This window comes from Chiloscyllium plagiosum, unplaced genomic scaffold, assembly GCF_037043375.1.
Source record: "Chiloscyllium plagiosum isolate Xiang-an unplaced genomic scaffold, Cpla_swu_hap1 HiC_scaffold_3, whole genome shotgun sequence".
NCBI lineage: Eukaryota > Metazoa > Chordata > Chondrichthyes > Orectolobiformes > Hemiscylliidae > Chiloscyllium > Chiloscyllium plagiosum.
This window is the reverse complement of record NW_028270141.1, coordinates 150040610-150112698: the sequence shown is the minus strand read 5'-3', so window position 1 is coordinate 150112698 and position 72089 is coordinate 150040610.

Sequence of the window (72089 nt, the reverse complement as noted above, 5' to 3'; positions counted from 1 at the left end):
CATCACTGACCCACTCACCGTCACTGACCCACTCACCGTCACTGACCCACTTGCCATCACTGACCCACTCACCGTCACTGACCCACTCACCATCACTGACCCACTCGCCATCACTGACTCACTCGCCATCACTGACCCACTCGCCATCACTGACCCACTCATCACCACTGACCCATTCACCGTCACTGATCAACTCACCATTACTGACCGACACACCGTCACTGATCCACTCACCGTCACTGACCCACTCACCGTCACTGACCCAATCACCACCACTGACCCACTCACCATCACTGATCAACTCACCATTACTGACCCACACACCGTCACTGATCCACTCACCGTCACTGACCCATTCACCGTCACTGACCCACTCACCATCACTGACCCACTCACCATCACTGACCCACTCACCATCACTGATCAACTCACCATTACTGATCCACTCACCGTCACTGACCCACACACTGTTACTGACCCACTCACCACCTCAGACCCACTCATCACCACTGACCCACTCACCATCACTGATGCCCTCACCAACACTGATCCACTCACCATCACTTACCCAGTCACCGTCACAGACCCACTCACCGTCACTGACCCCTCACCATCATTGACCCATTAACTATCTCTGACCCACTCACCGTCACTGACCCACTCGCCGTCACTGACCCCCTCACCGTCACTGACCCACTCACCGTAACTGACCCACTCACCGTCACTGACCCACTCACCGTCACAGACCCACTCACCATCACTGACCCACACACCGTCACTGACCCACTCACGGTCAGTGGCCAACTCACCGTCACTGACCCCCTCACCACCTCTGACCCACTCACCGTCACTGACCCACTCACCGTCACTGGCCCACTCACCGTCACTGACTCACTCACCGACACTGGCCCACTCACCGTCACTGACCCACTCACCGTCACTGACCCCCTCACCGTCACTGACCCACTCACTGTCACTGACCCACTCACTGTCACTGGCCCACTCACCGTCACTGACCCCCTCACCACCTCTGACCCACTCACCGTCACTGACCCCCTCACCGTCACTGACCCCCTCACTGTCACTGACCCACTCACCATCACTGACCCACTCACCATCACTGACCCAATCACCATCACTGACCCACTCACCATTACTGACCCAATCACCATCATGGATCGAATCACCATCACTGACCCACTCACCGTCACTGACCCACTCACCGTCACTGACCCATTTGCCATCACTGACCCACTCACCGTCACTGACCCACTCACCATCACTGACCCACTCGCCATCACTGACTCACTCGCCATCACTGACCCACTCGCCATCACTGACCCACTCATCACCACTGACCCATTCACCGTCACTGACCCACTGACCATCTGTGACCCACTCACCGCCACTGACCCACTCACCGTCACTGACACAATCACCATCACTGACCCACTCACCATTGCTGACCCACTCACCATCACTGACACACTCACTGCCACTGACCCACTCACCTCCACTGACCCACTCATCACCACTGATCCACTCATCACCACTGACACACTCACCATCACTGAACTCCTCACTATCACGGATCCACTCACCATCACTGACCCACTCACCGTCACTGACGCACTCACCGTCACTGACCCACTCACCATCACTGACCCACTCACCACCACTGACTCACTCACCACCACTGACCCACGCACCGTCTCTGACCCTTTCACCATCACTGACCCACTCACCGTGACTGACCGATTCACCATCACGTATCCACTCACCATCACGGATCCACTCACCATCACTGACCCACTCACCGTCACTGACCCACTCACCATCACTGACCCACTCACCACCACTGACCCAATCACCGTCACTGAACCTCTCACCGTCACTGACCCACTCACCACTCCTGACCCACTCACCGTCACTGACCCACTCACTGTCACTGACCCACTCACCGTCACTGACCCCCTCACCACCTCTGACCCACTCACCGTCACTGACCCCCTCACATTCACTGACCCCCTCACTGTCACTGACCCACTCACCATCACTGACCCACTCACCATCACTGACCCAATCACCATCACTGACCCACTCACCATTACTGACCCAATCACCATCATGGATCGAATCACCATCACTGACCCACTCACCGTCACTGACCCACTCACCGTCACTGACCCACTTGCCATCACTGACCCACTCACCGTCACTGACCCACTCACCATCACTGACCCACTCGCCATCACTGACCCACTCGCCATCACTGACCCACTCATCACCACTGACCCATTCACCGTCACTGACCCACTGACCACCAGTGACCCACTCACCGCCACTGACCCACTCACCGTCACTGACACAATCACCATCGCTGACCCACTCACCATTGCTGACCCAATCACCATCACTGACCCACTCACTGCCACTGACCCACTCACCACCACTGACCCACTCATCACCACTGATCCACTCATCACCACTGACACACTCACCATCACTGAACTCCTCACTATCACGGATCCACTCACCATCACTGACCCACTCACCGTCACTGACGCACTCACCGTCACTGACCCACTCACCATCACTGACCCACTCACCACCACTGACTCACTCACCACCACTGACCCACGCACCGTCTCTGACCCCTTCACCATCACTGACCCACTCACCGTGACTGACCGATTCACCATCACGTATCCACTCACCATCACGGATCCACTCACCGTCACTGACCCCCTCACTGTCACTGACCCACTCACCGTCACTGACCCACTCACCATCACTGACCCACTCACCACCACTGACCCAATCACCGTCACTGAACCACTCACCGTCACTGAACCACTCACCGTCACTGACCCACTCACCACTCCTGACCCACTCACCGTCACTGACCCACTCACTGTCACTGACCCACTCACCATCACTGACCCACTCACCACCACTGACCCACGCACCGTCACTGACCCCTTCACCATCACTGACCCACTCATTGTGACTGACCGATTCACCATCACGTATCCACTCAACATCACGTATCCACTCACCATCACGTATCCACTCACCATCACGGATCCACTCACCATCACGGATCCACTCACCGTCACTGACGCACTCACCGTCACTGACCCACTCACCGTCACTGACCCACTCACCGTCAATGACCCACTCACCACCACTGACTCACTCACCACCACTGACCCATGCACCGTCTCTGACCCACTCACCGTCACTGACCCACACACCATCACTGACACACTCACCACCACTGACCCACGCACCGTCTCTGACGCCATCACCATCACTGACCCACTCACCGTGACTGACCGATTCACCATCACGGATCCACTCACCATCACGGATCCACTCACCATCGCTGACCCACTCACCATCACTGACCCACTCACCGTCACTGACCCACTCACCACTCCTGACCCACTCACCGTCACTGACCCACTCACCGTCACTGACCCACACACCGTCACTGACCCACTCACCACCACTGATCCACTCATGACCACTGACCCCCTCACCATCACTGACCCCCTCACCATCACTGACCCAATCACCATCACTGACCCCCTCACCATCACTGACCCCCTCACCATCACTGACCCAATCACCATCACTGATCCCCTCACCGTCACTGACCCACTCGCCGTCACTGACCCACTCAACGTCACTGACCCACTCGCCGTCACTGACCCACTCACCGGCACTGACCCACTCACCATCACTGATCAACTCACCATTACTGACCCACTCACCATCACTGACCCACTCGCCGTCACTGACCCACTCGCCGTCACTGACCCACTCACCGTCACTGACCCACTCACCATCACTGATCAACTCACCATTACTGATCCACTCACCGTCACTGACCCACACACCGTCACTGACCCACTCACCGTCACTGATCCAATCACCACCACTGGCCCACTCACCGTCACTGACCCCCTCACCACCTCTGACCCACTCACCGTCACTGACCCCCTCACCGTCACTGACCCCCTCACTGTCACTGACCCACTCACCATCACTGACCCACTCACCATCACTGACCCAATCACCATCACTGACCCACTCACCATTACTGACCCAATCACCATCATGGATCGAATCACCATCACTGACCCACTCACCGTCACTGACCCACTCACCGTCACTGACCTACTTGCCATCACTGACCCACTCACCGTCACTGACCCACTCACCATCACTGACCCACTCGCCATCACTGACCCACTCACCATCACTGACCCACTCGCCATCATTGACCCACTCATCACCACTGACCCCTTCACCATCACTGACCCACTCACCGTGACTGACCGATTCACCATCACGGATCCACTCACCATCACGGATCCACTCACCATCGCTGACCCACTGACCATCACTGACCCACTCACCGTCACTGACCCACTCACCACTCCTGACCCACTCACCGTCACTGACCCACACACCGTAACTGACCCACTCACCACCACTGATCCACTCATGACCACTGACCCCCTCACCATCACTGACCCCCTCACCATCACTGACCCAATCACCATCACTGACCCCCTCACCATCACTGACCCCCTCACCATCACTGACCCAATCACCATCACTGATCCCCTCACCGTCACTGATCCACTCGCCGTCACTGACCCACTCAACGTCACTGACCCACTCACCGTCACTGACCCACTCACCGGCACTGACCCACTCACCATCACTGATCAACTCACCATTACTGACCCACTCACCATCACTGACCCACTCGCCGTCACTGACCCACCTGCCGTCACTGACCCACTCACCGTCACTGACCCACTCACCATCACTGATCAACTCACCATTACTGGTCCACTCACCGTCACTGACCCACACACCGTCACTGACCCACTCACCGTCACTGATCCAATCACCACCACTGACCCACACACCGTTACTGACCCACACACCGTTACTGACCCACTCACCACCTCAGACCCACTCATCACCACTGACCCACTCACCATCACTGACGCCCTCACCAACACTGATCCACTCACCATCACTTACCCACTCACCGTCACAGACCCACTCACCGACAGTGACCCCTCACCATCATTGACCCATTAACCATCTCTGACCCACTCACCGTCACTGACCCACTCACCGTCACTGACCCACTCACCAGCACTGACCCACTCACCGTCACTGACCTACTTGCCATCACTGACCCACTCACCGTCACTGACCCACTCACCATCACTGACCCACTCGCCATCACTGACCCACTCACCATCACTGACCCACTCGCCATCATTGACCCACTCATCACCACTGACCCCTTCACCATCACTGACCCACTCACCGTGACTGACCGATTCACCATCATGTATCCACTCACCATCACTGACCCACTCACCGAGACTGACCGATTCACCATCACGTATCCACTCACCATCACTGACCCACTCACCGTGACTGACCGATTCACCATCACGGATCCACTCACCATCACGGATCCACTCACCATCGCTGACCCACTGACCATCACTGACCCACTCACCGTCACTGACCCACTCACCACTCCTGACCCACTCACCGTCACTGACCCACACACCGTCACTGACCCACTCACCACCACTGATCCACTCATGACCACTGACCCCCTCACCATCACTGACCCCCTCACCATCACTGACCCAATCACCATCACTGACCCCCTCACCATCACTGACCCCCTCACCATCACTGACCCAATCACCATCACTGATCCCCTCACCGTCACTGATCCACTCGCCGTCACTGACCCACTCAACGTCACTGACCCACTCACCGTCACTGACCCACTCACCGGCACTGACCCACTCACCATCACTGATCAACTCACCATTACTGACCCACTCACCATCACTGACCCACTCGCCGTCACTGACCCACCCGCCGTCACTGACCCACTCACCGTCACTGACCCACTCACCATCACTGATCAACTCACCATTACTGGTCCACTCACCGTCACTGACCCACACACCGTCACTGACCCACTCACCGTCACTGATCCAATCACCACCACTGACCCACACACCGTTACTGACCCACACACCGTTACTGACCCACTCACCACCTCAGACCCACTCATCACCACTGACCCACTCACCATCACTGACGCCCTCACCAACACTGATCCACTCACCATCACTTACCCACTCACCGTCACAGACCCACTCACCGACAGTGACCCGTCACCATCATTGACCCATTAACCATCTCTGACCCACTCACCGTCACTGACCCACTCACCGTCACTGACCCACTCACCAGCACTGACCCACTCACCGTCACTGACCCACTCACCGTCACTGACCCACTCACCGACACTGACCCACTCACCGTCACTGACCCACTCACCGTCACTGACCCACTCACCAGCACGGACCCACTCACCGTCACTGACCCACTCACCCCGACTGACCCACTCACCATCACTGATCAACTCACCACGACTGACACACTCACCATCACTGATCCACTCACCGTCACTGACCCAATGACTATCACTGACCCACACACCATCACTGACCCACTCACCATCACTGACCCAATCACCATCATAGATCCAATCACCATCACTGACCCACTCGCCATCACTGACCCACTCATCACCACTGACCCATTCACCGTCATTGACCCATTCACCGTCACTGACACACTCACCGTCACTGACCCACTCACCGTCACTGACCCACTCATCACCACTGACCCACTCACCACCACTGACCCACGCACCGTCACTGACCCCTTCACCATCACTGACCCACTCACCGGCACTGACCCACTCACCATCACTGATCAACTCACCGTCACTGACCCACTCACCGTCACTGACCCACACACCGTCACTGACCCACACACCGTCACTGACCCACACACCACCACGGATCCACTCATGACCACTGACCCCCTCACCATCACTGACTCCCTCACCATCACTGACCCAATCACCATCACTGGTCAACTCACGACGACTGACCCACTCACCGTCACTGACACAATGACTATCACTGATCCACTTACCATCACTGACCCACACACCATCACTGACCCACTTACCATCACTGACCCACTCACCGTCACTGACCGATTGACCATCACGTATCCACTCACCATCACTGACCACCTCACCGTCACTGACCCACTCACCATCACTGACCCACTCACCATCACTGACCCACTCACCGTGACTGACCGATTCACCATCACGTATCCACTCACCATCACTGACCCACTCACCGTCACTGACCCACTCACCGTCACTGACCCACTCACCATCACTGATCCACTCACCGTCACTGACCCACTCACCGTCACTGACCCACTCACCACCACTGACCCACTCACCGTCACTGACCCACTCACCGTCAGTGATCCACTCACCGTCACTGATCCACTCACCGTCTCTGACCCCCTAACCACCACTGACCACTCACCACCACGGATCCACTCACCGTCACTGACCCAATGAATATCACTGACCCATTTACCATCACTGACCCACACACCATCACTGACCCACACACCATCACTGACCCACTCACCATCACTGACCCAATCACCATCATAGATCCAATCACCATCACTGACCCACTCACGATCATGGATCCAATCACCATCACTGACCCACTCGCCATCACTGACACACTCACCGTCACTGACACACTCACCATCACTGACCCACTCGCCATCACTGACCCACTCACTGTCACTGACCCACTCACTGTCACTGACCCACTCACTGTCACTGACCCACTCACCATCACTGACCAACTCGCCATCACTGACCCACTCATCACCACTGACCCATTCACCGTCACTGACCCACTCACCGTCACTGACACACTCACCGTCACTGACACACTCACCATCACTGACCCACTCGCCATCACTGACCCACTCACCATCACTGACCCACTCATCACCACTGACCCATTCACCGTCACTGACCCACTCACCGTCACTGACACACTCACCATCGCTGACCCACTCACTGTCACTGACGCACTCACCACCACTGACCCACTCACCACCACTGACCCACTCACCGTCACTGACCCACTCACCGTCACTGACCCACTCACCATCACTGACCCACTCACCATCACTGACCCACTCATCACCACTGACCCACTCACCATCACTGACCCACTCACCGTGACTGACCGATTCACCATCACGTATCCACTCACCATCACTGACCCACTCACCGTCACTGACCGATTCACCATCATTTATCCACTCACCATCACGGATCCACTCACCATCATGGATCCACTCACCATCGCTGACCCACTCACCATCACTGACCCACTCACCGTCACTGATCCACTCACCACTCCTGACCCACTCACCGTCACTGACCCACACACCGTCACTGACCCACACACCGTCACTTACCCACTCACCATCACTGACCCACACACCGTCACCTACCCACACACCGTCACTGACCCACACACCGTCACTGACCCCCTCACCATCACTGACCCACTCACCATCACTGATCCACTCAGTGTCACTGACCCAATGACTATCACTGATCCACTTACCATCACTGACCCACACACCATCACTGACCCACTCACCATCACTGACCCACTCACCGTCACTGACCCACTCACCATCACTGACCCACTCACCATCACTGACCCACTCACCATCACTGACCCACTCACCGTCACTGACCCACTCACCGTCATTGATCAACTCGCCATCATTGATCAACTCACCATCACTGACCCACTCACCGTCACTGACCCACTCACCACCACTGACCCACACACCGTGATTGACCCACACACCACCACAGACCCACTCACCATCACTGACGCCCTCACCAACACTGATCCACTCACCATCACTTACCCACTCACCGTCACAGACCCACTCACCGTCACTGACCCCTCACCATCATTGACCCATTAACCATCTCTGACCCACTCACCGTCACTGACCCACTCACCGTCACTGACAAACTCACCATCACTGAACCACTCACCATCACTGACCCACTCACCGTCACTGATCCACTCATCATCACTGACCCACTCACCACCACTGACCCACGCACCGTCTCTCACGCCTTCACCATCACTGACCCACTCACCGTGCATGACCGATTCACCATCACGTATCCACTCACCATCACTGACCCACTCACCATCACTGACCCACTCACCGTCACTGACCGATTCACCATCATTTATCCACTCACCATCACTGACCCACTCACCGTCACTGACCCACTCACCACCACTGACCCACACACCGTGATTGACCCACACACCACCACAGACCCACTCACCATCACTGACGCCCTTACCAACACTGATCCACGCACCGTCACTGACCCCTTCACCATCACTGACCCACTCACCGTGACTGACCGATTCAGCATCACGTATCCACTCACCATCACAGATCCACTCACCATCACTGACCCACTCACCGTCACTGACCCACTCACCGTCACTGACCCACTCACCGTCACTGGCCCACTCACCATCACTGACCCACTCACCATCACTGACCCACTCACCATCACTGACCCACTCGCCATCACTAACCCACTCATCACCACTGACCCATTCACTGTCACTGACCCACTGACCATCACTGACCCACTCACCGTCACTGACCCATTCACCGTCACTGACACACTCACCGTCACTGACACAATCACCATCGCTGACCCACTCACCATCGCTGACCCACTCACCATCGCTGACCCACTCACTGCCACTGATCCACTCATCACCACTGATCCACTCATCACCACTGACACACTCACCATCACTGAACTCCTCACTATCACGGATCCACTCACCATCACTGACCCACTCACCGTCACTGACCCACTCACCACCACTGACCCACACACTGTCTCTGACCCCTTCACCATCACTGACCCACTCACCGTGACTGACCGATTCACCATCACGTATCCACTCACCATCACGGATCCACTCACCGTCACGGATCCACTCACCGTCACGGATCCACTCACCGTCACTGACCCACTCACCATCACTGACCCACGCACCGTCTCTGACGCCATCACCATCACTGACCCACTCACCGAGACTGACCGATTCACCATCACGTATCCACTCACCACCCCTGAACCACTCACCGTCACTGACCCACTCACCGTCACTGACCCACTCACCATCACTGACCCACTCACCATCACTGACCCACGCACCGTCTCTGACCCCTTCACCATCACTGACCCACTCACCGTGACTGACCGATTCACCATCACGTATCCACTCACCATCACTGACCCACTCACCGAGACTGACCGATTCACCATCACGTATCCACTCACCATCACTGACCCACTCACCGTGACTGACCGATTCACCATCACGGATCCACTCACGATCACGGATCCACTCACCATCGCTGACCCACTCACCATCACTGACCCACTCACCGTCACTGACCCACTCAGCACTCCTGACCCACTCACCGTCACTGACCCACTCACCGTCACTGACCCACACACCGTCACTGACCCACTCTCACCACCACTGATCCACTCATGACCACTGACCCCCTCACCATCACTGACCCCCTCACCATCACTGACCCAATCACCATCACTGACCCCCTCACCATCACTGACCCCCTCACCATCACTGATACAATCACCATCACTGATCCCCTCACCGTCACTGATCCACTCGCCGTCACTGACCCACTCAACGTCACTGACCCACTCACCGTCACTGACCCACTCACCGGCACTGACCCACTCACCACCACTGATCAACTCACCATTACTGACCCACTCACCATCACTGACCCACTCGCCGTCACTGACCCACTCGCCGTCACTGACCCACTCACCGTCACTGACCCACTCACCATCACTGATCAACTCACCATTACTGATCCACTCACCGTCACTGACCCACACACCGTCACTGACCCACTCACCGTCACTGATCCAATCACCACCACTGACCCACACACCGTTACTGACCCACACACCGTTACTGACCCACTCACCACCTCAGACCCACTCATCACCACTGACCCACTCACCATCACTGACGCCCTCACCAACACTGATCCACTCACCATCACTTACCCACTCACCGTCACAGACCCACTCACCGACCGTGACCCCTCACCATCATTGACCCATTAACCATCTCTGACCCACTCACCGTCACTGACCCACTCACCGTCACTGACCCACTCACCAGCACTGACCCACTCATCGTCACTGACCCACTCACCGTCACTGACCCACTCACCGTCACTGACCCAATGACTATCACTGACCCACACACCATCACTGACCCACTCACCATCACTGACCCAATCACCATCATAGATCCAATCACCATCACTGACCCACTCGCCATCACTGACCCACTCATCACCACTGACCCATTCATCGTCATTGACCCATTCACCGTCACTGACACACTCACCGTCACTGACCCACTCACTGTCACTGACCCACTCACCATCACTGACCCACTCATCACCACTGACCCACTCACCACCACTGACCCACGCACCGTCACTGACCCCTTCACCATCACTGACCCACTCACCGGCACTGACCCACTCACCATCACTGATCAACTCACCATTACTGACCCACTCACCACTCCTGACCCACTCACCGTCACTGACCCACTCACCGTCACTGACCCACACACCGTCACTGACCCACACACCGTCACTGACCCACACACCACCACTGATCCACTCATGACCACTGACCCCCTCACCATCACTGACTCCCTCACCATCACTGACCCAATCACCATCACTGGTCAACTCACCACGACTGACCCACTCACCGTCACTGACACAATGACTATCACTGATCCACTTACCATCACTGACCCACACACCATCACTGACCCACTTACCATCACTGACCCACTCACCGTCACTGACCGATTGACCATCACGTATCCACTCACCATCACTGACCACCTCACCGTCACTGACCCACTCACCATCACTGACCCACTCACCATCACTGACCCACTCACCGTGACTGACCGATTCACCATCACGTATCCACTCACCATCACTGACCTACTCACCGTCACTGACCCACTCACCGACCGTGACCCCTCACCATCATTGACCCATTAACCATCTCTGACCCACTCACCGTCACTGACCCACTCACCGTCACTGACCCACTCACCAGCACTGACCCACTCACCGTCACTGACCCACTCACCGTCACTGACCCACTCACCGACACTGACCCACTCACCGTCACTGACCCACTCACCGTCACTGACCCACTCACCAGCACGGACCCACTCACCGTCACTGACCCACTCACCCCGACTGACCCACTCACCATCACTGATCAACTCACCACGACTGACACACTCACCATCACTGATCCACTCACCGTCACTGACCCAATGACTATCACTGACCCACACACCATCACTGACCCACTCACCATCACTGACCCAATCACCATCATAGATCCAATCACCATCACTGACCCACTCGCCATCACTGACCCACTCATCACCACTGACCCATTCACCGTCATTGACCCATTCACCGTCACTGACACACTCACCGTCACTGACCCACTCACCGTCACTGACCCACTCACCATCACTGACCCACTCATCACCACTGACCCACTCACCACCACTGACCCACGCACCGTCACTGACCCCTTCACCATCACTGACCCACTCACCGGCACTGACCCACTCACCATCACTGATCAACTCACCATTACTGACCCACTCACCACTCCTGACCCACTCACCGTCACTGACCCACTCACCGTCACTGACCCACACACCGTCACTGACCCACACACCGTCACTGACCCACACACCACCACTGATCCACTCATGACCACTGACCCCCTCACCATCACTGACTCCCTCACCATCACTGACCCAATCACCATCACTGGTCAACTCACCACGACTGACCCACTCACCGTCACTGACACAATGACTATCACTGATCCACTTACCATCACTGACCCACACACCATCACTGACCCACTTACCATCACTGACCCACTCACCGTCACTGACCGATTGACCATCACGTATCCACTCACCATCACTGACCACCTCACCGTCACTGACCCACTCACCATCACTGACCCACTCACCATCACTGACCCACTCACCGTGACTGACCGATTCACCATCACGTATCCACTCACCATCACTGACCTACTCACCGTCACTGACCCACTCACCGTCACTGACCCACTCACCGTCACTGACCCACTCACCATCACTGATCCACTCACCGTCACTGACCCACTCACCGTCACTGACCCACTCACCACCACTGACCCACTCACCGTCACTGACCCACTCACCGTCAGTGATCCACTCACCGTCACTGATCCACTCACCGTCTCTGACCCCCTAACCACCACTGACCACTCACCACCACGGATCCACTCACCGTCACTGACCCACTCACCCCGTCTGACCCACTCACCATCACTGATCATCTCACCATCACTGATCCACTCACCGTCACTGACCCAATGAATATCACTGACCCATTTACCATCACTGACCCACACACCATCACTGACCCACACACCATCACTGACCCACTCACCATCACTGACCCAATCACCATCATAGATCCAATCACCATCACTGACCCACTCACGATCATGGATCCAATCACCATCACTGACCCACTCGCCATCACTGACCCACTCACTGTCACTGTCCCACTCACTGTCACTGACCCACTCACTGTCACTGACCCACTCACCATCAGTGACCCACTCACCATCACTGACCCACTCATCACCACTGACCCATTCACCGTCACTGACCCACTCACCGTCACTGACACACTCACCGTCACTGACAATCACACCATCACTGACCCACTCGCCATCACTGACCCACTCATCACCACTGACCCATTCACCGTCACTGACCCACTCACCGTCACTGACACACTCACCATCGCTGACCCACTCACTGTCACTGACGCACTCACCACCACTGACCCACTCACCACCACTGACCCACTCACCGTCACTGACCCACTCACCGTCACTGACCCACTCACCATCACTGACCCACTCATCACCACTGACCCACTCACCATCACTGACCCACTCACCGTGACTGACCGATTCACCATCACGTATCCACTCACCATCACTGACTCACTCACCGTCACTGACCGATTCACCGTCATTTATCCACTCACCATCACGGATCCACTCACCATCATGGATCCACTCACCATCGCTGACCCACTCACCATCACTGACCCACTCACCGTCACTGATCCACTCACCACTCCTGACCCACTCACCGTCACTGACCCACACACCGTCACTGACCCACACACCGTCACTTACCCACTCACCATCACTGACCCACACACCGTCACTGACCCACACACCGTCACTGACCCACACACCACCACTGATCCACTCATGACCACTGACCCCCTCACCATCACTGACTCCCTCACCATCACTGACCCAATCACCATCACTGGTCAACTCACCACGACTGACCCACTCACCGTCACTGACACAATGACTATCACTGATCCACTTACCATCACTGACCCACACACCATCACTGACCCACTTACCATCACTGACCCACTCACCGTCACTGACCGATTGACCATCACGTATCCACTCACCATCACTGACCACCTCACCGTCACTGACCCACTCACCATCACTGACCCACTCACCATCACTGACCCACTCACCGTGACTGACCGATTCACCATCACGTATCCACTCACCATCACTGACCTACTCACCGTCACTGACCCACTCACCGTCACTGACCCACTCACCGTCACTGACCCACTCACCATCACTGATCCACTCACCGTCACTGACCCACTCACCGTCACTGACCCACTCACCACCACTGACCCACTCACCGTCACTGACCCACTCACCGTCAGTGATCCACTCACCGTCACTGATCCACTCACCGTCTCTGACCCCCTAACCACCACTGACCACTCACCACCACGGATCCACTCACCGTCACTGACCCACTCACCCCGTCTGACCCACTCACCATCACTGATCATCTCACCATCACTGATCCACTCACCGTCACTGACCCAATGAATATCACTGACCCATTTACCATCACTGACCCACACACCATCACTGACCCACACACCATCACTGACCCACTCACCATCACTGACCCAATCACCATCATAGATCCAATCACCATCACTGACCCACTCACGATCATGGATCCAATCACCATCACTGACCCACTCGCCATCACTGACCCACTCACTGTCACTGTCCCACTCACTGTCACTGACCCACTCACTGTCACTGACCCACTCACCATCAGTGACCCACTCACCATCACTGACCCACTCATCACCACTGACCCATTCACCGTCACTGACCCACTCACCGTCACTGACACACTCACCGTCACTGACAATCACACCATCACTGACCCACTCGCCATCACTGACCCACTCATCACCACTGACCCATTCACCGTCACTGACCCACTCACCGTCACTGACACACTCACCATCGCTGACCCACTCACTGTCACTGACGCACTCACCACCACTGACCCACTCACCACCACTGACCCACTCACCACCACTGACCCACTCACCGTCACTGACCCACTCACCGTCACTGACCCACTCACCATCACTGACCCACTCATCACCACTGACCCACTCACCATCACTGACCCACTCACCGTGACTGACCGATTCACCATCACGTATCCACTCACCATCACTGACCCACTCACCGTCACTGACCGATTCACCGTCATTTATCCACTCACCATCACGGATCCACTCACCATCATGGATCCACTCACCATCGCTGACCCACTCACCATCACTGACCCACTCACCGTCACTGATCCACTCACCACTCCTGACCCACTCACCGTCACTGACCCACACACCGTCACTGACCCACACACCGTCACTTACCCACTCACCATCACTGACCCACACACCGTCACTGACCCACACACCGTCACTGACCCACACACCGTCACTGACCCCCTCACCATCACTGACCCACTCACCATCACTGATCCACTCAGCGTCACTGACCCAATGACTATCACTGATCCACTTACCATCACTGACCCACACACCATCACTGACCTACTCACCATCACTGACCCACTCACCGTCACTGACCGATTCACCATCACGTATCCACTCACCATCACTGACCCACTCACTGTCACTGACCCCATCACTGTCACTGACCCACTCACCATCACTGACCCACTCACCGTCACTGACCCACTCACCATCACTGACCCACTCACCATCACTGACCCACTCACCGTCACTGACCCACTCACCGTCATTGATCAACTCACCATCATTGATCAACTCACCATCACTGACCCACTCACCGTCACTGACCCACTCACCACCACTGACCCACACACCGTGATTGACCCACACACCACCACAGACCCACTCACCATCACTGACGCCCTCACCAACACTGATCCACTCACCATCACTTACCCACTCACCGTCACAGACCCACTCACCGTCACTGACCCCTCACCATCATTGACCCATTAACCATCTCTGACCCACTCACCGTCACTGACCCACTCACCGTCACTGACAAACTCACCATCACTGAACCACTCACCATCACTGACCCACTCACCGTCACTGATCCACTCATCATCACTGACCCACTCACCACCACTGACCCACGCACCGTCTCTCACGCCTTCACCATCACTGACCCACTCACCGTGCATGACCGATTCACCATCACGTATCCACTCACCATCACTGACCCACTCACCATCACTGACCCACTCACCGTCACTGACCGATTCACCATCATTTATCCACTCACCATCACTGACCCACTCACCGTCACTGACCCACTCACCACCACTGACCCACACACCGTGATTGACCCACACACCACCACAGACCCACTCACCATCACTGACGCCCTCACCAACACTGATCCACTCACCGTCACTTACCCACTCACCGTCACAGACCCACTCACCGTCACTGACCCACTCACCGTCACTGACAAACTCACCATCACTGAACCACTCACCATCACTGACCCACTCACCGTCACTGTTCCACTCACCGTCACTGATCCACTCACCGTCACTGATCCCCTAACCACCACTGACCCACTCACCATCACGGATCCACTCACCGTCACTGACCCAATGACTATCACTGACCCACTTACCATCACTGACCCAGACACCATCACTGACCCACTCACCATCGCTGACCGATTCACCATCTCTTATCCACTCACCATCACTCACCCCCTCACCATCACTCACCCCCTCACCGTCTCTGACCCCCTAACCACCGCTGACCCACTCACCACCACGGATCCACTCACCGTCACTGACCCACTCACCCCGACTAACCCACTCACCATCACTGATCCACTCACCACCACTGACCCACTCACAGTCGCTGACCCACTCGCCGTCACTGACCCACTCGCCGTCACTGACCCACTCACCGTCACTGACCCATTCACTGTCACTGACCCACTCGCCGTCACTGACCCACTCGCTGTCACTGACCCACTCGCCATCACTGACCCACTCATCACCACTGACCCATTCACCGTCACTGACCCACTCACCACCACTGACCCACACACCGTTACTGACCCACTCACCACAACAGACCCAATCATCACCACTGACCCACTCACCGTCACTGACCCACTCACCATCACTGACCCACTCACCACCACTGACCCACACACCGTCACTGACCGCTTCACCATCACTGACCCACTCACCATGACTGACCGATTCACCATCACTGACCCACTCACTGTCACTGACCCACTCACCATCAAGGAACCACTCACCACCACTGACCCACTCACAGTCGCTGACCCACTCACTGTCACTGACCCACTCAACAATACTGACCCACTCACCGTCACTGACCGATTCACCATCATTTATCCACTCACCATCACGGATCCACTCTCCATCACGGATCCACTCACCATCGCTGACCCACTCACCATCACTGACCCACTCACCGTCACTGACCCACTCACCACTCCTGACCCACTCACCGTCACTGACCCACTCACCGTCACTGACCCACAGACCGTCACTGACCCACACACCGTCACTGACCCACTCACCACCACTGATCCACTCATGACCACTGACCCCCTCACCATCACTGAACCCCTCACCATCACTGACCCAATCACCATCACTGATCAACTCACCGGGACTGACCCACTCATCATCACTGATCCACTTACCATCACTGACCCACACACCATCACTGTCCTACTCACCATCACTGACCCACTCACCATCACTGACCGATTCACCATCACGTATCCACTCACCATCACTGACCCCCTCACCGTCACTGACCCACTCACCATCACTGACCCACTCACCGTCACTGACCCACTCACCATCACTGACCCACTCACCATCACTGACCCACTCACCGTCACTGACCCACTCACCATCACTGACCCACTCACCATCACTGACCGATTTACCATCATGTATCCACTCACCATCACTGACCCACTCACTGTCACTGACCCACTCACCATCACTGACCGATTCACCATCATTTATACACTCACCATCACGGATCCACTCACCGTCACTGACCCACTCACCGTCACTGACCCACTCACCACCACTGACCCACTCACCACCACTGACCCACTCACCACCACTAACCCACTCACCACCACTGACCCACTCACCGTCACTGACCCACTCACCACTCCTGACCCACTCACCACCACTGATCCACTCATGACCACTGACCCCCTCACCATCACTGACCCCTCACCATCACTGATCCACTCACCGTCACTGACCCACTCACCATCACTGATCCACTCACCGTCACTGACCCACTCACCGTCACTGACCCACTCACCGTCACGGATCCACTCACCATCACTGACCCACTCACCACCGCTGACCCACTCACCATCACTGACCACCTCACCGTCACTGATCCACTCACCATCACTGACCCACTCACCGTCACTGACCCACTAACCGTCACTGACCCAATGACTATCACTGATCCACTTACCATCACTGACCCACACACCATCACTGACCTACTCACCATCACTGACCCACTCACCGTCACTGACCGATTCACCATCACGTATCCACTCACCATCACTGACCCACTCGCTGTCACTGACCCACTCGCCATCACTGACCCACTCATCACCACTGACCCATTCACCGTCACTGACCCACTCACCACCACTGACCCACACACCGTTACTGACCCACTCACCACAACAGACCCAATCATCACCACTGACCCACTCACCGTCACTGACCCACTCACCATCACTGACCCACTCACCACCACTGACCCACACACCGTCACTGACCGCTTCACCATCACTGACCCACTCACCATGACTGACCGATTCACCATCACTGACCCACTCACTGTCACTGACCCACTCACCATCAAGGAACCACTCACCACCACTGACCCACTCACAGTCGCTGACCCACTCACTGTCACTGACCCACTCAACAATACTGACCCACTCACCGTCACTGACCGATTCACCATCATTTATCCACTCACCATCACGGATCCACTCTCCATCGCGGATCCACTCACCATCGCTGACCCACTCACCATCACTGACCCACTCACCGTCACTGACCCACTCACCACTCCTGACCCACTCACCGTCACTGACCCACTCACCGTCACTGACCCACAGACCGTCACTGACCCACACACCGTCACTGACCCACTCACCACCACTGATCCACTCATGACCACTGACCCCCTCACCATCACTGAACCCCTCACCATCACTGACCCAATCACCATCACTGATCAACTCACCGGGACTGACCCACTCATCATCACTGATCCACTTACCATCACTGACCCACACACCATCACTGTCCTACTCACCATCACTGACCCACTCACCATCACTGACCGATTCACCATCACGTATCCACTCACCATCACTGACCCCCTCACCGTCACTGACCCACTCACCATCACTGACCCACTCACCGTCACTGACCCACTCACCATCACTGACCCACTCACCATCACTGACCCACTCACCGTCACTGACCCACTCACCATCACTGACCCACTCACCATCACTGACCGATTTACCATCATGTATCCACTCACCATCACTGACCCACTCACTGTCACTGACCCACTCACCATCACTGACCGATTCACCATCATTTATCCACTCACCATCACGGATCCACTCACCGTCACTGACCCACTCACCGTCACTGACCCACTCACCACCACTGACCCACTCACCACCACTGACCCACTCACCACCACTAACCCACTCACCACCACTGACCCACTCACCGTCACTGACCCACTCACCACTCCTGACCCACTCACCACCACTGATCCACTCATGACCACTGACCCCCTCACCATCACTGACCCCTCACCATCACTGATCCACTCACCGTCACTGACCCACTCACCATCACTGATCCACTCACCGTCACTGACCCACTCACCGTCACTGACCCACTCACCGTCACGGATCCACTCACCATCACTGACCCACTCACCACCACTGACCCACTCACCACCACTGACCCACTCACCATCACTGACCACCTCACCGTCACTGATCCACTCACCATCACTGACCCACTCACCGTCACTGACCCACTAACCGTCACTGACCCCTCACCATCACTGACCCATTAACCATCTCTGACCCACTCACCGTCACTGACCCACTCACCGTCACTGACCCACTCACCGTCACTGACCCACTCACTGTCACTGACCCACTCACCGTCACTGATCCACTCACCGTCACTGACCCACTCACCACCACGGATCCACTCACCGTCACTGACCCACTCATCCCGACTGATCCACTTACTGTCACTGACCCACTCACCATCAAGGAATCACTCACCACCACTGACCCACTCACAGTCGCTGACCCACTCACTGTCACTGACCAACTCAACAATACTGACCCACTCACCGTCACTGACACATTCACCATCATTTATCCACTCACCATCACGGATCCACTCACCGTCACTGACCCACTCACCGTCACTGACCCACTCACCACCACTGACCCACTCACCACCACTAACCCACTCACCACCACTGACCCACTCACCGTCATTGACCCACTCACCACTCCTGACCCACTCACCACCACTGATCCACTCATGACCACTGACCCCCTCACCATCACTGACCCCTCACCATCACTGATCCACTCACCGTCACTGACCCACTCACCATCACTGATCTACTCACCGTCACTGACCCACTCACCGTCACTGACCCCTCACCATCACTGACCCATTAACCATCTCTGACCCACTCACCGTCACTGACCCACTAACCGTCACTGACCCCTCACCATCACTGACCCATTAACCATCTCTGACCCACTCACCGTCACTGACCCACTCACCGTCACTGACCCACTCACTGTCACTGACCCACTCACCGTCACTGATCCACTCACCGTCACTGACCCACTCACCACCACGGATCCACACACCGTCACTGACCCACTCATCCCGACTGACCCACTTACTGTCACTGACCCACTCACCATCACTGATCAACTCACCATCACTGATCAACTCACCATCACTGACCCACTCACCACGACTGATCCACTCACCGTCACTGACCCAATGACTATTACTGACACACTTACCATCACTGACCCACTCACCATCACTGACCCACTTACCACCACTGACCCACTCACAGTCGCTGACCCACTCACCGTCACTGACCCATTCACCATCACTGACCCACTCACAGTCGCTGACCCATTCACCGTCACTGACCCACTCACCACCACTGACCCACTCACAGTCACTGACCCAATCACCGTCACTGACCCAATCACCGTCACTGACCCACTCACCATCTCTGACCCACTCAACGTCACTGACCCACTCACCGTCACTGACCCACTCACCGTCACTGACCCACTCACTGTCACTGACCCACTCACCATCACTGACCCACTCGCCATCACTGACCCACTCGCCATCACTGACCCACTCATCACCACTGACCCATTCACCGTCACTGACCCACTGACCATCACTGACCCACTCACCATCACTGACCCACTCACCGTCACTGACACAATCACCATCGCTGACCCACTCACCATCGCTGACCCACTCACCATCGCTGACCCACTCACAGTCACTGACCCACTCACCGTCACTGACCCACTCACCGTCACTGACCCACTCACTGTCACTGACCCACTCACCATCACTGACCCACTCGCCATCACTGACCCACTCGCCATCACTGACCCACTCGCCATCACTGACCCACTCATCACCACTGACCCATTCACCGTCACTGACCCACTGACCATCACTGACCCACTCACCATCACTGACCCACTCACCGTCACTGACACAATCACCATCGCTGACCCACTCACCATCGCTGACCCACTCACCATCGCTGACCCACTCACAGTCACTGACCCACTCACCGTCACTGACCCACTCACCGTCACTGACCCACTCACTGTCACTGACCCACTCACTGTCACTGACCCACTCACCACCACTGATCCACTCATCACCACTGACACACTCACCATCACTGAACTCCTCACTATCACTCATCCACTCTCCATCACTGACCCACTCACCCTCACTGACCCACTCACCCTTACTGACCCACTCACCGTAACTGACCCACACACCATCACTGACCCACTCACCATCACTGACCACCTCACCGTCACTGATCCACTCACCATCACTGACCCACTCACCGTCACTGACCCACTAACCGTCACTGACCCCTCACCATCACTGACCCATTAACCATCTCTGACCCACTCACCGTCACTGACCCACTCACCGTCACTGACCCACTCACCGTCACTGATCCACTCACCGTCACTGACCCACTCACCACCACGGATCCACTCACCGTCACTGACCCACTCATCCCGACTGATCCACTTACTGTCACTGACCCACTCACCATCAAGGAATCACTCACCACCACTGACCCACTCACCATCGCTGACCCACTCACCGTCACTGACCCACTCACCGTCACTGACCCACTCACCGTCACTGACCCACTCACTGTCACTGACCCACTCACCACCACTGATCCACTCATCACCACTGACACACTCACCATCACTGAACTCCTCACTATCACTCATCCACTCTCCATCACTGACCCACTCACCCTCACTGACCCACTCACCCTCACTGACCCACTCACCCTAACTGACCCACTCACCGTAACTGACCCACACACCATCACTGACCCACTCACCATCACTGACCCACTCACCACCACTGACCCACGCACCGTCTCTGACCCCTTCACCATCACTGACCCACTCACCGTGACTGACCGATTCTCCATCACATATCCACTCGCCATCACTGACCCACTCACCATCACTGAACCACTCACCACCACGGATCCACTCACCGTCACTGACCGATTCACCGTCACTGACCCACTCACCATCATTGATCAACTCACTGTCACTGACGCACTCACCACCACAGACCCACTTACCATCACTGACGCCCTCACCAACACTGATCCACTCACCGTCACTTACCCACTCACCGTCACAGACCCACTCACCCTCACTGACCCCTCACCATCATTGACCCATTAACCATCTCTAACCCACTCACCGTCACTGACCCACTCACCGTCACTGACCAACTCACCATCACTGATCCCCTCACCATCACTGACCCACTCACTGTAACTGTTCCACTCACCGTCACTGATCCACTCACCGTCACTGACCTCCTAACCACCACTGACCCACGCACCACCACGGATCCACTCACCGTCACTGACCCACTCCACGACTGACCCACTCACCATCACGGATCCACTCACCGTCACTGACCCAATGACTATCACTGACCCACTTACCATCACTGACCCACACACCATCACTGACCCACTCACCATCGCTGACCCACTCACCATCGCTGACCGATTCACCATCTCGTATCCACTCACCATCACTCACCCCCTCACCGTCTCTGACCCCCTAACCACCACTGACCCACTCACCACCACGGATCCACTCACCGTCACTGACCCACTCACCCCGACTGACCCACTCACCATCACTGACCCACTCACCACCACTGACCCACTCACAGTCGCTGACCCACTCACCGTCACTGACCCACTCACCATCACTGACCCAATCACCATCATAGATCCAATCACCATCACTGACCCACTCACCGTCACTGACCCACTCACCGTCACTGACCCACTCGCCGTCACTGACCCACTCATCACCACTGACCCATTCACTGTCACTGACCCATTCACCGTCACTGACCCACTGACCATCACTGACACACTCTCCGTCACTGATACACTCACCATCGCTGACACACTCACCATCGCTGACCAACTCGCCATCGCTGACCCACTCACCACCACGGATCCACTCACCCCGACTGACCCACTCACCCCGACTGACCCACTCACCACCACTGACCCACTCACCATCACTGACGCCCTCACCATCACTAACCCACTCACCGTTACTGTTCCACTCACCGTCACTGATCAACACATCACGACTGACCCACTCACCACCACTGATCCACTCACAGTCACTGACCCACTCACAGTCACTGACCCACTCACCATCATAGATCCAATCAGCATCACTGACCCACTCGCCATCACTGACCCACTCGCCATCCCTGACCCACTCGCCATCACTGACCCAATCACCGTCACTGACCCACTCGCCATCACTGACCCACTCGCCATCCCTGACCCACTCGCCATCACTGACCCAATCACCGTCACTGACCCACTCACCATCACTGACCCACTCACCATCATAGATCCAATCACCATCCCTGACCCACTTACCATCACTGACCCACTCACTGTCACTGACCCACTCACCGTCACTGACCCACTCACCATCCCTGACCCACTCGCCATCACTGACCCAATCACCGTCACTGACCCACTCACCATCACTGACCCACTCACCATCATAGATCCAATCACCATCCCTGACCCACTCGCCATCACTGACCCACTCACCGTCACTGACCCACTCACTGTCACTGACCCACTCGCCATCACTGACCCACTCGCCATTACTGACCCACTCATCACCACTGACCCATTCACCGTCACTGACCCACTGACCATCACTGACACACTCACCGTCACTGACACACTTACAGTCACTGACACACTCACCACCACTGACCCACTCACCGTCACTGAACCACTCACCGTCACTGACCCACTCACCATCACTGACCCACGCACCGTCTCTGACCCCTTCACCATCACTGACCCACTCACCGTGACTGACCGATTCACCATCACGTATCCACTCACCATCACTGACCCACTCACCATCACTGACCGATTCACCATCATTTATCCACTCACCATCACGGATCCACTCACCATCGCTGACCCACTCACCATCACTGACCCACTCACCGTCACTGACCCACTCACCACTCCTGACCCACTCACGTCACGGACCCACTCACCGTCACTGACCCACACACCGTCACTGACCCACACACCACCACTGATCCACTCATGACCACTGACCCACTCACCATCACTGACGCCCTCACCATCACTGACCCAATCACCATCACTGATCAACTCACCACGACTGACCCACTCACCATCACTGATCCACTCACCATCACTGACCCACACAACATCACTGACCCACTCACTGTCTCTGACCCACTCACCATCACTGACCCCCTCACCGTCACTGACCCACTCACCATCACTGACCCATTAACCATCTCTGACCTACTCACCGTCACTGTTCCACTCACCACCACTGACCCACTCACCACCACAGATCCACTCAACCTCACTGTCCCACTCACCACGACGGATCCACTCACCGTCACTGACACAATGATAATCACTGACCCACTTACCATCCCTGACCCACACACCATCACTGACCCACTCACCATCGCTGACCGATTCACCATCACTGACCCACTCACCATCATAGATCCAATCACCATCCCTGACCCACTCGCCATCACTGACCCACTCACCGTCACTGACCCACTCACTGTCACTGACCCACTCGCCATCACTGACCCACTCGCCATTACTGACCCACTCATCACCACTGACCCATTCACCGTCACTGACCCACTGACCATCACTGACACACTCACCGTCACTGACACACTCACAGTCACTGACACACTCACCACCACTGACCCACTCACCGTCACTGACCCACTCACCGTCACTGACCCACTCACCACCACTGACCCACGCACCGTCTCTGACCCCTTCACCATCACTGACCCACTCACCGTGACTGACCGATTCACCATCACGTATCCACTCACCATCACTGACCCACTCACCATCACTGACCGATTCACCATCATTTATCCACTCACCATCACGGATCCACTCACCATCACGGATCCACTCACCATCGCTGACCCACTCACCATCACTGACCCACTCACCACTCCTGACCCACTCACCGTCACTGACCCACTCACCGTCACTGACCCACACACCATCACTGACCCACACACCGTCACTGACCCACACACCACCACTGATCCACTCATGACCACTGACCCACTCACCATCACTGACCCCCTCACCATCACTGACCCAATCACCATCACTGATCAACTCACCACGACTGACCCACTCACCATCACTGATCCACTCACCATCACTGACCCACACAACATCACTGACCCACTCACTGTCTCTGACCCACTCACCATCACTGACCCCCTCACCGTCACTGACCCACTCACCATCACTGACCCATTAACCATCTCTGACATACTCACCGTCACTGACCCACTCACCGTCACTGACCAACTCCTCATCACTGATCCCCTCACCATCATGTATCCACTCACCGTCACTGTTCCACTCACCGTCACTGATCCACTCACCGTCACTGACCCCCTAACCACCACTGACCCACTCACCACCACGGATCCACTTACCCTCACTGACCCACTCACCACGACTGATCCACTCACCATCACGGATCCACTCACCGTCACTGACCCAATGACAATCACTGACCCACTTACCATCCCTGACCCACACACCATCACTGACCCACTCACCATCGCTGACCCACTCACCATCGCTGACCGATTCACCATCTCGTATCCACTCACCATCACTCACCCCCTCACCATCACTCACCCCCTCACCGTCTCTGACCCCCTAACCACCACTGACCCACTCTCCACCACGGATCCACTCACCGTCACTGACCCACTCACCCCGACTGACCCACTCACCATCACTGATCAACTCATCACGACTGACCCACTCACCATCACTGATCCACTCACCACCACTGACCCACTCACCATCACTGATCAACTCATCACGACTGACCCACTCACCATCACTGATCCACTCACCATCACTGACCCACTCACCACCACTGACCCACTCACAGTCGCTGACCCACTCACGGTCACTGACCCACTCACCACCACTGACCCACTCACCACCACTGACCCACTCACAGTGACTGACCCACTCACCGTCACTGACCCAATCACCGTCACTGACCCACTCACCAACACTGACCCACTCACCATCATAGATCCGATCACCATCACTGACCCACTCGCCATCCCTGACCCACTCGCCATCACTGACCCACTCACCCTCACTGACCCACTCACCGTCACTGACCCACTCACAATCAATGACCCAATCATCATCATGGATCCAATCACCATCACGGATCCAATCACCGTCACTGACCGATTTACCATCATGTATCCACTCACCATCACTGACCCACTCACAGTCGCTGACCCACTCACTGTCACTGACCCACTCAACACCACTGACCCACTCACCATCACTGACCCACTCACTGTCACTGACCCACTCACTGTCACTGACCCACTCACTGTCACTGACCCACTCACCATCAAGGAACCACTCACCACCACTGACCCACTCACCGTCACTGACCCACTTACCATCACTGACCCACACACCATCACTGACCCACTCACCATCACTGACCCAATCACCATCATGGATCCAATCACCATCACTGACCCACTCACGATCATGGATCCAATCACCATCACTGACCCACTCACCGTCACTGACCCACTCAGTGTCACTGACCCACTAGCCATCACTGACCCACTCGCCATCACTGACCCACTTATCACCACCGACCCATTCACCGTCACTGAGCCACTGACCATCACTGACCCACTCACCATCACTGACCCACTCACCATCACTTACACACACACACCGTCACTGACCCACTCACCATCGCTGACCCACTCACCATCGCTGACCCAATCACCGTCACTGACCGATTTACCATCATATATCCACTCACCATCACTGACCCACACACCGTCACTGACCCACACACCACCACTGATCCACTCATGACCACTGACCCCCTCACCATCACTGACCCAATCACCATCACTGATCAACTCACCACGACTGACCCACTCACCATCACTGATCCACTCACCATCACTGACCCACACAACATCACTGACCCACTCACCGTCACTGACCCACTCACCGTCACTGACCCACTCACCATCACTGACCGATTCATCATCATGTATCCACTCACCATCACTGACCCCCTCACCGTCACGGACCCACTCACCATCACTGACCCATTTACCGTCACTGACCGATTTACCATCATGTATCCACTCACCGTCACTGACCCACTCACCGTCACTGACCCACTCACCGTCACTGACCGATTCATCATCACGTATCCACTCACCATCACTGACCCCCTCACCGTCACGGACCCACTCACCATCACTGACCCATTTACCGTCACTGACCGATTTACCATCATGTATCCACTCACCATCACTGACCCACTCACTGTCACTGACCCACTCACTGTCACTGACCCACTCACTGTCACTGACCCACTCACCACCACTGACCCACTCACCATCAAGGAACCACTCACCACCACTGACCCACTCACCATCAAGGAACCACTCACCATCACTGACCCACTCACAGTCGCTGACCCACTCACCGTCACTGACCCACTTACCATCACTGACCCACTCACCGTCACTGACCGATTCATCATCACGTATCCACTCACCATCACTGACCCCCTCACCGTCACGGACCCACTCACCATCACTGACCCATTTACCGTCACTGACCGATTTACCATCATGTATCCACTCACCATCACTGACCCACTCACTGTCACTGACCCACTCACTGTCACTGACCCACTTACCATCACTGACCCACTCACCATCATGGATCCAATCACCATCACTGACCCACTCACCGTCACTGACCCACTCACCGTCACTGACCCACTCGCCATCACTGACCCACTCGCCATCACTGACCCACTCATCACCACTGACCCACACACCGTGATTGACCCAAACACCACCACAGACCCACTCACCATCACTGACGCCCTCACCAACACTGATCCACTCACCGTCACTTACCCACTCACCGTCACAGACCCACTCACCGTCACTGACCCCTCACCATCATTGACCCATTAACCATCTCTGACCCACTCACCGTCACTGACCCACTCACCGTCACTGACAAACTCACCATCACTGAACCACTCACCATCACTGACCCACTCACCGTCACTGTTCCACTCACCGTCACTGATCCACTCACCGTCACTGATCCCCTAACCACCACTGACCCACTCACCATCACGGATCCACTCACCGTCACTGACCCAATGACTATCACTGACCCACTTACCATCACTGACCCAGACACCATCACTGACCCACTCACCATCGCTGACCGATTCACCATCTCTTATCCACTCACCATCACTCACCCCCTCACCATCACTCACCCCCTCACCGTCTCTGACCCCCTAACCACCGCTGACCCACTCACCACCACGGATCCACTCACCGTCACTGACCCACTCACCCCGACTAACCCACTCACCATCACTGATCCACTCACCACCACTGACCCACTCACAGTCGCTGACCCACTCGCCGTCACTGACCCACTCGCCGTCACTGACCCACTCACCGTCACTGACCCATTCACTGTCACTGACCCACTCGCCGTCACTGACCCACTCGCTGTCACTGACCCACTCGCCATCACTGACCCACTCATCACCACTGACCCATTCACCGTCACTGACCCACTCACCACCACTGACCCACTCACTGTCACTGACCCAATCACTATCATAGATCCAATCACCATCACTGACCCACTCGCCATCACTGACCCACTCACCGTCACTGACCCACTCACCGTCACTGACCCACTCGCATCACTGACCCAATCACCATCATAGATCCAATCACCATCACTGACCCACTCGCCATCACTGACCCACACACCATCACTGAGCCACTGACCACCACTAATCCACTCATCACCACTGACACACTCACCATCACTGAACTCCTCACTATCACGATCCACTCACCATCACTGACCCACTCACCACCACTGACCCACGCACCGTCTCTGACGCCTTCACCATCACTGATCCACTCACCGTGACTGACCGATTCACCATCACGTATCCACTCACCATCACTGACCCACTCACCGTCACTGACCGATTCACCATCATTTATCCACTCACAATCACGGATCCACTCACCGTCACTAACCCACTCACCGTCACTGACCCACTCACCACTCCTGACCCACTCACCGTCACTGACCCACTCACCGTCACTGACCCACTCACCATTATTGATTAACTCACCATCACTGACCCACTCACCGTCACTGACCCACTCACCACCACTGACCCACACACCGTGATTGACCCACTCACCACCACATACCAACTCACCATCATTGACGCCCTCACCAAAACTGATCCACTCACCATCACTTACCCACTCACCGTCACAGACCCACTCACCGTCACTGACCCCTCACCATCATTGACCCATTAACCATCTCTGACCCACTCACCGTCACTGACCCACTCACTGTCACTGACCAACTCACCATCACTGATCCACTCACCATCACTGACCCACTCACCGTCACTGATCCACTCACCGTCACTGACCCCCTAACCACCACTGACCCACTCACCACCACAGATCCACTCACCGTCACTGACCCACTCACCACGACTGACCCACTCACCATCACGGATCCACTCACCGTCACTGACCCAATGACTATCACTGACCCACTTACCATCACTGACCCACACACCATCACTGACCCACACACCATCACTGACCCACTCACCATCGCTGACCCACTCACCATCGCTGACCGATTCACCATCTCGTATCCACTCACCATCACTCACCCCCTCACCATCACTCACCCCCTCACCGTCTCTGTCCCCCTAACCACCACTGACCCACTCACCACCACGGTTCCACTCACCGTCACTGACCGACTAACCCCGACTAACCCACTCACCATCACTGATCCACTCACCACCACTGACCCACTCAGCACCACCGACCCACTCAGCACCCCGACCCACTCACCCTCACTGACCCAATCACCCTCACTGACCCACTCACCGTCACTGACCCACTCACCCTCACTGACCCAATCACCCTCACTGACCCACTCACCGTCACTGACCCAATCACCGTCACTGACCCACTCACCACCTCGACCCACTCACCCTCACTGACCCACTCACTGTCACTGACCCACTCACTGTCACTGACCCACTCACCATCAAGGAACCACTCACCACCACTGACCCACTCACAGTCGCTGACCCACTCACCGTCTCTGACCCACTCACCATCACTGACCCAATCACCATCATGGATCCAATCACCATCATGGATCCAATCACCATCACTGACCCACTCACCACCACTGACCCACTCACCGTCACTGACCCACTCACCACTCCTGACCCACTCACCGTCACTGACCCACTCACCGTCACTGACCCACTCACCACCACTGATCCACTCATGACCACTGACCCCCTCACCATCACTGACCCACTCACCATCACTGATCCACTCACCATCACTGATCGACTCACCATCACTGACCCACTCAGCGTCACTGACCCACTCACCACCACTGACCCACACACAGTGACTGACCCACTCACCAATACAGACCCACTCACCATCACTGACGCCCTCACCAACACTGATCGACTCACCATCACTTACCCACTCACTGTCACAGACCCACTCACCGTCACTGACCCCTCACCATCATTGACCCATTAACCATCTCTGACCCACTCACCGTCACTGACCCACTCACCGTCACTGATCCACTCACCATCACTGACCCCCTAACCACCACTGACCCACTCACCACCACAGATCCACTCACCGTCACTGACCCACTCACCACGACTGACCCACTCACCGTCACTGACCCAATGACTATCACTGACCCACTTACCATCACTGACCCACACACCATCACTGACCCACTCACCATCGCTGACCCACTCACCATCGCTGACCGATTCACCATCTCGTATCCACTCACCATCACTCACCCCCTCACCGTCTCTGACCCCCTAACCACCACTGACCCACTCACCACCACGGATCCACTCACCATCACTGACCCACTCACCCGGACTAACCCACTCACCATCCCTGATCCACTCACCACCACTGACCCACTCACAGTCGCTGACCCACTCACCGTCACTGACCCACTCACCATCACTGACCCGCTCACCATCACTGACCCACTCACCATCACTGACCCACTCGCCGTCACTGACCCACTCATCGTCACTGACCCACTCACCATCACTGACCCACTCACCGTCACTGACCCACTCACCGTCACTGACCCACTCACTGTCACTGACCCACTCACCGTCACTGACCCACTCACCGTCACTGACCCACTCGCCATCACTGACCCACTCACCGTCACTGATGGTGAGTGTGTCAGTGGTGATGAGTAGATCAGTGATAGTGAGGAGTTCAGTGATGGTGAGTGTGTCAGTGGTGATGAGAGGGTCAGTAACGGTGAGTGGGTCAGTGACGGTGAGTGGGTCAGTGACGGTGAGTGGGTCAGTGATGGTGAGTGGATACGTGATGTTGAATCGGTCAGTCACGGTGAGTGGGTCAGTGATGGTGAAGGGGTCAGAGACGGTGCGTGGGTCAGTGGTGGTGAGTGGGTCAGTGATGGTGAGTGGGTCAGTGACGGTGAGTGGGTCAGTGATGGTGAGTGGACCAGTGATAGTGAGGATTTCAGTGATGGTGAGTGTGTCAGTGGTGGTGAGTGGATCAGTGGTGGTGAGTGGGTCAGTGACGGTGTGTGGGCCAGTGGTGGTGAGTGGGTCAGTGGTGGTGAGTGGGTCAGTGGTGGTGAGTGGGTCAGTGATGGTGATTGGATCCATGATCGTGAGTGGGTCAGTGATGGTGAGTGGGTCAGTGATGGTGAGTGGGTCAGTGACGGTGATTGGGTCAGTGACGGTGAGTGGGTCAGTGACGGTGAGTGGGTCAGTGAGGGTGATTGGGTCAGTGAGGGTGAGTGGGTCGGGGTGGTGAGTGGGTCGGTGGTGCTGAGTGGCTCAGTGACAGTGAGTGGGTCAGCGACTGTGAGTGGGTCAGTGGTGGTGAGTGGGTCAGTGGTGGTGAGTGGATCAGTGACGGTGAGTAGATACATGATGGTAAATCGGTCAGTGACGGTGAGTGGGTCAGTGATGGTGAGTGGGTCAGTGACGGTGAGGGGGTCAGTGATGGTGAGTGGATACGTGATGGTGAATCGGTCAGTGACGGTGAGTGGGTCAGTGACGGTGAGTGGGTCAGTGATGGTGTGTGGGTCAGTGACGGTAAGTGGATCAGTGATAGTCATTGGGTCAGTGACGGTGAGTGGATCAGTGATGGTGAGGGGATCAGTGATGATGAGGGGGTCAGTGGTCATGAGTTGATCAGTGGTGGTGAGTGGGTCAGTGACGGTGAGTGGGTCAGTGACGGTGAGTGGGTCAGGAGTGGTGAGTGGGTAAGTGACGGTGAGTGGGTCAGAGATGGTTAATGGGTCAATAATGGTGAGGGGTCAGAGACGGTGAGTGGGTCTGTGACGGTGAGTGGGTAAGTGATGGTGAGTGGATCAGTGTTGGTGAGGGCGTCAGTGACGGTGAGTGGGTCAGCGACGGTGTGTGGGTCAGTGGTGGTGAGTGGGTCAGTGGTGGTGAGTGCGTCAGTGACGGTGAGTGGGTCAGCGCTGGTGAGTGGATCAGTGATGGTGAGTGTGTCAGTGATGGTCAGTGGGTCAGTGACGGTGAATGGGTCAGTGGTGATGAGTGGGTCAGTGATGGCGAGTGGCTCAGTGATGGCGAGTGGGTCAGTGACAGTGAGTGGGTCAGTGACAGTGATTGGGTCAGTGACGGTGAGTGGGTCAGTGACGGTGAGTGGGTCAGTGACGGTGAGTGGGTCAGTGACGGCGAGTGGGTCAGTGACGGCGAGTGGATCCATGATCGTGAGTGGGTCAGTCGTGGTGAGTGGGTCAGTGAGGATGAGTGGATCTGTGGTGGTGAGTGGATCTGTGGTGGTTAGGGGGTCAGTGACGGTGTGTGGGTCAGTGGTGGTGAGTGGGTCAGTGGTGGTGAGTGGGTCAGTGATGGTGAGTGGATCAGTGATGGCGAGTTGGTCAGTGACGGTGAGTGGATCACCATCACTGACCCACTCACCATCACTGACCCACTCACCGTCACTGACCGATTCACCATCATTTATCCACTCACCACCATAGATCCACTCACAATCACGGATCCACTCACCGTCACTGACCCACTCACCGTCACTGACCCACTCACCACTCCTGACCCACTCACCGTCACTGACCCACTCACCGTCACTGACCCACACACCGTCACTGAAACACTCACCACCACTGATCCACTCATGACCACTGACCCCCTCATCATCACTGACCCCCTCACCATCACTGACCCAATCACCATCACTGATCCCCTCACCATCACTGATCCACTCACCATCACTGACCCACTCGCCGTCACTGACCCACTCACCGTCACTGACCCACACACCATCACTGATCAACTCACCATTACTGACCCACTCACCATCACTGACCCACTCGCCGTCACTGACCCACTCACCATCACTGACCCACTCACCATCACTGACCCACTCACCGTCACTGACCCACTCACCATCACTGATCAAATCACCATTACGGATCCACTCACCGTCACTGACCCACACACCGTCACTGACCCACTCACCACCACTGACCCACACACCGTTACTGACCCACTCACCACAACAGACCCAATCATCACCACTGACCCACTCACCGTCACTGACCGCTTCACCATCACTGACCCACTCACCATGACTGACCGATTCACCATCACTGACCCACTCACTGTCACTGACCCACTCACCATCAAGGAACCACTCACCACCACTGACCCACTCACAGTCGCTGACCCACTCACTGTCACTGACCCACTCAACAATACTGACCCACTCACCGTCACTGACCGATTCACCATCATTTATCCACTCACCATCACGGATCCACTCACCATCACGGATCCACTCACCATCACTGATCCACTCATCATCGCTGACCCACTCACCATCACTGACCCACTCACCATCACTGACCCACTCACCGTCACTGACCCACTCACCACTCCTGACCCACTCACCGTCACTGACCCACTCACCGTCACTGACCCACAGACCGTCACTGACCCACACACCGTCACTGACCCACTCACCACCACTGATCCACTCATGACCACTGACCCCCTCACTATCACTGACCCAATCACCATCACTGATCAACTCACCGGGACTGACCCACTCATTATCCCTGATCCACTTACCATCACTGACCCACACACCATCACTGTCCTACTCACCATCACTGACCCACTCACCATCACTGACCGATTCACCATCACGTATCCACTCACCATCACTGACCCCCTCACCGTCACTGACCGATTCACCATCACGTATCCACTCACCTTCACTGACCCACTCACCGTCACTGACCCACTCACCGTCACTGACCCACTCATCACCACTGACCCACTCACTGTCACTGACCCACTCACTGTCACTGACCCACTCATCACCACTGACCCATTCACCGTCACTGACCCACTGACCATCACTGACACACTCACCGTCACTGACACACTCACCGTCGCTGACACACTCACCATCGCTGACCCACTCACTGTCACTGACGCACTCACCACCACTGACCCACTCACCGTCACTGACCCACTCACCACCACTGACCCACTCACCGAGACTGACCGATTCACCATCACGTATCCACTCACCATCACTGACCCACTCACCGTGACTGACCGATTCACCATCACGTATCCACTCACCATCTCTGACCCACTCACCGTCACTGACCCACTCACCGTCACTGACCCACTCACCACTCCTGACCCACTCACCGTCACTGACCCACTCACCGTCACTGACCCACACACCGTCACTGAAACACTCACCACCACTGATCCACTCATGACCACTGACCCCCTCACCATCACTGACCCCCTCACCATCACTGACCCAATCACCATCACTGATCCCCTCACCATCACTGATCCACTCACCATCACTGACCCACTCGCCGTCACTGACCCACTCACCGTCACTGACCCACACACCATCACTGATCAACTCACCATTACTGACCCACTCACCATCACTGACCCACTCGCCGTCACTGACCCACTCATCATCACTGACCCACTCACCATCACTGACCCACTCACCGTCACTGACCCACTCACCATCACTGATCAAATCACCATTACGGATCCACTCACCGTCACTGACCCACACACCGTCACTGACCCACTCACCACCACTGACCCACACACCGTTACTGACCCACTCACCACAACAGACCCAATCATCACCACTGACCCACTCACCGTCACTGACCGCTTCACCATCACTGACCCACTCACCATGACTGACCGATTCACCATCACTGACCCACTCACTGTCACTGACCCACTCACCATCAAGGAACCACTCACCACCACTGACCCACTCACAGTCGCTGACCCACTCACTGTCACTGACCCACTCAACAATACTGACCCACTCACCGTCACCTACCGATTCACCATCATTTATCCACTCACCATCACGGATCCACTCACCATCACTGATCCACTCACCATCGCTGACCCACTCACCATCACTGACCCACTCACCATCACTGACCCACTCACCATCACTGACCCACTCACCGTCACTGACCCACTCACCACTCCTGACCCACTCACCGTCACTGACCCACTCACCGTCACTGACCCACAGACCGTCACTGACCCACACACCGTCACTGACCCACTCGCCACCACTGATCCACTCATGACCACTGACCCCCTCACTATCACTGACCCAATCACCATCACTGATCAACTCACCGGGACTGACCCACTCATTATCCCTGATCCACTTACCATCACTGACCCACACACCATCACTGTCCTACTCACCATCACTGACCCACTCACCATCACTGACCGATTCACCATCACGTATCCACTCACCATCACTGACCCCCTCACCGTCACTGACCGATTCACCATCACGTATCCACTCACCTTCACTGACCCACTCACCGTCACTGACCCACTCACCGTCACTGACCCACTCATCACCACTGACCCACTCACTGTCACTGACCCACTCACTGTCACTGACCCACTCATTGTCACTGACCCACTCATCACCACTGACCCATTCACCGTCACTGACCCACTGACCATCACTGACACACTCACCGTCACTGACACACTCACCGTCGCTGACACACTCACCATCGCTGACCCACTCACTGTCACTGACGCACTCACCACCACTGACCCACTCACCGTCACTGACCCACTCACCACCACTGACCCACTCACCGTGACTGACCGATTCACCATCACGTATCCACTCACCATCACTGACCCACTCACCATCACTGACCGATTCACCATCACTGACCCACTCACCATCAAGGATCCACTCACCATCACGGATCCACTCACCACCACTGACCCACTCACCACTCCTGACCCACTCACCGTCACTGACCCACTCACCGTCACTGACCCACTCACCGTCACTGACCCACTCACTGTCACTGACGCACTCACCACCACTGACCCACTCACCGTCACTGACCCACTCACCGTCACTGACCCACACACCATCACTGACCCACTCACCACCACTGACCCACTCACCGTGACTGACCGATTCACCATCACGTATCCACTCACCATCACTGACCCACTCACCATCACTGACCGATTCACCATCATTTATCCACTCACCATCACAGATCCACTCACCATCACGGATCCACTCACCATCGCTGACCCACTCACCATCACTGACCCACCCACCATCACTGACCCACTCACCGTCACGGACTCACTCACCGTCACTGACCCACACACCGTCACTGACCCAAACACCACCACTGATCCACTCATGACCACTGACCCACTCACCATCACTGACCCACTCACCATCACTGACCCAATCACCATCACTGATCAACTCACCACGACTGACCCACTCACCATCACTGATCCACTCACCATCACTGACCCACACAACATCCCTGACCCACTCACTGTCTCTGACCCACTCACCATCACTGACCCCCTCACCGTCACTGACCCACTCACCATCACTGAGCCATTAACCATCTCTGACCTACTCACCGTCACTGACCCACTCACCGTCACTGACCAACTCATCATCACTGATCCCCTCACCATCATGTATCCACTCACCGTCACTGTTCCACTCACCACCACTGACCCACTCACCACCACAGATCCACTCACCCTCACTGACCCACTCACCACGACTGATCCACTCACCATGACGGATCCACTCACCGTCACTGACACAATGACAATCACTGACCCACTTACCATCCCTGACCCACACACCATCACTGACCCACTCACCATCACTGACCCACTCACCATCGCTGACCGATTCACCATCACTGACCCACTCACCATCATAGATCCAATCACCATCCCTGACCCACTCGCCGTCACTGACCCACTCACCGTCACTGACCCACTCACTGTCACTGACCCACTCGCCATCACTGACCCACTCACCATCACTGACCCACTCACCACCACTGACTTCCTCACCATCACTGACCCACTCACCACCACTGACCCACTCACCACCACTGACCCACTCACCATCACTGACCCACTTACCGCAACTTACCCACTCACCGTCACTGATCCACTTACCGCAACTTACCCACTCACCGTCACTGATCCACTCACCGTCACTGAGCCACTCACCATCACTGTTCCACTCACCATCACTGACCGACTCACCGACACTGACCCACTCACCATCACTGACCCACTCACCACCACTGACCCACTCACCGTCACTGACCCACTCACCGTCACTGACCGATTCATCATCACGTAACCACTCACCGTCACTGACCCCCTCACCGTCACCTGACCCACTCACCACCACTGACCCACTCACCATCAAGGATCCACTCACAATGAAGGATCCACTCACCATGAAGGATCCACTCACCATCACTGTTCCACTCACCATCACTGAACCACTCACCGACACTGACCCCCTCACCGTCACTGACCCAATCACCGTCACTGACCCACTCACCATCACTGATCCTGTCACATTCATTGACCCACCATTACTGACCCACTCACCATGACTGACCCACTCACCATTACTGACCCACTCACCGTCACTGAGCCACTCACCATCACTGTTCCACTCACCATCACTGACCCACTCACCGACACTGACCCACTCACCATCACTGACCCACTCACCGTCACTGGCCCCCTCACCGTCACTGACCAACTCACCGTCACTGACACCCTTTCCATCACTGACCCACTCACCATCGCTGACTCACTCACCATCACTGCCCCACTCACCGTTTCTGACCCACTCACCATCACTGACTCAATCACCATCACTGACCCACTCACCATCACTGACCCACTCACCACCACTGACTTCCTCACCATCACTGACCCACTCACCACCACTGACCCACTCACCACCACTGACCCACTCACCATCACTGACCCACTTACCGCAACTTACCCACTCACCGTCACTGATCCACTTACCGCAACTTACCCACTCACCGTCACTGACCCACTCACCGTCACTGAGCCACTCACCATCACTGTTCCTCTCACCATCACTGACCGACTCACCGACACTGACCCACTCACCATCACTGACCCACTCACCACCACTGACCCACTCACCGTCACTGACCCACTCACCGTCACTGACCGATTCATCATCACGTAACCACTCACCATCACTGACCCCCTCACCGTCACCTGACCCACTCACCACCACTGACCCACTCACCATCAAGGATCCACTCACCATGAAGGATCCACTCACCATGAAGGATCCACTCACCATCACTGTTCCACTCACCATCACTGAACCACTCACCGACACTGACCCCCTCACCGTCACTGACCCAATCACCGTCACTGACCCACTCACCATCACTGATCCTGTCACATTCATTGACCCACCATTACTGACCCACTCACCATGACTGACCCACTCACCATTACTGACCCACCCACCGTCACTGAGCCACTCACCATCACTGTTCCACTCACCATCACTGACCCACTCACCGACACTGACCCACTCACCATCACTGACCCACTCACCGTCACTGACCCCCTCACCGTCACTGACACCCTTTCCATCACTGACACCCTTTCCATCACTGACCCACTCACCATCGCTGACCCACTCACCATTACTGACCCACCCACCGTCACTGAGCCACTCACCATCACTGTTCCACTCACCATCACTGACCCACTCACCGACACTGACCCACTCACCATCACTGACCCACTCACCGTCACTGACCCCCTCACCGTCACTGACACCCTTTCCATCACTGACACCCTTTCCATCACTGACCCACTCACCATCGCTGACCCACTCACCATCACTGCCCCACTCACCGTTTCTGACCCACTCACCATCACTGACTCAATCACCATCACTGACCCACTCACCATCACTGACCCACTCACCACCACTGACTTCCTCACCATCACTGACCCACTCACCACCACTGACCCACTCACCATCACTGACCCACTTACCGCAACTTACCCACTCACCGTCACTGATCCACTTACCGCAACTTACCCACTCACCGTCACTGATCCACTCACCGTCACTGACCGACTCACCGCCACTGACCCTCGCACCATCACTGACACAGGCACCAATGCTGACCCACTCACCATCACGGATCCACTCACCGTCACTGACCCACTCACCACCACTCACCCACTCACCATCACGGATCCACTCACCGTCACTGACCCACTCGCAATCACTGACCCACTCACCGTCACTGAGCCACTCACCATCACTGTTCCAATCACCATCACTGACCCACTCACCGACACTGACCCACTCACCATCACTGACCCATTCACCGTCACTGACCCACTCAACGTCACTGACCAATTCACCGTCACTTACTCCCTCAACACCACTGACCCACTCACCGTCACTGACACACTCACCATCACTGACCCACTCACCGTCACTGACCCACTCACCATCGGTGACCCACTCACCATCACTGACCCACTCACCATCACTGACCCACTCACCGTCACTGACTCACTCACCGTCACTGACCCACTCATCACCACTGACCCACTCACCATCACTGACCCAATCACCGTCACTGACCCACTCACCGTCACTGACCCACTCACCGTCACTGACCCACTCATCACCACTGACACACTCACCATCACTGACACACTCACCGACACTGCATCACTCACCATCACTGACCCGCACACCACCACTGATCCACTCATGACCACTGACCCCCTCACCATCACTGACCCCCTCACCATCACTGACCCAATCACCATCACTGACCCAATCACCATCACTGACCCACTCACCATCACTGATCCACTCACCATCACTGACCCACACACCATCACTGACCCACTCACCGTCACTGACCCACTCACCGTCACTGACCCACTCACCGTCACTGACCGATTCATCATCACGTATCCACTCACCATCTCGGATCCACTCACCATCACTGACCCACTTATCACCACTGACCCACTCACCGTCACTGAACTAATCTCCGTCACCTGACCCACTCACCACCACTGACCCACTCACCGTCACTGACCCACTCACCGTCACTGACCGATTCATCATCACGTATCCACTCAACATCTCGGATCCACTCACCATCACTGACCCCCTCATCGTCACCTGACCCACTCACCACCACTGACCCACTCACCATCAAGGATCCACTCACCATGAAGGATCCACTCACCATGAAGGATCCACTCACCATGAAGGATCCACTCACCATCACTGTTCCACTCACCATCACTGAACCACTCACCGACACTGACCCCCTCACCGTCACTGACCCAATCACCGTCACTGACCCACTCACCATCACTGATCCTGTCACATTCATTGACCCACCATTACTGACCCACTCACCATGACTGACCCACTCACCATTACTGACCCACTCACCGTCACTGAGCCACTCACCATCACTGTTCCACTCACCATCACTGACCGACTCACCGACACTGACCCACTCACCATCACTGACCCACTCATCACCACTGACCCACTCACCGTCACTGACCCACTCACCGTCACTGACCGATTCATCATCACGTAACCACTCACCATCACTGACCCCCTCACCGTCACCTGACCCACTCACCACCACTGACCCACTCACCATCAAGGATCCACTCACCATGAAGGATCCACTCACCATGAAGGATCCACTCACCATCACTGTTCCACTCACCATCACTGAACCACTCACCGACACTGACCCCCTCACCGTCACTGACCCAATCACCGTCACTGACCCACTCACCATCACTGATCCTGTCACATTCATTGACCCACCATTACTGACCCACTCACCATGACTGACCCACTCACCATTACTGACCCACCCACCGTCACTGAGCCACTCACCATCACTGTTCCACTCACCATCACTGACCCACTCACCGACACTGACCCACTCACCATCACTGACCCACTCACCGTCACTGACCCCCTCACCGTCACTGACCAACTCACCGTCACTGACACCCTTTCCATCACTGACCCACTCACCATCGCTGACCCACTCACCATCACTGCCCCACTCACCGTTTCTGACCCACTCACCATCACTGACTCAATCACCATCACTGACCCACTCACCATCACTGACCCACTCACCACCACTGACTTCCTCACCATCACTGACCCACTCACCACCACTGACCCACTCACCATCACTGACCCACTTACCGCAACTTACCCACTCACCGTCACTGATCCACTTACCGCAACTTACCCACTCACCGTCACTGATCCACTCACCGTCACTGACCGACTCACCGCCACTGACCCTCTCACCATCACTGACACAGGCACCAATGCTGACCCACTCACCATCACGGATCCACTCACCGTCACTGACCCACTCACCACCACTCACCCACTCACCATCACGGATCCACTCACCGTCACTGACCCACTCGCAATCACTGACCCACTCACCGTCACTGAGCCACTCACCATCACTGTTCCAATCACCATCACTGACCCACTCACCGACACTGACCCACTCACCATCACTGACCCACTCACCGTCACTGACCCACTCAACGTCACTGACCAATTCACCGTCACTTACTCCCTCAACACCACTGACCCACTCACCGTCACTGACACACTCACCATCACTGACCCACTCACCGTCACTGACCCACTCACCATCGGTGACCCACTCAACATCACTGACCCACTCACCATCACTGACCCACTCACCGTCACTGACTCACTCACCGTCACTGACCCACTCATCACCACTGACCCACTCACCATCACTGACCCAATCACCGTCACTGACCCACTCACCGTCACTGACCCACTCACCGTCACTGACCCACTCATCACCACTGACCCACTCACCATCACTGACCACTCTCCATCACTGACCCACTCACCGTCACTGACACACTCACCATCACTGACACACTCACCATCACTGACACACTCACCGACACTGCATCACTCACCATCACTGACCCGCACACCACCACTGATCCACTCATGACCACTGACCCCCTCACCATCACTGACCCCCTCACCATCACTGACCCAATCACCATCACTGACCCAATCACCATCACTGACCCACTCACCATCACTCATCCACTCACCATCACTGACCCACACACCATCACTGACCCACTCACCGTCACTGACCCACTCACCGTCACTGACCCACTCACCGTCACTGACCGATTCATCATCACGTATCCACTCACCATCTCGGATCCACTCACCATCACTGACCCACTTATCACCACTGACCCACTCACCGTCACTGAACTAATCTCCGTCACCTGACCCACTCACCACCACTGACCCACTCACCGTCACTGACCCACTCACCGTCACTGACCGATTCATCATCACGTATCCACTCAACATCTCGGATCCACTCACCATCACTGACCCACTTATCACCACTGACCCACTCACCGTCACTGAACTAATCTCCGTCACCTGACCCACTCACCACCACTGACCCACTCACCACCACTGACCCACTCACCGTCACTGACCGATTCATCATCACGTAACCACTCACCATCACTGACCCCCTCATCGTCACCTGACCCACTCACCACCACTGACCCACTCACCATCAAGGATCCACTCACCATGAAGGATCCACTCACCATGAAGGATCCACTCACCATGAAGGATCCACTCACCATCACTGTTCCACTCACCATCACTGAACCACTCACCGACACTGACCCCCTCACCGTCACTGACCCAATCACCGTCACTGACCCACTCACCATCACTGATCCTGTCACATTCATTGACCCACCATTACTGACCCACTCACCATGACTGACCCACTCACCATTACTGACCCACTCACCGTCACTGAGCCACTCACCATCACTGTTCCACTCACCATCACTGACCGACTCACCGACACTGACCCACTCACCATCACTGACCCACTCACCACCACTGACCCACTCACCGTCACTGACCCACTCACCGTCACTGACCGATTCATCATCACGTAACCACTCACCATCACTGACCCCCTCACCGTCACCTGACCCACTCACCACCACTGACCCACTCACCATCAAGGATCCACTCACCATGAAGGATCCACTCACCATGAAGGATCCACTCACCATCACTGTTCCACTCACCATCACTGAACCACTCACCGACACTGACCCCCTCACCGTCACTGACCCAATCACCGTCACTGACCCACTCACCATCACTGATCCTGTCACATTCATTGACCCACCATTACTGACCCACTCACCATGACTGACCCACTCACCATCACTGACCCACTCACCGTCACTGACTCACTCACCATCGGTGACCCACTCACCATCACTGACCCACTCACCGTTACTGACCCACTCACCATCACTGACTCAATCACCATCACTGACTCCCTCACCATCACTGACCCACTCACCACCACTGACCCACTCACCATCACTGACCCATTCACCATCACTGACCCACTCACCATCACTCACCCATTTACCGCAACTTACCCACTCACCACCACTAACACACTCACCGTCACTGATCCACTCACCGTCACTGACCCACTCACCGTCACTGACCCACTCACCACCACTGAACCCCTCACCATCACTGACACACACACCACTACTGACCCACTCACCATCACAGATCCACTCACCACCACTGACCCACTCACCATCACGGATCCACTCACCACCACTGACCCACTCACCATCACGGATCAACTCACTGTCACTGACCCACTCACCGCCACTGACCCCCTCACCATCACTGACACACGCACCACTACTGACCCACTCACCATCACTGACCCACTCACCGACACTGACCCACTCACCATCACTGACCCACTCACCATCACTGACCCACTCAACATCACTGACCAATTCACCGTCACTTACTCCCTCACCACCACTGACCCACTCACCGTCACTGACCCACTCACCATCACGGATCCACTCACCACCACTAACCCACTCACCATCATGGATCCACTCACTGTCACTGACCCACTCACCGCCACTGACCCCCTCACCATCACTGACACACGCACCACTACTGACCTACTCACCATCACGGATCCACTCACCACCACTAAACCACTCACCATCTCGGATCCACTCACCATCACTGACCCACTCACCATCACTGACCCACTCACCGACACTGACCCACTCACCATCACTGACCCACTCACCATCACTGACCCACTCAACGTCACTGACCAATTCACCGTCACTTACTCCCTCACCACCACTGACCCACTCACCGTCACTGACCCACTCACCATCACGGATCCACTCACCACCACTAACCCACTCACCATCATGGATCCACTCACTGTCACTGACCCACTCACCACCACTGACCCACTCACCGCCACTGACCCCCTCACCATCACTGACACACGCACCACTACTGACCTACTCACCATCACGGATCCACTCACCACCACTAAACCACTCACCATCTCGGATCCACTCACCATCACTGACCCACTCACCATCACTGACCCACTCACCATCACTGACCCACTCATTGTGACTGACCCACTCACCACCACTGACCCACTCACCACCACTGACCCACTCACCGTCACTGACCCACTCACCGTCACTGACCCACTCACCGTCACTGACCCACTCATCACCACTGACCTACTCACCATCACTGACCCAATCACCGTCACTGACCCACTCACCGTCACTGACCCACTCACCGTCACTGACCCACTCATCACCACTGACCCACTCACCATCACTGACCCACTCTCCATCACTGACCCACTCACCATCACTGACCCACTGCCCATCACTGATCCACACACCGTCACTGACCCAAACACCATCACTGACCCACTCACCATCACTGACCCACTCACCATCACTGATCCACTCACCGTCACTGACCGATTCACCATCACGTACCCACTCACAATCACGGATCCACTCACCATCACTGACCCACCTATCACCACTGACCCACTCACCATCACTGACCCACTCACCATCACTGACCCACTTACCACAACTTACCCACTCACCATCACTGACCCACTCACCATCACTGACCCACTTACCACAACTTACCCACTCACCATCACTGACCCACTCACCATCACTGACCCACTCACCGTCGCTGAACCCCTCACCATCACTGACCCACTCACCATCACTGACCCACTTACCACAACTTACCCACTCACCGTCACTGACCCACTCACCGTTGCTGAACCCCTCACCGCCTCTGACCCCCTCACCATCACTGACACACGCACCACTGCTGATCCACTCACCATCACGGATCCACTCACTACCACTGACCCAGTCACCATCACGGATCCACTCACCGTCACTGACCCACTAACCATCACTGACCCACTCACCGTTACTGACCGATTTACCATCACGTATCCACTCACCATCTCGGATCCACTCACCATCACTGACCCAATCACCGTCACCTGACCCACTCACCATCAAGGATCCACTCACCATCACGGATCCACTCACCACCACTGACCCACTCACCATCACTGACCCACTCACCATCAAGGATCCACTCACCATCAAGGATCCACTCACCATCAAGGATCCACTCACCGTCACTGACCCACTCATCGTCACTGACCCACTCATCGTCACTGACCCACTCACCGTCACTGACCCACTCACCGTCACTGACCCACTCACCATCACTGACCCACTCACCACCACTGACTCACTCACCACCACTGACCCACTCACCACCACTGACCCACTCACCGTCACTGACCCACTCACCATCACTGACCCACTCACCATCACTGACCCACTCACCATCACTGTTCCACTCACCATCACTGACCCACTCACCGACACTGACCCACTCACCATAACTGACCCCCTCACCGTCACTGACCCACTCACCGTCACTGACCAACTCGCCATCACTGATCCAGTCACATTCACTGACCCACTCACCATCATTGACCCACTCACCATCACTGACCGATAAACCATCACGTATCCACTCACCATCACTGTCCCACTCACCATCACTGACCCACTCACCATCACTGATCTACTCACCATCACTGACCCACTCACCGCCATTGACCGATTCACCATCACGTATCCACTCACCATCACCGATCCATTCACCATCACTGACCCACTCACCATCACTGACCCACTTATCACCACTGAATCACTCACCGTCACTGACCCCCTCACCGTCACTGACACACTCACCACCACTGACCCACTCACCAGCACTGACCCACTCACCATCAATGACCTACTCACCGACACTGACCCATTCACCATCACTGACCCACTCACCATCACTGACCCACTCACCATCACTGACCCACTCACCGTCACTGACCCACTCACCGTCACTGACCCCCTCACCATCACTGACCCACTCACCATCACTGACCCACTCACCGTCACTGACCCCCTCACCATCACTGACCCACTCACCGTCACTGACCCACTCACCATCACTGACACACTGACCATCACCGATCCACACACCGTCACTGACCCAAAAACCATCACTGACCCACTCACCATCACTGACCCACTCACCGTCACTGACCCACTCACCGTCACTGACCCACTCACCATCACTGACCCATTCACCGTCACTGACCCCCTCACCATCACTGACCCACTCACCGTCACTGACCCACTCACCATCACTGACACACTGACCATCACCGATCCACACACCGTCACTGACCCAAAAACCATCACTGACCCACTCACCACCACTGACCCACTCACCAGCACTGACCCACTCACCATCAATGACCTACTCACCATCACTGACCCACTCACCACCACTGACCCACTCATCGTCACTGACCCACTCACCATCACTGACCCACTCACCGTCACTGACCCCCTCACCATCAGTGACCCACTCACCATCACTGACCCACTCACCGTCACTGACCCCCTCACCATCACTGACCCACTCACCGTCACTGACCCACTCACCGACACTGACCCACTCATCGTCACTGATCCACTCACCGTCACTGAACCCCTCACCACCACTGACCCAGTCACGAGCACCGATCCACTCACCGTCACTGACCCACTCACCACCACTGACTCACTCACCGTCACTGAGCCACTCACCATCACTGACCCACTCACCGTCACTGACCTACACACCGTCACTGACCCACACACCGTCACTGACCCACTCACCACCACTGACCCACTCATCACCACTGACGCACTCACCATCACTGACCCACTCACCATCACTGACCCACACACCGTCACTGACCCACACACCGTCACTGACCCACACACCGTCACTGGCCCACTCACCACTACTGACCCACTCATCACCACTGATCCACTCACCGTCACTGATCCACTCACCGCCACCGACCCACTCACCGTCACCGACCCACTCACCGTCACTGACCAATTCACCGTCACTGATCCACTTTCCGTCACTGACCCACTCACCATCACTGACCCACTCTCCACCACTGAGCAATTCACCGTCACTGATCCACTCACCACCACTGACCCACTCACCGTCACTGATCCACTCACCACCACTGACCCACTCACAAGCACCGATCCACTCGCCGTCACTGACCCACTCACCACCACTGATGCACTCACCACTACTGACCCACTCACTATCACTGGTACAGGCACCAATACTGACCCACTCACCATCACGGATCCACTCACCGTCACTGACCCACTCATCATCACGGATCCACTCACCATCACTGACCCACTCGCTATCACTGACCCACTCACCACCACTGACCCACTCACCATCACTGACCCACTCACCACCACTGACCCACTCACCACCACTGACCCACTCACCGTCACTGTTCCACTCACCATCACTGACCCACTCACCATTACTGACCCACTCACCGTCACTGACTCACTCACCGTCACTGACCAACTCACCGTCACTGACCCACTCACCATCAATGACCTACTCACCATCACTGACCCACTCACCACCACTGACCCACTCATCGTCACTGACCCACTCACCATCACTGACCCACTCACCGTCACTGACCCCCTCACCATCAGTGACCCACTCACCATCACTGACCCACTCACCGTCACTGACCCCCTCACCATCACTGACCCACTCACCGTCACTGACCCACTCACCGACACTGACCCACTCATCGTCACTGATCCACTCACCGTCACTGAACCCCTCACCACCACTGACCCAGTCACGAGCACCGATCCACTCACCGTCACTGACCCACTCACCACCACTGACTCACTCACCGTCACTGAGCCACTCACCATCACTGACCCACTCACCGTCACTGACCTACACACCGTCACTGACCCACACACCGTCACTGACCCACTCACCACCACTGACCCACTCATCACCACTGACGCACTCACCATCACTGACCCACTCACCATCACTGACCCACACACCGTCACTGACCCACACACCGTCACTGACCCACACACCGTCACTGGCCCACTCACCACTACTGACCCACTCATCACCACTGATCCACTCACCGTCACTGATCCACTCACCGCCACCGACCCACTCACCATCACCGACCCACTCACCGTCACTGACCAATTCACCGTCACTGATCCACTTACCGTCACTGACCCACTCACCATCACTGACCCACTCACCATCACTGACCCACTCTCCACCACTGAGCAATTCACCGTCACTGATCCACTCACCACCACTGACCCACTCACCGTCACTGACCCACTCACCGACACTGACCCACTCATCGTCACTGATCCACTCACCGTCACTGAACCCCTCACCACCACTGACCCAGTCACAAGCACCGATCCACTCGCCGTCACTGACCCACTCACCACCACTGATGCACTCACCACTACTGACCCACTCACTATCACTGGTACAGGCACCAATACTGACCCACTCACCATCACGGATCCACTCACCGTCACTGACCCACTCATCATCACGGATCCACTCACCATCACTGACCCACTCGCTATCACTGACCCACTCACCATCACTGACCCACTCACCACCACTGACCCACTCACCACCACTGACCCACTCACCGTCACTGTTCCACTCACCATCACTGACCCACTCACCATTACTGACCCACTCACCGTCACTGACTCACTCACCGTCACTGACCAACTCACCGTCACTGACCCACTCACCGTCACTGTTCCACTCACCATCACTGACCCACTCACCACCACTGACCCACTCACCACCACTGACCCACTCACCGTCACTGTTCCACTCACCATCACTGACCCACTCACCATTACTGACCCACTCACCGTCACTGACTCACTCACCGTCACTGACCAACTCACCGTCACTGACCCACTCACCATCAATGACCTACTCACCATCACTGACCCACTCACCACCACTGACCCACTCATCGTCACTGACCCACACACCATCACTGACCCACACACCGTCACTGACCCACCCACCGTCACTGGCCCACTCACCATCACTGGCCCACTCACCCAACACTGATCCACTCACCCAAAACTGATCCACTCACCGTCACTGACCCGCTCACCGTCACTGACCCACTCACTGTCACTGACCCACCCACCGTCACTGGCCCACTCACCATCACTGACCCACTCACCCAACACTTATCCACTCACCCAACACTGATCCACTCACCGTCACTGATCCACTCACCGTCACCGACCCACTCACCGTCACTGACCAATTCATCGTCACTGATCCACTCCCCGTCACTGACCCACTCACCATCACTGACCAATTCACCGTCACTGATCCACTCACCATCACTGACCCATTCACCGTCACTGATCCACTCACCACCACTGACCCACTCACAAGCACCGATCCACTCACCACCACTGACCCACTCACCGTCACTGATCCACTTACCGTCACTGACCCACTCACCATCACTGACCCACTCTCCACCACTGAGCAATTCACCATCACTGATCCACTCACCACCACTGACCCACTCACCGTCACTGATCCACTCACCACCACTGACCCACTCACAAGCACCGATCCATTCGCCGTCACTGACCCACTCACCACCACTGATGCACTCACCACTACTGACCCACTCACCGCCACTGACCCACTCACCATCACTGGCACAGGCACCAATACTGACCCACTCACCATCACGGATCCACTCACCGTCACTGACCCACTCATCATCACGGATCCACTCACCATCACTGACCCACTCGTTATCACTGACCCACTCACCGTCACTGACCCACTCACCATCACTGACCCACTCACCACCACTGACCCACTCACCACCACTGACCCACTCACCGTCACTGTTCCACTCACCATCACTGACCCACTCACCATTACTGACCCACTCACCGTCACTGACTCACTCACCATCACTGACCAACTCACCGTCACTGACCCACTCACCGTCACTGTTCCACTCACCATCACTGACACACTGACCATCACCGATCCACTCACCGTCACTGACCCACTCACCGACACTGACCCACTCATCATCACTGACCCACTCACCGTCACTGACCCCCTCACCATCACTGACCCACTCACCGTCACTGACCCACTCACCGACACTGACCCACTCATCGTCACTGATCCACTCACCGTCACTGAACCCCTCACCACCACTGACCCAGTCACGAGCACCGATCCACTCACCGTCACTGACCCACTCACCACCACTGACTCACTCACCGTCACTGAGCCACTCACCATCACTGACCCACTCACCGTCACTGACCTACACACCGTCACTGACCCACACACCGTCACTGACCCACTCACCACCACTGACCCACTCATCACCACTGACGCACTCACCATCACTGACCCACTCACCATCACTGACCCACACACCGTCACTGACCCACACACCGTCACTGACCCACACACCGTCACTGGCCCACTCCCCACTACTGACCCACTCATCACCACTGATCCACTCACCGTCACTGATCCACTCACCGCCACCGACCCACTCACCGTCACCGACCCACTCACCGTCACTGACCAATTCACCGTCACTGATCCACTTACCGTCACTGACCCACTCACCATCACTGACCCACTCACCATCACTGACCCACTCTCCACCACTGAGAAATTCACCGTCACTGATCCACTCACCACCACTGACCCACTCACCGTCACTGATCCACTCACCACCACTGACCCACTCACAAGCACCGATCCACTCGCCGTCACTGACCCACTCACCACCACTGATGCACTCACCACCACTGACCCACTCACCGTCACTGTTCCACTCACCATCACTGACCCACTCACCATTACTGACCCACTCACCGTCACTGACTCACTCACCGTCACTGACCAACTCACCGTCACTGACCCACTCACCGTCACTGTTCCACTCACCATCACTGACCCACTCACCACCACTGACCCACTCACCACCACTGACCCACTCACCGTCACTGTTCCACTCACCATCACTGACCCACTCACCATTACTGACCCACTCACCGTCACTGACTCACTCACCGTCACTGACCCACTCACCAGCACTGACCCACTCACCATCAATGACCTACTCACCATCACTGACCCACTCACCACCACTGACCCACTCATCGTCACTGACCCACTCACCATCACTGACCCACTCACCGTCACTGACCCCCTCACCATCAGTGACCCACTCACCATCACTGACCCACTCACCGTCACTGACCCCCTCACCATCACTGACCCACTCACCGTCACTGACCCACTCACCGACACTGACCCACTCATCGTCACTGATCCACTCACCGTCACTGAACCCCTCACCACCACTGACCCAGTCACGAGCACCGATCCACTCACCGTCACTGACCCACTCACCACCACTGACTCACTCACCGTCACTGAGCCACTCACCATCACTGACCCACTCACCGTCACTGACCTACACACCGTCACTGACCCACACACCGTCACTGACCCACTCACCACCACTGACCCACTCATCACCACTGACGCACTCACCATCACTGACCCACTCACCATCACTGACCCACACACCGTCACTGACCCACACACCGTCACTGACCCACACACCGTCACTGGCCCACTCACCACTACTGACCCACTCATCACCACTGATCCACTCACCGTCACTGATCCACTCACCGCCACCGACCCACTCACCGTCACCGACCCACTCACCGTCACCGACCAATTCACCGTCACTGATCCACTTACCGTCACTGACCCACTCACCATCACTGACCCAGTCACCATCACTGACCCACTCTCCACCACTGAGCAATTCACCGTCACTGATCCACTCACCACCACTGACCCACTCACCGTCACTGATCCACTCACCACCACTGACCCACTCACAAGCACCGATCCACTCGCCGTCACTGACCCACTCATCATCACGGATCCACTCACCATCACTGACCCACTCACCGTCACTGACCCCCTCACGGTCACTGACCCCCTCACCGTCACTGACCAACTCACCGACACTGACACCCTTTCCATCACTGACCCACTCACCATCGCTGACCCACTCACCATCACTGCCCCACTCACCGTTTCTGACCCACTCACCATCACTGACTCAATCACCATCACTGACCCACTCACCATCACTGACCCACTCACCACCACTGACTTCCTCACCATCACTGACCCACTCACCACCACTGACCCACTCACCACCACTGACCCACTCACCATCACTGACCCACTTACCGCAACTTACCCACTCACCACCACTAACACACTCACCGTCACTGATCCACTCACCGTCACTGACCCACTCACCGTCACTGACCCACTCACCGTCACTGAACCCCTCACCACCACAGACCCACACACCGCCACTGACCCATTCACCATCACTGACACAGGCACCAATGCTGACCCACTCACCATCACGGATCCACTCACCGTCACTGACCCACTCACCACCACTCACCCACTCACCATCACGGATCCACTCACCGTCACTGACCCACTCGCAATCACTGACCCACTCACCGTCACTGAGCCACTCACCATCACTGACCCACTCACCATCACTGACCCACTCACCATCACTGACCCACTCACCATCACGGATCCACTCACCACCACTAACCCACTCACCATCATGGATCCACTCACTGTCACTGACCCACTCACCACCACTGACCCACTCACCGCCACTGACCCCCTCACCATCACTGACACACGCACCACTACTGACCTACTCACCATCACGGATCCACTCACCACCACTAAACCACTCACCATCTCGGATCCACTCACCATCACTGACCCACTCACCATCACTGACCCACTCACCATCACTGACCCACTCATTGTGACTGACCCACTCATTGTGACTGACCCACTCACCACCACTGACCCACTCACCATCACTGACCCACTCACCGTCACTGACTCACTCACCGTCACTGACCCACTCATCACCACTGACCCACTCACCATCACTGACCCAATCACCGTCACTGACCCACTCACCGTCACTGACCCACTCACCGTCACTGACCCACTCATCACCACTGACCCACTCACCATCACTGACCACTCTCCATCACTGACCCACTCACCGTCACTGACACACTCACCATCACTGACACACTCACCATCACTGACACACTCACCGACACTGACTCACTCACCATCACTGACCCGCACACCACCACTGATCCACTCATGACCACTGACCCCCTCACCATCACTGACCCCCTCACCATCACTGACCCAATCACCATCACTGACCCAATCACCATCACTGACCCACTCACCATCACTGATCCACTCACCATCACTGACCCACACACCATCACTGACCCACTCACCGTCACTGACCCACTCACCGTCACTGACCCACTCACCGTCACTGACCCACTCACCGTCACTGACCGATTCATCATCACGTATCCACTCACCATCTCGGATCCACTCACCATCACTGACCCACTTATCACCACTCACCCACTCACCGTCACTGAACTAATCTCCGTCACCTGACCCACTCACCACCACTGACCCACTCACCACCACTGACCCACTCACCGTCACTGACCCACTCACCGTCACTGACCGATTCATCATCACGTATCCACTCAACATCTCGGATCCACTCACCATCACTGACCCACTTATCACCACTGACCCACTCACCGTCACTGAACTAATCTCCGTCACCTGACCCACTCACCACCACTGACCCACTCACCGTCACTGACCCACTCACCTTCACTGACCGATTCATCATCACGTAACCACTCACCATCACTGACCCCCTCACCGTCACCTGACCCACTCACCACCACTGACCCACTCACCATCAAGGATCCACTCACCATCAAGGATCCACTCACCATGAAGGATCCACTCACCATGAAGGATCCACTCACCATCACTGTTCCACTCACCATCACTGAACCACTCACCGACACTGACCCCCTCACCGTCACTGACCCAATCACCGTCACTGACCCACTCACCATCACTGATCCTGTCACATTCATTGACCCACCATTACTGACCCACTCACCATGACTGACCCACTCACCATTACTGACCCACTCACCGTCACTGAGCCACTCACCATCACTGTTCCACTCACCATCACTGACCCACTCACCGACACTGACCCACTCACCATCACTGACCCACTCACCGTCACTGACCCCCTCACCGTCACTGACCAACTCACCGTCACTGACACCCTTTCCATCACTGACCCACTCACCATCGCTGACCCACTCACCATCACTGCCCCACTCAACGTTTCTGACCCACTCACCATCACTGACTCAATCACCATCACTGACCCACTCACCATCACTGACCCACTCACCACCACTGACTTCCTCACCATCACTGACCAACTCACCACCACTGACCCACTCACCACCACTGACCCACTCACCATCACTGACCCACTCACCATCACTGACCCACTTACCGCAACTTACCCACTCACCGTCACTGATCCACTTACCGCAACTTACCCACTCACCGTCACTGATCCACTCACCGTCACTGACTGACTCACCGCCACTGACCCTCTCACCATCACTGACACAGGCTCCAATGCTGACCCACTCACCATCACGGATCCACTCACCGTCACTGACCCACTCACCACCACTCACCCACTCACCATCACGGATCCACTCACCGTCACTGACCGACTCGCAATCACTGACCCACTCACCGTCACTGAGCCACTCACCATCACTGTTCCAATCACCATCACTGACCCACTCACCGACACTGACCCACTCACCATCACTGACCCACTCACCGTCACTGACCCACTCAACGTCACTGACTAATTCACCGTCACTTACTCCCTCAACACCACTGACCCACTCACCGTCACTGACACACTCACCATCACTGACCCACTCACCGTCACTGACCCACTCACCATCGGTGACCCACTCACCATCACTGACCCACTCACCATCACTGACCCAATCACCGTCACTGACCCACTCACCGTCACTGACCCACTCACCGTCACTGACCCACTCATCACCACTGACCCACTCACCATCACTGACCACTCTCCATCACTGACCCACTCACCGTCACTGACCCACTCACCGTCACTGACCCCCTCACCGTCACTGACCAACTCACCGTCACTGACCCACTCATCACCACTGACCCACTCACCATCACTGACCACTCTCCATCACTGACCCACTCACCGTCACTGACCCACTCACCGTCACTGACCCACTCACCACCACTGATGCACTCACCACTACTGACCCACTCACTATCACTGGTACAGGCACCAATACTGACCCACTCACCATCACGGATCCACTCACCGTCACTGACCCACTCATCATCACGGATCCACTCACCATCACTGACCCACTCGCTATCACTGACCCACTCACCGTCACTGACCCACTCACCATCACTGACCCACTCACCACCACTGACCCACTCACCACCACTGACCCACTCACCGTCACTGTTCCACTCACCATCACTGACCCACTCACCATTACTGACCCACTCACCGTCACTGACTCACTCACCGTCACTGACCAACTCACCGTCACTGACCCACTCACCATCAATGACCTACTCACCATCACTGACCCACTCACCACCACTGACCCACTCATCGTCACTGACCCACTCACCATCACTGACCCACTCACCGTCACTGACCCCCTCACCATCAGTGACCCACTCACCATCACTGACCCACTCACCGTCACTGACCCCCTCACCATCACTGACCCACTCACCGTCACTGACCCACTCACCGACACTGACCCACTCATCGTCACTGATCCACTCACCGTCACTGAACCCCTCACCACCACTGACCCAGTCACGAGCACCGATCCACTCACCGTCACTGACCCACTCACCACCACTGACTCACTCACCGTCACTGAGCCACTCACCATCACTGACCCACTCACCGTCACTGACCTACACACCGTCACTGACCCACACACCGTCACTGACCCACTCACCACCACTGACCCACTCATCACCACTGACGCACTCACCATCACTGACCCACTCACCATCACTGACCCACACACCGTCACTGACCCACACACCGTCACTGACCCACACACCGTCACTGGCCCACTCATCACTACTGACCCACTCATCACCACTGATCCACTCACCGTCACTGATCCACTCACCGCCACCGACCCACTCACCGTCACCGACCCACTCACCGTCACTGACCAATTCACCGTCACTGATCCACTTACCGTCACTGACCCACTCACCATCACTGACCCACTCACCATCACTGACCCACTCTCCACCACTGAGCAATTCACCGTCACTGATCCACTCACCACCACTGACCCACTCACCGTCACTGATCCACTCACCACCACTGACCCACTCACAAGCACCGATCCACTCGCCGTCACTGACCCACTCACCACCACTGATGCACTCACCACTACTGACCCACTCACTATCACTGGTACAGGCACCAATACTGACCCACTCACCATCACGGATCCACTCACCGTCACTGACCCACTCATCATCACGGATCCACTCACCATCACTGACCCACTCGCTATCACTGACCCACTCACCGTCACTGACCCACTCACCATCACTGACCCACTCACCACCACTGACCCACTCACCACCACTGACCCACTCACCGTCACTGTTCCACTCACCATCACTGACCCACTCACCATTACTGACCCACTCACCGTCACTGACTCACTCACCGTCACTGACCAACTCACCGTCACTGACCCACTCACCGTCACAGTTCCACTCACCATCACTGACCCACTCACCACCACTGACCCACTCACCACCACTGACCCACTCACCGTCACTGTTCCACTCACCATCACTGACCCACTCACCATTACTGACCCACTCACCGTCACTGACTCACTCACCGTCACTGACCTACTCACCATCACTGACCCACTCACCACCACTGACCCACTCATCGTCACTGACCCACACACCATCACTGACCCACACACCGTCACTGACCCACCCACCGTCACTGGCCCACTCACCATCACTGGCCCACTCACCCAACACTGATCCACTCACCCAAAACTGATCCACTCACCGTCACTGACCCGCTCACCGTCACTGACCCACTCACTGTCACTGACCCACCCACCGTCACTGGCCCACTCACCATCACTGACCCACTCACCCAACACTTATCCACTCACCCAACACTGATCCACTCACCGTCACTGATCCACTCACCGTCACCGACCCACTCACCGTCACTGACCAATTCATCGTCACTGATCCACTCCCCGTCACTGACCCACTCACCATCACTGACCAATTCACCGTCACTGATCCACTCACCATCACTGACCCACTCACCGTCACTGATCCACTCACCACCACTGACCCACTCACAAGCACCGATCCACTCACCACCACTGACCCACTCACCGTCACTGATCCACTTACCGTCACTGACCCACTCACCATCACTGACCCACTCTCCACCACTGAGCAATTCACCATCACTGATCCACTCACCACCACTGACCCACTCACCGTCACTGATCCACTCACCACCACTGACCCACTCACAAGCACCGATCCACTCGCCGTCACTGACCCACTCACCACCACTGATGCACTCACCACTACTGACCCACTCACCGCCACTGACCCACTCACCATCACTGGCACAGGCACCAATACTGACCCACTCACCATCACGGATCCACTCACCTTCACTGACCCACTCATCATCACGGATCCACTCACCATCACTGACCCACTCGTTATCACTGACCCACTCACCGTCACTGACCCACTCACCATCACTGACCCACTCACCACCACTGACCCACTCACCACCACTGACCCACTCACCGTCACTGTTCCACTCACCATCACTGACCCACTCACCATTACTGACCCACTCACCGTCACTGACTCACTCACCGTCACTGACCAACTCACCGTCACTGACCCACTCACCGTCACTGTTCCACTCACCATCACTGACACACTGACCATCACCGATCCACTCACCGTCACTGACCCACTCACCGACACTGACCCACTCATCATCACTGACCCACTCACCGTCACTGACCCCCTCACCATCACTGACCCACTCACCGTCACTGACCCACTCACCGACACTGACCCACTCATCGTCACTGATCCACTCACCGTCACTGAACCCCTCACCACCACTGACCCAGTCACGAGCACCGATCCACTCACCGTCACTGACCCACTCACCACCACTGACTCACTCACCGTCACTGAGCCACTCACCATCACTGACCCACTCACCGTCACTGACCTACACACCGTCACTGACCCACACACCGTCACTGACCCACTCACCACCACTGACCCACTCATCACCACTGACGCACTCACCATCACTGACCCACTCACCATCACTGACCCACACACCGTCACTGACCCACACACCGTCACTGACCCACACACCGTCACTGGCCCACTCACCACTACTGACCCACTCATCACCACTGATCCACTCACCGTCACTGATCCACTCACCGCCACCGACCCACTCACCGTCACCGACCCACTCACCGTCACTGACCAATTCACCGTCACTGATCCACTTACCGTCACTGACCCACTCACCATCACTGACCCACTCACCATCACTGACCCACTCTCCACCACTGAGCAATTCACCGTCACTGATCCACTCACCACCACTGACCCACTCACCGTCACTGATCCACTCACCACCACTGACCCACTCACAAGCACCGATCCACTCGCCGTCACTGACCCACTCACCACCACTGATGCACTCACCACTACTGACCCACTCACTATCACTGGTACAGGCACCAATACTGACCCACTCACCATCACGGATCCACTCACCGTCACTGACCCACTCATCATCACGGATCCACTCACCATCACTGACCCACTCGCTATCACTGACCCACTCACCGTCACTGTTCCACTCACCATCACTGACCCACTCACCATTACTGACCCACTCACCGTCACTGACTCACTCACCGTCACTGACCAACTCACCGTCACTGACCCACTCACCGTCACTGTTCCACTCACCATCACTGACCCACTCACCACCACTGACCCACTCACCACCACTGACCCACTCACCGTCACTGTTCCACTCACCATCACTGACCCACTCACCATTACTGACCCACTCACCGTCACTGACTCACTCACCGTCACTGACCCACTCACCAGCACTGACCCACTCACCATCAATGACCTACTCACCATCACTGACCCACTCACCACCACTGACCCACTCATCGTCACTGACCCACTCACCATCACTGACCCACTCACCGTCACTGACCCCCTCACCATCAGTGACCCACTCACCATCACTGACCCACTCACCGTCACTGACCCCCTCACCATCACTGACCCACTCACCGTCACTGACCCACTCACCGACACTGACCCACTCATCGTCACTGATCCACTCACCGTCACTGAACCCCTCACCACCACTGACCCAGTCACGAGCACCGATCCACTCACCGTCACTGACCCACTCACCACCACTGACTCACTCACCGTCACTGAGCCACTCACCATCACTGACCCACTCACCGTCACTGACCTACACACCGTCACTGACCCACACACCGTCACTGACCCACTCACCACCACTGACCCACTCATCACCACTGACGCACTCACCATCACTGACCCACTCACCATCACTGACCCACACACCGTCACTGACCCACACACCGTCACTGACCCACACACCGTCACTGGCCCACTCACCACTACTGACCCACTCATCACCACTGATCCACTCACCGTCACTGATCCACTCACCGCCACCGACCCACTCACCGTCACCGACCCACTCACCGTCACCGACCAATTCACCGTCACTGATCCACTTACCGTCACTGACCCACTCACCATCACTGACCCACTCACCATCACTGACCCACTCTCCACCACTGAGCAATTCACCGTCACTGATCCACTCACCACCACTGACCCACTCACCGTCACTGATCCACTCACCACCACTGACCCACTCACAAGCACCGATCCACTCGCCGTCACTGACCCACTCACCACCACTGATGCACTCACCACTACTGACCCACTCACTATCACTGGTACAGGCACCAATACTGACCCACTCACCATCACGGATCCACTCACCGTCACTGACCCACTCATCATCACGGATCCACTCACCATCACTGACCCACTCACCGTCACTGACCCCCTCACGGTCACTGACCCCCTCACCGTCACTGACCAACTCACCGACACTGACACCCTTTCCATCACTGACCCACTCACCATCGCTGACCCACTCACCATCACTGCCCCACTCACCGTTTCTGACCCACTCACCATCACTGACTCAATCACCATCACTGACCCACTCACCATCACTGACCCACTCACCACCACTGACTTCCTCACCATCACTGACCCACTCACCACCACTGACCCACTCACCACCACTGACCCACTCATCATCACTGACCCACTTACCGCAACTTACCCACTCACCACCACTAACACACTCACCGTCACTGATCCACTCACCGTCACTGACCCACTCACCGTCACTGACCCACTCACCGTCACTGAACCCCTCACCACCACAGACCCACACACCGCCACTGACCCACTCACCATCACTGACACAGGCACCAATGCTGACCCACTCACCATCACGGATCCACTCACCGTCACTGACCCACTCACCACCACTCACCCACTCACCATCACGGATCCACTCACCGTCACTGACCCACTCGCAATCACTGACCCACTCACCGTCACTGAGCCACTCACCATCACTGACCCACTCACCATCACTGACCCACTCACCATCACTGACCCACTCACCATCACGGATCCACTCACCACCACTAACCCACTCACCATCATGGATCCACTCACTGTCACTGACCCACTCACCACCACTGACCCACTCACCGCCACTGACCCCCTCACCATCACTGACACACGCACCACTACTGACCTACTCACCATCACGGATCCACTCACCACCACTAAACCACTCACCATCTCGGATCCACTCACCATCACTGACCCACTCACCATCACTGACCCACTCACCATCACTGACCCACTCATTGTGACTGACCCACTCATTGTGACTGACCCACTCACCACCACTGACCCACTCACCATCACTGACCCACTCACCGTCACTGACTCACTCACCGTCACTGACCCACTCATCACCACTGACCCACTCACCATCACTGACCCAATCACCGTCACTGACCCACTCACCGTCACTGACCCACTCACTGTCACTGACCCACTCATCACCACTGACCCACTCACCATCACTGAACACTCTCCATCACTGACCCACTCACCGTCACTGACACACTCACCATCACTGACACACTCACCATCACTGACACACTCACCAACACTGACTCACTCACCATCACTGACCCGCACACCACCACTGATCCACTCATGACCACTGACCCCCTCACCATCACTGACCCCCTCACCATCACTGACCCAATCACCATCACTGACCCAATCACCATCACTGACCCACTCACCATCACTGATCCACTCACCATCACTGACCCACACACCATCACTGACCCACTCACCGTCACTGACCCACTCACCGTCACTGACCCACTCACCGTCACTGACCCACTCACCGTCACTGACCGATTCATCATCACGTATCCACTCACCATCTCGGATCCACTCACCATCACTGACCCACTTATCACCACTGACCCACTCACCGTCACTGACCCACTCACCGTCACTGACCGATTCATCATCACGTATCCACTCAACATCTCGGATCCACTCACCATCACTGACCCACTTATCACCACTGACCCACTCACCGTCACTGAACTAATCTCCGTCACCTGACCCACTCACCACCACTGACCCACTCACCGTCACTGACCCACTCACCGTCACTGACCGATTCATCATCACGTAACCACTCACCATCACTGACCCCCTCACCGTCACCTGACCCACTCACCACCACTGACCCACTCACCATCAAGGATCCACTCACCATGAAGGATCCACTCACCATGAAGGATCCACTCACCATGAAGGTTCCACTCACCATCACTGAACCACTCACCGACACTGACCCCCTCACCGTCACTGACCCAATCACCGTCACTGACCCACTCACCATCACTGATCCTGTCACATTCATTGACCCACCATTACTGACCCACTCACCATGACTGACCCACTCACCATTACTGACCCACTCACCGTCACTGAGCCACTCACCATCACTGTTCCACTCACCATCACTGACCCACTCACCGACACTGACCCACTCACCATCACTGACCCACTCACCGTCACTGACCCCCTCACCGTCACTGACCAACTCACCGTCACTGACACCCTTTCCATCACTGACCCACTCACCATCGCTGACCCACTCACCATCACTGCCCCACTCAACGTTTCTGACCCACTCACCATCACTGACTCAATCACCATCACTGACCCACTCACCATCACTGACCCACTCACCACCACTGACTTCCTCACCATCACTGACCAACTCACCACCACTGACCCACTCACCACCACTGACCCACTCACCATCACTGACCCACTTACCGCAACTTACCCACTCACCGTCACTGATCCACTTACCGCAACTTACCCACTCACCGTCACTGATCCACTCACCGTCACTGACCGACTCACCGCCACTGACCCTCTCACCATCACTGACACAGGCACCAATGCTGACCCACTCACCATCACGGATCCACTCACCGTCACTGACCCACTCACCACCACTCACCCACTCACCATCACGGATCCACTCACCGTCACTGACCCACTCGCAATCACTGACCCACTCACCGTCACTGAGCCACTCACCATCACTGTTCCAATCACCATCACTGACCCACTCACCGACACTGACCCACTCACCATCACTGACCCACTCACCGTCACTGACCCACTCAACGTCACTGACTAATTCACCGTCACTTACTCCCTCAACACCACTGACCCACTCACCGTCACTGACACACTCACCATCACTGACCCACTCACCGTCACTGACCCACTCACCATCGGTGACCCACTCACCATCACTGACCCACTCACCATCACTGACCCAATCACCGTCACTGACCCACTCACCGTCACTGACCCACTCACTGTCACTGACCCACTCATCACCACTGACCCACTCACCATCACTGACCACTCTCCATCACTGACCCACTCACCGTCACTGACCCACTCACCGTCACTGACCCCCTCACCGTCACTGACCAACTCACCGTCACTGACCAACTCACCGTCACTGACCCACTCACCATCGCTGACCCACTCACCATCACTGCCCCACTCACCGTTTCTGACCCACTCACCATCACTGACTCAATCACCATCACTGACCCACTCACCATCACTGACCCACTCACCACCACTGACTTCCTCACCATCACTGACCCACTCACCACCACTGACCCACTCACCACCACTGACCCACTCACCATCACTGACCCACTTACCGCAACTTACCCACTCACCGTCACTGATCCACTTACCGCAACTTACCCACTCACCGTCACTGATCCACTCACCGTCACTGACCGACTCACCGCCACTGACCCTCTCACCATCACTGACACAGGCACCAATGCTGACCCACTCACCATCACGGATCCACTCACCGTCACTGACCCACTCACCACCACTCACCCACTCACCATCACGGATCCACTCACCGTCACTGACCCACTCGCAATCACTGACCCACTCACCGTCACTGAGCCACTCACCATCACTGTTCCAATCACCATCACTGACCCACTCACCGACACTGACCCACTCACCATCACTGACCCACTCACCGTCACTGACCCACTCAACGTCACTGACTAATTCACCGTCACTTACTCCCTCAACACCACTGACCCACTCACCGTCACTGACACACTCACCATCACTGACCCACTCACCGTCACTGACCCACTCACCATCGGTGACCCACTCACCATCACTGACCCACTCACCATCACTGACCCAATCACCGTCACTGACCCACTCACCGTCACTGACCCACTCACCGTCACTGACCCACTCATCACCACTGACCCACTCACCATCACTGACCACTCTCCATCACTGACCCACTCACCGTCACTGACACACTCACCATCACTGACACACTCACCATCACTGACACACTCACCGACACTGACACACTCACCGACACTGACTCACTCACCATCACTGACCCGCACACCACCACTGATCCACTCATGACCACTGACCCCCTCACCATCACTGACCCCCTCACCATCACTGACCCAATCACCATCACTGACCCAATCACCATCACTGACCCACTCACCATCACTGATCCACTCACCATCACTGACCCACACACCATCACTGACCCACTCACCGTCACTGACCCACTCACCGTCACTGACCCACTCACCGTCACTGACTAATTCACCGTCACTTACTCCCTCAACACCACTGACCCACTCACCGTCACTGACACACTCACCATCACTGACCCACTCACCGTCACTGACCCACTCACCATCGGTGACCCACTCACCATCACTGACCCACTCACCATCACTGACCCAATCACCGTCACTGACCCACTCACCGTCACTGACCCACTCACCGTCACTGACCCACTCATCACCACTGACCCACTCACCATCACTGACCACTCTCCATCACTGACCCACTCACCGTCACTGACACACTCACCATCACTGACACACTCACCATCACTGACACACTCACCGACACTGACTCACTCACCATCACTGACCCGCACACCACCACTGATCCACTCATGACCACTGACCCCCTCACCATCACTGACCCCCTCACCATCACTGACCCAATCACCATCACTGACCCAATCACCATCACTGACCCACTCACCATCACTGATCCACTCACTATCACTGACCCACACACCATCACTGACCCACTCACCGTCACTGACCCACTCACCGTCACTGACCGATTCATCATCACGTATCCACTCACCATCTCGGATCCACTCACCATCACTGACCCACTTATCACCACTGACCCACTCACCGTCACTGAACTAATCTCCGTCACCTGACCCACTCACCACCACTGACCCACTCACCGTCACTGACCCACTCACCGTCACTGACCGATTCATCATCACGTATCCACTCAACATCTCGGATCCACTCACCATCACTGACCCACTTATCACCACTGACCCACTCACCGTCACTGAACTAATCTCCGTCACCTGACCCACTCACCACCACTGACCCACTCACCGTCACTGACCCACTCACCGTCACTGACCGATTTATCATCACGTAACCACTCACCATCACTGACCCCCTCACCGTCACCTGACCCACTCACCACCACTGACCCACTCACCATCAAGGATCCACTCACCATGAAGGATCCACTCACCATGAAGGATCCACTCACCATCACTGTTCCACTCACCATCACTGAACCACTCACCGACACTGACCCCCTCACCGTCACTGACCCAATCACCGTCACTGACCCACTCACCATCACTGATCCTGTCACATTCATTGACCCACCATTACTGACCCACTCACCATGACTGACCCACTCACCATTACTGACCCACTCACCGTCACTGAGCCACTCACCATCACTGTTCCACTCACCATCACTGACCGACTCACCGACACTGACCCACTCACCATCACTGACCCACTCACCACCACTGACCCACTCACCGTCACTGACCCACTCACCGTCACTGACCGATTCATCATCACGTAACCACTCACCATCACTGACCCCCTCACCGTCACCTGACCCACTCACCACCACTGACCCACTCACCATCAAGGATCCACTCACCATGAAGGATCCACTCACCATGAAGGATCCACTCACCATCACTGTTCCACTCACCATCACTGAACCACTCACCGACACTGACCCCCTCACCGTCACTGACCCAATCACCGTCACTGACCCACTCACCATCACTGATCCTGTCACATTCATTGACCCACCATTACTGACCCACTCACCATGACTGACCCACTCACCATTACTGACCCACTCACCGTCACTGAGCCACTCACCATCACTGTTCCACTCACCATCACTGACCCACTCACCGACACTGACCCACTCACCATCACTGACCCACTCACCGTCACTGACCCCCTCACCGTCACTGACCAACTCACCGTCACTGACACCCTTTCCATCACTGACCCACTCACCATCGCTGACCCACTCACCATCACTGCCCCACTCACCGTTTCCGACCCACTCACCATCACTGACTCAATCACCATCACTGGCCCACTCACCATCACTGACCCACTCACCACCACTGACTTCCTCACCATCACTGACCCACTCACCACCACTGACCCACTCACCACCACTGACCCACTCACCATCACTGACCCACTTACCGCAACTTACCCACTCACCGTCACTGATCCACTTACCGCAACTTACCCACTCACCGTCACTGATCCACTCACCGTCACTGACCGACTCACTGCCACTGACCCTCTCACCATCACTGACACAGGCACCAATGCTGACCCACTCACCATCACGGATCCACTCACCGTCACTGACCCACTCACCACCACTCACCCACTCACCATCACGGATCCACTCACCGTCACTGACCCACTCACCACCACTGACTTCCTCACCATCACTGACCCACTCACCATCACTGTTCCAATCACCATCACTGACCCACTCACAGACACTGACCCACTCACCATCACTGATCCACTCACCGTCACTGACCCACTCAACGTCACTGACCAATTCACCGTCACTTACTCCCTCAACACCACTGACCCACTCACCGTCACTGACACACTCACCATCACTGACCCACTCACCGTCACTGACCCACTCACCATCGGTGACCCACTCACCATCACTGACCCACTCACCGTTACTGACCCACTCACCATCACTGACTCAATCACCATCACTGACTCCCTCACCATCACTGACCCACTCACCGTCACTGATCCACTCACCGCCACCGACCCACTCACCGTCACCGACCCACTCACCGTCACTGACCAATTCACCGTCACTGATCCACGTACCGTCACTGACCCACTCACCATCACTGACCCACTCTCCACCACTGAGCAATTCACCGTCACTGATCCACTCACCACCACTGACCCACTCACCGTCACTAATCCACTCACCACCACTGACCCACTCACAAGCACCGATCCACTCGCCGTCACTGACCCACTCACCACCACTGATGCACTCACCAACACTGACCCACTCACCATCACTGACCCACTCACCATCACTGACCCACTCACCATCACTGACCCACTCAACGTCACTGACCAATTCACCGTCACTTACTCCCTCACCATCACTGACCCACTCACCGTCACTGACCCACTCACCGTCACTGACCCACTCACCGTCACTGACCCCCTCACGGTCACTGACCCCCTCACCGTCACTGACCAACTCACCGTCACTGACACCCTTTCCATCACTGACCCACTCACCATCGCTGACCCACTCACCATCACTGCCCCACTCACCGTTTCTGACCCACTCACCATCACTGACTCAATCACCATCACTGACCCACTCACCATCACTGACCCACTCACCACCACTGACTTCCTCACCATCACTGACCCACTCACCACCACTGACCCACTCACCACCACTGACCCACTCACCATCACTGACCCACTTACCGCAACTTACCCACTCACCACCACTAACACACTCACCGTCACTGATCCACTCACCGTCACTGACCCACTCACCGTCACTGACCCACTCACCGTCACTGAACCCCTCACCACCACAGACCCACTCACCGCCACTGACCCACTCACCATCACTGACACAGGCACCAATGCTGACCCACTCACCATCACGGATCCACTCACCGTCACTGACCCACTCACCACCACTCACCCACTCACCATCACGGATCCACTCACCGTCACTGACCCACTCGCAATCACTGACCCACTCACCGTCACTGAGCCACTCACCATCACTGACCCACTCACCATCACTGACCCACTCACCATCACTGACCCACTCACCATCACGGATCCACTCACCACCACTAACCCACTCACCATCATGGATCCACTCACTGTCACTGACCCACTCACCACCACTGACCCACTCACCGCCACTGACCCCCTCACCATCACTGACACACGCACCACTACTGACCTACTCACCATCACGGATCCACTCACCACCACTAAACCACTCACCATCTCGGATCCACTCACCATCACTGACCCACTCACCATCACTGACCCACTCACCATCACTGACCCACTCATTGTGACTGACCTACTCATTGTGACTGACCCACTCACCACCACTGACCCACTCACCATCACTGACCCACTCACCGTCACTGACTCACTCACCGTCACTGACCCACTCATCACCACTGACCCACTCACCATCACTGACCCAATCACCGTCACTGACCCACTCACCGTCACTGACCCACTCACCGTCACTGACCCACTCATCACCACTGACCCACTCACCATCACTGACCACTCTCCATCACTGACCCACTCACCGTCACTGACACACTCACCATCACTGACACACTCACCATCACTGACACACTCACCGACACTGACTCACTCACCATCACTGACCCGCACACCACCACTGATCCACTCATGACCACTGACCCCCTCACCATCACTGACCCCCTCACCATCACTGACCCAATCACCATCACTGACCCAATCACCATCACTGACCCACTCACCATCACTGATCCACTCACCATCACTGACCCACACACCATCACTGACCCACTCACCGTCACTGACCCACTCACCGTCACTGACCCACTCACCGTCACTGACCGATTCATCATCACGTATCCACTCACCATCTCGGATCCACTCACCATCACTGACCCACTTATCACCACTGACCCACTCACCGTCACTGAACTAATCTCCGTCACCTGACCCACTCACCACCACTGACCCACTCACCGTCACTGACCCACTCACCGTCACTGACCGATTCATCATCACGTATCCACTCAACATCTCGGATCCACTCACCATCACTGACCCACTTATCACCACTGACCCACTCACCGTCACTGAACTAATCTCCGTC